We start from the raw sequence: 72,089 nt of genomic DNA, 5'->3' as shown, positions 1-72,089 counted from the left end.
GAGTCAGACCACATGTGCTGTGATTTCATTTCACGCAGCACCGATGGTGTTTATGAAGTTGCCAGGATGGCTACTATTACATTGGCCACTAGGTAGCAGTAAGAGCCACTATGTTAGCGTACTATCCCTATGACTGATATGCAGGACTGTCAGTTGCTGTGAGGGTTCTCAGCTGTAGAGTCACATTATGCTGAGAAAATCATATCAAAGACATGACTTGTCCATTATTGATATATACCAGGCAGGGGAGTTAGGTGCAAGGAGGCAAGGGAGGCAGTTCCTCCTCAAAATGTTGATTCAAAAATAAATTAATTTTTAATGTAAAAAGCAAAATATAAAAATGTTTAATTTGTCAAGAAATATGAAAGAATAATACATAGAGCAATGAGATTTTAAGAGTAATAGAAAAGTTTACAAGAGCAGTAGTGTAGTGGTCACAGACAGTATTGTTTCTTCCTCCTCAAGAGCTCTTGCCTCCAGATTGGAGAAGTACAGCAATGTGTGATTATGAAGGGGCAATGCCCAAAGTCATATTGAAAGTCACGTGATAGGAGACATGGCCTTTACTTTCCTGTGATTGAACAACTGCTCTGTCAAGAATGGATAGACCCTCCTACTTATAGAAGTCATAGTCATGCCCAGCTGTCAATAACAGTGCAATGTGTGGAGGAAATGTTGGCATTCAGGAGAGATTTCTTAGCTTTTAGAATGCTCAATCTGTGTAATGTGGTGACAGCTGAAATACTGTGGTTTGATTTTAAGGACTTACTAGTAGCAAAAACATGACATGGCTGATCACATCGACTGCAAATCAAATCAAATCAAATTAAATTGTATTTGTCACGTACATCGCATACAGCCGTAATTGACATAGTGAAATACTTTGGGATCTTTCTCCTCGCTCAACAACAACAGTCAACACAATCAACAAGTCAACAATACAGTATAATATTTGAACGGGCTGCTAGCAAAAGTGAGAGTGGTTGCTCCGAGTGCTGTTTTCACTGTTTTATGCGCAGGTTGAATCATGTTGAGTCAAGGGGCAAAGTGCAGTAAAAGCATGATCCCCAAACCCCCGAGTAAGGTTTTGTTCTCAATAACTGCCTCTTCAAATCGCAGAAGCAGGTAACACCTGATACCAGGATATCACATATAGCCCTAACCCACTCTCTTTTATAAAAAAAAACATACAAAATGGCAGGCACAGTAATGTCAGTGGCTCCATTTGATACCGACATACAGACGTGGGAATAATACTGCAAAATGTTTAATCACTTCTTTGTGGCAAATGATGTGGATGGCTCTGAAAAGAAAAAGGCCATTCTACTAAGTTGTGTAGCCGTGCAGACCTACACATTATGAGAAACATACTGAGCCCAGTGCGACCAAGGCCAAAGACATTTGAGGAATTGCTGGAGCTACTGAAAACACATTTCAATCCAAAACCAAGCGAAATCATGCAGAGATGGAAAATCATTACAATGTTGAACTGTGGACTGGAGAACAATGAATAAGCTAGAGGATAGCAAAGATGCCTTACAAGGGGTGTTAATCAAGCACGAAAATGTGTTCAATGATGAGCTGGGCACGCTGAAAGGAAACACAGCAAATGTACATGTCAACAGTGACACAACACCCCGCTTCTTCAAACCGAGGTCAGTACCTTTCGCAATGAAAAACAAGGTGGAGCCAGAGCTTGACCGCCTCCGACAGGACAAAAAAATAGAACCAGTTAAGTTCTCAGACTGGGTAGCACAAATTGTACCAGTGTTAAAACCAGACAATACAGAGTTGTTGTGTGGAGACTATAAGTTCATGGTAAACAGAGTATTATCACTTGAACAGAACCCCATTCCTAGAATGGTGGACATGCCATATCTCTTGAAGGGGGAGAGAAATACAGCAAATTAGACATTTGTCTTATTAACAGGTAATGCTAGATGAGAAGTCTAAGAAATATATCATAGCGAACAACCATAAAGGACTTTTTACCTCTTCAGTATTACCCTTGAGCCCCGCTATCTTCCAGCGTACAATGGAGGGGATCCTACAGAGAATTCCCCGGGTAGCTAGGTACATAGACTATATTATTCTGACAGGAATGAATGACAGGGAACACATCCAAACTCTGGACAGAGTACTATAAAGGCTGGAGGAGGCTGGGTTTGCACTTGAAAAGAAGTGCACCAGAAAAGTGCCAGAAAAGGTCAGAGGGGTTATCATTGAGTGTCTTAGGAGTAGTCTTAGTACTCATGGTCTTCCAGAGATGATTGTGTCTGACAATGGAAGATGTTTCGTAAGTGAAGCTTTCAAGGAGTTCACAACAAGGAAAGAAATCATTCATGTGACGTTGTCAACGTTGGTTAAAACTTTCAAAGAGCTATTGAAAAAGAGCTCTGGTGAAACACTGGAGACAAAACCAAGCAGCTTAGCTATCGCACCACTCCACAGTCAACCACTGAACTTTTACCAGCAGAGATGATAATGGGGAGAAAGTTGAGGTCCACTTTAGATTTAATACACCCAGATCTAAAGAGAAAAGTGGAAGCAAAGCAAACAGGTCAGAAAGCATATCATGACAGGCATGCAAAAGCTTGCAACTTTGTGGTAGGTGACAGTGTTCACTAAGAACTTGGCAATGGACCTAAGTGGGTCCCAGGGTTGATTCAATAAATGACCGGTCCCGTTTCTTATACAGTGCTATTGGGGGATGGCAGAGTTGCACGCAGGCATGTGGACCAGCTGTTTAACAGACAAGAGAGTTTCTTCCAGTTCTTCCAGAGTTACTTGCCAGAGACAACTAAGGACAATACAGAGGAGGACGACACAGAATTCAGTCCAGCAGGCAGTGCGGCACTGCAGGACACAAGACCACAGAAAACATGCATCAATCTATTCAACACGGACAAGGCACTTCCTACTGACGAAACAAGGAACAGGAAGGAAACCAACGTACCAGGTGTTCACCTTGAGTGGAACTGTGACGCTCTCAAAGAGAACGAAAAACACCATAGCACTTCATTTTTTTAAGAGCAAGAATGTGCCCTTATCTCCTTTAGGAAGTAAGGCAGTCTACCCTTACCTTCCAAATCAAATTTAAAAAAAAAGTATTTTCTATAAAAGGAAAAATATACTATACCAGAAAGCCTTGTTTTCAAAAATAATAATAATAACACCTGGGTCATACAACTGTGTTACAGAAGTTGTACATGTAATGTTAATTTGATATTGTATGTACAAATTGTATAACTAACAGGGTTAGTTTGGATTTAAGGGGGAGGGAAGTTATATAGTACTATGGATACAATTACATTGACCACCCCGATGGCAGTAAGAGCCACTACGTTAGAGTACTATCCCTATGACTGATATGCCAGACAGCCAGTTGCTGTCAGGGCTCTCAGCTCTATGTTATGTTGACAAAATCATATCAAAGACATTACCTGCGCCTGTCCATTATTGATATACCAATATATCACAAGCACAGTAGCTAGTAACTAGCGTATTCACCGATAGAAGCTCACTATTTAAGTGCAATATTGCTGCCTCAAGCCCCATCATTACCCATCGTAGCCTAGTTTGCCTCTGAACTCCATCAGGTAAACAACATCACTAGACAGAGCTATGGTCCACGCCATACAACCACAAGTTCTGTAAATATCTGTGCCTCTCACTCAGCTTCAATTCGCTCCGCACTATAACCTACGCGCGCACGCACTCACGCAGACGCACGCACACACATATATAACGCACACACACACACACACACACACACACACACACACACACACACACACACACACACACACACACACACACACACACACACATTTGTACTTACATCTCGGAGGCAGGTGGTTGGTACGGCTGGCTACGGCAGAGGGGCGAATGTCCGCACGCCTGCCCCATCGCTCATCTTGCCTCGCGCCGGTAACAGAACAGCTGCCACGAGCCGCCCCGGAGCCCTGCGCGTGAGGAGAATGTGTCACAAGCAGCGGAGAAGAGAGAATATTGCGTTTCAGTGCGATAGGCAGGAGAAGGGAGGAGAGATGAATGGATGGGTGTGCTCGTCCCTCTCCACTTCTCTCTCCCTCTCTCTCCTCCTGCTCTGCGTGGATTGGATGGGATTCGGTAGCCTACTGATACTAACGCCGCTAATTAGCATAATGATTCCGGCCCAGGTGAGGGCCACATACTTTGCTTTGTTTTGTTCTGGCCTGGGACACCGGCCGGTCTCTGGTGCACATACTGCATTACCATCAGATTAAAAAGGTGCGGCCCAGATCTGGCCCACACACTGCTCATGATCAAATTTGAAAGGTGTGGTTCAGATCTGGCCCACACACTGCTCATGATCAAATTAGAAAGGTGTGGTTCAGATCTGGCCCACACACTGCTTATGATCAAATTAGAAAGGTGTGGCCCAGTTCTGGCCCATAAAGTGCATAACAATTGTAAAATAAAAAGGTGCGGCCCAGGTCTGGCCCACAGACCGCACAAAGGTACGGCTGAGTTCCAACCTAGGTCCCTGGTCCAGAGGTGGCCCAGACGCAGGCTGCCACGTAGACGTTACATACAATCAATTAATTATTTTACATATAATCAATTAAGTTATTTGTGTGGCAATACGCTGGTAAAGTGGAACGTCATTGGAGACACCCAAACAAATGTCAGCACTGCAAACCTGACATGAAAATATTTGGCTGCTAAATGTCCTCCCACCATAATATGATTGCATATTCTTCATTATTTCGCTTTCCCCATCATCTCAGAAACAGAGACATTGTGTAAAGCTACATAGGTGAGAAGATTTATTAAAAAAAAAAAAAAAACACACTCAGCAATTTAGCTTAAATAGCTTTATTTAAAATCTCCTATGGAGCTTTCTATAGTTTGCTCTGCTATGTTTGTCTCCAAATATTTTTGTTGTTATTTTATTCTTTAATTGTGATGCAATCACTTTACCAGCGTAAAGTGATTGCATACAGTACAATATTATGGGGAATAGGACAAGGCCAGTCAAGCATATCAGCCCCAGTGGATTTCTTAACATCAATCTTAGGCAAGGCATCAAGCACATCACATATAGCAAATGTTTTAAACGAAAACAATGGTTCGCTAGTGGTTGACCGAATTTCCAAAAAGCCAGAAGAGGTCTGGGAGATGGAAGCACAGTCCACCGGCCAAACATTGTCAGCTGAACAACCATTTCTCTCAAACAACAAACCTGCCAAGATAAAATGCTGATTAAAGTCCGTTTTCAAGTAGCTTGATTTAACTTTCTTAATAACGGATGGATCTATTCCTCATTTGTCTGAAAAACCAGCTACTGAGTCAGTTTTAGTAACAATTAACTAAAGTGAATTTTACAGATATATAACAACTCCTCCCCCTTTTTGGTGCCTATTACATCTGAAAATACCATAACCATTAATGTCAATATCTTTAATCATGACTGAGCTATTTAACCATTACTCTGAGCACCCGAATGTCAGGATTAGTGTCCATTTCAGAGATCCATTTCAGGATGCAAACTGCGCACATTTATGTGCATCAGCCTAAGCCCCTGCCTTACTTTCAATACATTTGGGGAATCTGTTTCATTCAACCCTTTGACGCGTACGGTCAAACGGGTGATACCGTCTAGAGTGGTCCCTCAAGCACACGGTCTCAACGGTGTGATCAGACACTTGATTAGAACATCTATTTACAATTGACGCAACAATCAGCATTGAGCTGACCACGCTGTTATTTCACAAAACATTTTGCACAAATTATAGGCCTATGTCTTTACAACTGTATGTCCTCACTGTGAGCAGTTTATTTTTTTTATGTAGACGGTCACATTAGTAGCAACAGCATGATACAGTTCTTATACAAATCGCAAAATGTAGGCTCAAGCTAGGTTATTCCTAGCTCTGGGGAAATAGTGATCTTACAAGCGAGCTAATTGAGCTAACTCTCGGCTGACAAAAAAACATAATATGAATGAGCTTATAGCGATTACAATTTACAATGTGTCACATTACGGGTGAGCTCACTAGTGATCGAAATAATTTACTAAAACACTTTCCAAAAATTGAAAGTAATCCGATGGTGGCTATTGTTGTTGCACTCTGTTATGATGATTTTTGTTTGGGCTGTCACACTGTTTTTTCACAGAAATATTTTGCATAAATTATAAGTCTTGACAATTGTATGTCCTCAATGTGAGCAGTTTATTTTATTGATTTAGACTTTCAGACATGCACAGAGGTAGCAACAGCAGTTCTTAACAAAATCGGAAAATTAATGTCGGCTAAGGCTAAACGTTATTTGTGGCTCTGGGGAAAGTTAGATAACAAGCAGTCTAATTGAGCCAACTCTAGGCTGACAGAAACCATAATATACATTAGATTATAGCGATTACAATTTATAATGTATCACGTCACGATTGTGCTCACCAGTGATATAATAATTGACTAAAACACTTTATTTATAAAAAAAAAAAAAAAAAAAAAAAAAACATGGCTATTGAGGCTATTGACTTGTTTGTGCATGCTGAGATGTTTGTTTTTCCGAATTCAACCAAAGATAAAACAAGATGACAAGATGGGTCACTCCTATCATTCACTTTTCAAGTGTTCCGGAAAGTTTTGCTAATGGTTTCCCGAAATACGAGTGAACCATCTACTCATTTCTTTGGTCTGACAGACGTTTACATGACACCCAGAATGTATTGAATGATGACAAACGTAAACAAACATGGAGGAGCACGTAGACGTAATTAGCATCATTAGCTTATTATGAGCAGTACACCCTTCACGTGTCCATTACAATGTATGCATGAATCGGAGTACATGATTCGTCATCAGTATTTGAAAACGTGGATAAGTAAATAAAGAAATGACCACCACGCAAACCTGTCAGTGATTTTTTTTAATTAATATTGATAAAAGTGGCGAGTGCTGGTGTCTTGGGCTGAATAAATTCATCGGATATCGATCGGATTGAAGATAAAGTTAAGCTACACAAGCTAGACCAACCTTTTTAGCCTACTGAGCGCTTATTGCGCAACAATGAACAATTCTTGAACAGCAGCTGTGCATTCTTATATCACATGCATAAAGAACTTACGCTGAGGGGGCCGTTTGAAATGTCTAGAAAGTACGTGCAAAAAGGATAAATGAAGAAGCCCAAGCCCATTGCGTAATTTAAAGTCATTCGATGTAATCAGAGAAGGCATCTCCCCACTTAGAACAGTTGTTCTGGGTCCATGCCTGGAGGCAGGAGGGGAGGAGAAGGAACCCATATTGTCTGAGAGCAGCAAGGCTCCCCTTTTATAGAGGTGCCTGGTGTCACTCTTAAAGAGCTGGGGCCGCTCCCAAAAGGAGTCAAAGCTTTCAATTAAAATGAGTCCCAGATCTCTGCAATAGCCCCTCTGCCAGAGGTGGAGGGATCGTAGTTGGCTGAAGAGCCCGCAGCCACGCTTCACCCTCTCAGACGTAATTTGATCATACATGGACCTACATTCTCCCTTAACCACCACATCCCTTACAAAGGACGAGTCAATGATGCCGGGACATCAGCAGCAGCTGATGCACTGCCATCCATGTTTTCTGCTGTCAAGGGTATCAAAGGTTTCTTAGGCACAGGGGGGTTTCAGCCCTTTATTACTCAGCCGCTTTCTCTGGCCCTGGTGGGTCACATGCGGAGCGGACAGGATGAGTGTCAGAGGTGACCAATCCACCATTGAGTTGGGTCAATGCCACTGCATCCTACTCCTGCCAATGTGGTGTTGAGGGAGATACGCTGCCCATAACGGTCTCTGAGTTTATAATGATGTCCCTATCCTTGATTAACTCAAGGAGAAAACACAATATATTACTTGCCGCTCTTTCATCTTGTTGGGAGATGCTACTGGTGAGACTTTCTCACAGCCATTCTGATTCTCGGGAACCAAGGGGGAGGAGAGAATCGTTGCCAGATTGTGGGTGCGTCTAGCAGGTTCATGTCACTGCAAAATCCCGTAAAACAGTGGAGATTTTAATGCAAATATCGATGCAGTTTCAAACACTTCCCTTTATGAAGAGAGTTTAGTGCCCATCAAGTCGCCAGGCCGATGGTGGAAGAGTGGCTAGGTGAAGAGTCTTGTTGGCGGCAAACAACCACAGATGCAGTCCGAGAGCAGACAATCACAGAGATTCGAAGCAGTAACCAACAAGACGTGATGTAAAGAGCTGAAAAGATCTAGAGGAGACTCCTGAACTGGTTGAGAAGATTTTATAGATGTACTGTTGAGTGTGCTGAGATCCAGCCTTATGTATGGTGATCAGATCATTGTTGCATTGTCAGAGATGTCACATGTGTATGGTAACTAAAGTTCTGGTCCTTTATTCTAAGAACCGTTGGATTTTCCAAAACAACAGAGTAAATTGTTTTAATTTCTCTTCCTTCTCTCTGTTCTTGATCCTGCCTTATCTTAACCACTGGTGAACATCACAAGTTGTGGTTTACTGCTGCGTCTTGAGTTTGGCTACCTGACATTGCAGACGACCATAGATACAGGGGGACATTTATAAATTAAAATTAGGCTACATGTATTGCAAAGGGAAGCAAGAGTGTCTACAATTATCTTTGGTTTTCAGGATTGGAACCTTTCTGTTTTCTGGGGTTGGTCTTGGGCCATGGTGCAATACCCAAATGATGGGTGCACTGACCGTTTCAGTATGTATTCTTAGAAATTCAAGCGAGCCCTGGAGGAGTCCCATCAGATTAAAGATAAATCAAAGCAGGAGCACAGACTCCCTCCACACATGTCAAGTAACAAACCCCAGTCCATGGAGACCTGAGCCCTGTTTTATTTGCCCAGTTTTATTTTATGGATTATAATTGTGTAGCCTATTACATGAAATGTGTTTCTAATAGGCCACATTGTGTCCTGTTTAATTCATGTATTATAATAATGAATCATATAATTGTGCCACAAAGCCCAATGATTACGAACACACAAATCTCCTCCATCCTCATATCCACTCTCTCCTCATCTTTTGACTATCTCTGTCTACTCACCACTAGGCCAGAACGTTCCTCTTCACCCGCCCCTTGGCTGTCTGAATCCATGTGAGCTAGTAGAACAGGGCTTCGGGCAGCTGAGAGGAAATGGAGGAAACTGACCATCCTAACGACCTAACCTCTTATCACTCTCTCCTCCTTCATTTCTCCTCCTCTGTGTCTGCTGTTAATGCTTGTATCTACTGTACCATGCTAAATTTAAATCTTCTGCCTCTGAGCCAAGGAAACTGTTTTCCATATTTTCCTCACTCCTCAATCCACCATTCTCTCCTCCTCCCTCCTCCTTCTCTGCTGCTGACTTTATAAAGAAGGTTGATGACATTAGCAGCTCTTTCACTCAACTTCTTGCTATCACCACTACCATTAGTAGATTTGGTTGTAATTTATCATCTCTTTACCCTCTCTTCCCTGATGATGTCCTAAAACTTGTCTCATCCAATCAAGCAACCACCTGCCTTCTCAATCCCATCCTCTCACCCCTTCTCCAATCCATCTGAATTAATGACCCCCTTACTTTCCTTACCACTCTCATCAATTCTCTGACCACTGGCTATGTCCCGGCTGCCTTTAAGATAGCCAGAGTCAAACCTCTTCTCAAGAAGCCATCACTTGACCCAGCTGTTGTCCAAAACTATAGACCGATATATCTACTTCTTATCTAAAACTCTTGAACATGCTGTCTGTAGCCAACTCTCACACTCTTTCAGAACAATCTCCTTGACCCACATCAATCTGGCTTCAAGACTGCTCACTCTACTGAAACCGCTCTCCTGACATTTCATGTCATCTTGACGTTTAGAAATTTCAAACAGATTCGAAGGTAGAGGCTACATCATACGTGTTCATGGTTCACAGAAATTACTTGATTCTTGTTGCTAGGTTACCAGACACAATGGTAAGCTGGCAAGTTACCTAGTAATGATTAGTGATTATGCTAGCAGAATAGCATCATAGGCACTTCTATGCTAGTAACAGAGTAGCTTTTTTAGCATCAGGGGGCAAAACACATTAAGAGGGTGTATCTTCATACAAAAATAGTGTCTATTTTATTTTTTTCACTGCTCTCCCCTCAGTGGATTTCGTCGACCATTACATTTTTTTTATTAATTTTTTTACATTGGCATTTTACCAATGTTATGGGATATCCTACCTGGCAAAGGATGCATGATATGGTGCCTTCAAAATTGGCCTTATTAAGGCACCTTAGCAGGCATAATTTTAGGGTACCTTTTGAATGGGACATGTCTAAAACTGCCTTCAAACGCTGCCTTAAAAGACAGCATCCTTTCCAACTAAGACACAGCCATCGTCTGCTTCAAAAGTAAAAGTAATTCTATTGACTATATTGGACATATGGTGGCTTTTTAGTTCAAATAGCCTACAGTAGCCTATGGTGTATTATTATTATTATTTATTTTTTTGTGAGTTTTTGCGGTTGAAAATGTCCATTCAGGATAGTAATGCTCCTTGTTGCCATACTTACTGCTCTGGAGAGTGTGTTGGGGACTCAGTATATGGATGATAAATCCACTGGAGATGATAGGGGTAGGCTATCAAACGATCTGCTGTATGACTAATTAATTTTTATAGTTTTTTTATATAGCTTAGTTGTGTACAACTACATGGCATTCATATGAACTTGGCATAATGCGGATCCAATCAAACAATCAATTCGAAGGGGACAGTTTGTAGACATTTCTGTGTTTTAGGTTTAAATGTGGTTACAACCTTACCTTTAAATGAGGAAAGATTTAGGCCTTTTAGATTAATAGAGCTATGGTACATGTCGGCTCTATTGCATGGTTTGTAACACCCACTTCACACCAAGGAGAAAGGGACAGAAGACAGGGGGTTCCATGCTACAGTAATAGAGAACAGCTAGGCTATATCACTAGTAAATCTAGAAAACATGGAACCAATTAAAACATTTAGCGTGCTATAACAAAAAACTGCCAAAGACTAGGAATGTAAAGCCATAATGACAAGAGATAATATTCAGTTTAAAAGTGCATTTCACACATATGATAAAAATACATACATAAAGAAATGGTGAAAGACGTGACAAATTGTATGCTAATTAATTTAATTAATCAGATCAAATCACATAGACAGAAAGTCTAATAGCCTACTACTATAGTGCATGAGAAAAATATAGTGCTGGAAAAATGGCAGTTGTGTGCACAGGGGTTGTTGCCTTATGGCCCATTTGTATTTGATTCATCAGCAGCCCAAAAACAGTATTATTTGAAAGCAATCAATCAATGTTCATTTTAGTAAAACACTTAATAACACATAGGCTATCAAATACATTTGAATAGAGGCACAAATGTGGACATTTGCTTTGTAAATACGACCATGTGCAACATTCCAAACATCAGAGATTAATCGTTATTGAGCTTGAAATTGACAGTGGTTTCAGTTTTGAATCATCCAATAGGGCCTATACAAATTATTTAGGAACATGTTGACAAACTGAACATGAACAGTTATCCACAACAGGGTGGCTATAAAAAATCCACATCCAAGTTTTCCCCTGCTTCAAATGGGCTAGGTGGTGAAAACCTAAAGCAGGTCTATAAACTGTTCGCACCCCATTGTTAACAAATGGGTGGGGGAAGGTGAAGGGGGAACACATTCTGTCACAGTCATGAAATAGTGCCTTGGGAGAGAAAGAAATGTCTACTTTTCTACACAATCACAACCCCACTGAAACCCCAATTCCTTAACCTACCTCACATTAAAATGATTTATTCTTGAAGTATTCTTTAATACTTTGTTCTGTAATCCATAGAATCAAATCCAAGTTCATTTATATGTATTTATTTAGGTTGCATTTTTAAAGCTGACTTATGCTCCTCCCTCCTCCTGGTCTGCGGATGACTTTGTCACCGACTATGAAAAGAAGGTTGATGACATTAGCAGCTTTTTCCCTCTACCTCTCACCAACACTGCTACCTCTCCTCCCAAACTCACTGCGCTACACCCGGTCTCTGGTTAATCAGATTTTTCCCCCCTCTCCCCTGATGATGTTCTAAAACTGGTTACATCCAAGCGGGCAACCACCTGCCCTCTCAATCCTATCCCCTCCCCCTTTCTCCAATCCATCTCCAAAGACCTTCTTCCCTTCCTTACCACCTTAATCAATTCCTCTCTATCCACAGGATCTGTCCCAGCTGCCTTCAAGACAGCCAGAGTCAAGCCTCTTCTCAAGAAACCAACTCTTGACCCGTCTTCTGTCCATAACTACAGACCGGTATCCCTTCTCTCCTTCTTATCTAAAACCCTTGAACGTGCTGTCTCTAACCAACTGTCTCACTACCTCCGTCAGAATAACCTCCCTGACCCTCAACAATCCGGCTTTAAGGCTGGGCACTCTACTGAGACTGCTCTCCTTGCTGTCACAGAGGCCCTCCACTCTGCTCAAACTTCCTCCCTCTCCTCTGTTCCCATTCTTCTGGACCTGTATGCTGCATTTGACACAGTAAACCACCCGATCCTTCTCTCCACCCTCTCAGAATTGGGCATCTCTGGCTTTGCACTCTCCTGGTTTGCATCCTACCTGGCCGATCGCTCTTACCAGGTGACGTGTAGAGGATCGCTGTCCTCTCCATGAGCCCTCACCACTAGGGTCCCCCAGGGCTCTGTCCTAGGGCCCTTAGTGTTCTCCCTCTATACCAAATCTCTTGGCTCTGTAATTTCCTCACATGGTTTCTCCTACCACAGCTACGCAGATGACACTCAACTCTTTCTCTCTTTCCCCCCTCCTGACTCACAGGTGGCAACACGTGTCTCTGCATGTCTTGCAGACATTTCTGCTTGGATGTCAGCCCACCACCTAAGCGCAACCTTAACAAGACTGAGCTGCTCTTCCTCCCTGGGAAAGCCTGCCCTCTCCAAGACTTTTCCATCACAGTAGAGAACTCTACTGTGACCTCCTCCCATACAGCCAAGAACCTTGGGGTGATCCTTGACAACCACTTATCCTGTGCAAACATCACAGCGACAGCACACTTCTGTAGATTCTTCCTCTACAACATCAGAAGGATACGTCCATTCCTCACCAGAGAAGCAGCACAACTTTTGGTCCAAACACTTGTGATTTCTCGACTTGACTACTGCAACGCACTCTTGGCCGGTCTCCCCACCTCCACCATCAAGCCTGCAGCTCATCCAGAACGCTGCCGCTCGTTTGGTGTTCAATCTCCCCAAATTCTCCCATGTCACTCCCCTCCTCCGTGCCCTTCACTGGCTCCCGGTAGCAGCTTGCATTAGATTCAAGACCCTGGTGCTCGCCTACTGGGCAGCAAAGGGAACAGCCCCTCCCTACTTGCAAGCAATGGTCAGCCCCCAAACCCCTGCCCGATCACTCCGCTCTTCCACCTCGGCTGACCGCTTGGCACCGCCGCCTCTACGTGGATGCAGCAGCTGCACTACTGGGTCACAGCTTTTCACTGTCCTGGCACCCCGCTGGTGGAACGAGCTTCCCACTGTTGTCATGACTACAGAGACACTACCAATCTTCCGCCGTAGATTGAAGACCCATCTCTTCAGGCTACATCTTAACAGTCCCTCCTAAAGACCTCTTCACCCCCACTACCCTGTACAAGTTTTTCTCCTGTTAATAATTTTTAAAAAATCCTTCTTCTAGCATTGTGACTGCCTATGGCCCCTGGTCCGAGCATTGATTACTTTATCTTATGATGACTGATGGAGGGATGATTCACTTACTTAAACGTATTTGTTGTAAGTCGCTTTGGATAAAGGCGTCTGCTAAATGCCATAAATGTAAATGTAAATGTAATGCTTATTCATGTCAAATGTTCCCCCGCTTCTCTGCACTGTTGCATGCTGCACTTGGAGAGAATGCGTGATGACTACAACAAACATTATGAGTAGAAAAGGATATTTAAAAAAGACAAGTTGGTCCCCATCAAGATAACTTAATATTTAAACAATTTCCACTCTTCATGTCCCTGTAATTCACAACCTGATCTGCTAACCAACTCTGTTTGGCCAAATATAGGAGATATTCTGTCATTCGTTATTTAATTTATCTAGCAAGCTGATTAATCAAGGCTCTCCAATCAAACTATTCTCTCTCTCATGTCCATATTCACAATTATTTTGTTACAAGGAAGGAACACAAATGTCAGCACCATCAAGTCATTTCTACCACAAAAGGATCTTCAAACATCCTTTCAGCTCTTGCCTCTACCTGGTGGTGGCTTCTGGCTGCACTTCACATGTCTTCATAACTACTATCTGCTGCAGTAACGGCATTGAGGTAGTCCACCACTGCAATGACAACATGCATATTTTAAACAGCATGTGCTTTTTTTTATACAAGAGGACTTAAGGACTTTCCTTAAGTAATCTTTGAGCCAGGAGAAACATGACCATTCAGATTTGTTGAAATAGCCAATGCTAACTTCAGCTAATTGTAGCTGCTGCTAACAAAAAAGGTGCTATGGAAAAGTTTCAAATTTGTGGCCAAATCACCACACATTCACATGTAACCAAGAATTTAATTTGATGCAATTCAAGTAGATATAGTTGTGCAGTTTAAAACTTTGAATGCTCCGAGCACATTTATATGTTAGCAGGGGCTAAAATTAGATGATGTTAGCAGTAGTTTGTTCAAACAAATCCAAACCATAATGCTGCATTCATGACAACTTTGAACGTCAAGAGTTAAAATGAACGTAAGTTATTTGCATAGAGCTTCCTATTGGTTAGTTCTGATACTCTGTAAGTGGTAAACTCTGGTTTCCTAGTTTCATCATGAATGCAGCATACATTTTTTTCTACTTTCCAAATAAGGATCCATCTTAAATATCAAAAATGTATAATTTAAGGGAAGGCAAAGAGTTTGAGCACTTAAGAGGGCAGTGGCGACACAATAAAGAGACTCAACACACAACACACTCAGCCCGCATAATATACAGACTTAGGTCAAATCCAGGCTGTGCTGGGTATTTATTTAACTTAAGGGCAGATCAAAAACAAAATCCTTTCTAGTCAGGTTAACTACAGTTTAACTGAAGAATATTTAAGACAATGATACAAAGAACTATAAGTCTTCAAAAGTGAAGAGAAAATGACTAATTACAAGAACACTTAGCTACCCAGCAACACAGCAATCTAAACAAAAGCAGTCTAGCCTCAGTCTCCTGCTAAAGAACTGAGTCTGTCAGTGTTCTGCGGTCAAACACTTCTAAACCCGATGAGATGAGTAGATTTCCCCATATGGTCTCTGTATTTCTAAACAATGTTGGCTAATTTGGGTTGGGATGTGATTTGGGATTGTGTATGAGACAATTTCACAGGTGCTTTGAAAACCCAAACCACCAGTTTATCCATTTCAAGATATATCACAGAATGTATGATTTATTATATCATTGGCTACAACTAAATTTTGCTATATTGTTCCCAGCAGTGGAACATTCGTCATGTAAGGGGAGAGGAGGGAGGAACATGGGGTGTGAGGGGAGATGTGGAATAACCTTCACATAATTAACATATTAATTGCATTTCTTAGCAAATGACCAAGAAACTACAGTAACTTATTTGGGCTGCATACTGCAAGCCAGGGTTTGCCAATAAGCAAACTGCCAACCGACACTGGCCTAGTAACAATCTAAATTTATTATAGCCATTCACTATAGTAACTATAGGAACATATCAGGGCTAGATGTCATATCCCAGAGCTGGCCCATGAGCAAAGTGCCAACTCTCACCCAGAACTGGCCCATATTTAAACCAAAAATGTCCTAGTAACTACAGGAACGTATCAGGGCTGGCCCTCCACATTCGGACCAGGTCTGGCCCATATATGACTTACCGTTTCTAGCACTCAGCCACATGTGCCACCACAAGACCAGATTTGGCCCACAATTGTCTGCTGACTGGGAGGAACTTGCCAACTCTCACCCAGGGCTGGCCCCCCACATTTGGACTACCCTCACTGGCCACAATGGTTCAACTGCTTGTTAACTCAAATATCTAATGGTGAGGGGGATATTTTCTTGGCACACTTTGGGCCCCATAGTACCAATTGAGCATCGTTTAAATGCCACAGCCTACCTGAGGATTGTTGCTGACCATGTCCATCCCTTTATGACCACAGTGTACCCATCTTCTGGTGGCTACTTCCAGCAGGATAACATGTCACAAAGCTCACATCATCTCAAACTGGTTTCTTGAACATGACAATGAGTTCACTGTACTCCAATGGCCTCCACAGTCACCAGATCTCAATCCAATAGAGCACCTTTGGGATGTGGTGGAACGGGAGATTCGCATCATGGATGTGCAGCTGACAAATCTGCAGCAATGATGCTATCATGTCAATATAGACCAAAATCTCTGAGGAATGTTTCCAGCACCTTGTTGAATCTATGCCACAAAGAATTAAGGCAGTTCTGAAGGCAAAAGGGGGTCCAACCCGGTACTAGCAAGGCGTACCTAATAAAGTGGCCGGTGAGTGTATATCTGGACCATATAATACTTGATGTTTCCAGCACTCAGCCATATCTACCAGAACCTGAGAATTGTCTTCTCACTGGTCCCATTTCGATTACACTGTTGGGCTACATACTGCACGCCAGACACGGCCCACAAAACTCAAACCCTGTGCGGATCTTGTGCACCTGGCCCGATTCTGGTGCATATGCACGAAATCTGTCTGGTAGTTAACCGACACAGGCAGATGAAAGCTTTAATCGGCCTAGAACTTTCTGCTATCTGGTCAAGCGTGAGCACAGATAACAGGAACACTCTCATCTACTGTGTGTCAAACAATTACTATGAGGTAGAGTAAAGTAGAGATTCTCCGCTTTTTCTATGATATTTGTGTACATATTGGTTTCACCATTTAGAAATGACAGCACTTTTTTTTTTACATAGTCCCCCTATTTCAGTGCACAATAAATAATGAGACAATTGGCTTGACAGGTGTTTCTGGTAAGTCAGTTGTTCTCTGGTGATGCCCTGCCAGGCCTGTACTGCAGCCATGTTAAGTTGTTCGTTTTGAGGTGTTTTTGCCTAAAATCTTATCATCGGGAAATGAAATGCATGTTCAATTTGATTTAAATCTGAAGATTGACTTGGCAAGTCAAGACCTTTCCACTTTTTGGCTCTGAAAAACTCCCTAGTTGCTATGGCAGTATGTTTTGGGGGCATTTGGAGGCATTTGCTTGCACAGACAAAATGTTTCTGTACACTTCAGAATACATTCTGCTGCTGCCGTCAGCAGTTACATCATCAATTTAGACATGTTAGCCAGTTCTAGTGGCAGCTATACATGCTCAAACCATAACACCCCCTCCACCATGTTTCACAGTTGAGGTAGTATGCTTTAAATCTTGGGAAGATCAGTTTTTCTCCAAACTCACCACTTGCAATCATATTTTACATGATAATATTAATCGTATCTGCCCACAAGACCTTTTTCCAGACCTCTGCAGGCTTTTTATGTACTTTTTAGCAAACTGTAACCTGACCATACTTTTTAAGGATAACTAGTGGTTTGCTTCGGCCATCCACTGTAAGTGCACACATACCATCAAATAAAAGCTGAGAATCTATACTTTAACCTCATAGTAATTGTTTGATTTCAAATCAGATCAGAGTATAGAGCCAAAAGAATTTTAAAAATGCTTCACTGTCCCATTACTTATGGAGGGCACTGTATATTGAATCAGGGGAACAGTCACTCGCATACGCACACACACACGCACATACACACACACACACACACACACACACACATACACACACACACACACACACACACACACAATCACACACAATCACACACACAAATGGAGTGTAAGCTGCAGGGTTAAGACTCTTGATCTGTGTCTGGTTTTGATTTTGTGTGTGTGTGTGTGTGTTGCGTGTGTGTGTGCTGTCTGAAGCCCTGCAGTTCTGATAGGGGTAACTCAGGTCTCCTAGCTGAAGCTGTCAATAATAATCAGAGAGGGAGAGAGCAGTACATAGAGGGAGGAAAGGAGAGAATGAGGGCCAGCCAGACAGAGGGAGATGAGAGAGAGGAAGGGAAAGGAGACAGAGAGGGAGAGAGAACGACACATTCCTGTGTATTGTCTGATTTAGTCTATATTCTCACTCTCTCTCTTTCTCTTTCTCTCTCTTTCTCTTTCTTTCTCTTTCTGTGTGTGTGTGTATGTGTGTGTGTGTGTGTGTGTGTGTGTGTGTGTGTGTGTATGTTTGTGTGTGTGTGTGTGTGTGTGTGTGTGTGTGTGTGTGTGTGTGTGTGTGTGTGTGTGTGTGTGTGTGTGTGTGTGTGTGTGTGTGTGTGTGTGTGTGTGTGTTACCCATGATACTTGTGATAGGGCCTTAGGTGCTGTTGGCCTTCTCTGTTGTTGTTAATGTTATTAGGGTTCTAAGCAGAAAAGCTGCGCAGAACCTTTTGTAATTGTTGGCATTGCCTGTTATTATTATTCTCCTGCATCCGCTGTTTTTGCAATGTAATGCAAATAACTTTTATATGGTAAGGCATAAGAACATGCAACATTGCTTGATGGCAGACAGCTACAGACCACACCCTACCATGTAATGTCATGTCAGTTGGCCACAAGGTGGCGCTATACAATGCAATGTAAATTGCACATTTTGAAATCCACACCCCTCACCCCGAATGGCTGAGAATTCTGAAATTTGGTGCAAAGGTCTGTCTCTTCACAAGGAACAAATTTGCCTGAAGGACCCATAACTACTGCCATGATGGATTTTCTGCTATTTTTAAGTTCGTGAAAAACACTCAAATACATCTCTGCATGAAAATTCATACAGAATCTATGGACCAATGTCTATCAACGCAAAATATTTTAGCCAAGCAGCATAAACAATATGGCCACTCTGAACCAATTAACTTTAATGAGGATGTGTCCTATTATTTACATGGTTAAAAATCAGATATGGTGGGGTACATTTACTACGAGATAGTAATAATAATATACTGTAATATTCTGATCTTTGTCATGGTGGCACTATAACAAGCATATATTTATATCTCTTGATTTGGTTGACTTAGAGTCACGACATTTGGCACAGGTGGCCAAGGGTGTTAGTCTAGAATATAGTTGTGTTTGTAGCTCATAGCAGCCATGTTGTTTTAGCTAATGTAATGAAACATTTTACATGGCAAGACCTTTGTCACAGATCATGTATACCAAATTCCAGGCAGATCTGCAAAGCAGCTTTGGAGAAGAAGCTGTTTAAAGTATGCTACAACATTGAAAACACAAAATACACCATGAGCATTTCTCCGACTTTTTAAAAAGACATGAAACGCCAACAGAACTCTATATATCGTTCAGTCGAAACACATTGTGATTATTTTTCCTAGTAGTCTGTTGGTGCCCTGTAAAATATGCAGTGTGATATTGTGCCATAGTTTACACGCTGGCAGGGCTGTATTTGTTGTTGTTGTTGTTTAGTTGTTGTAGTGTCATTTATTCTGATGAAGGCCAGTGTAACTCTGTCCATCCTTGCCACCACGGTCCAAGGATGTGGTCAATACTTTTCTTCCTTTTTTCTTTTAAACAGATGTTAACATCTGTTGTGGAAGAGCGGTCTCAACCCATGGAGCCTAGGCAGTGTGTTTGTGCATATGTGTGTATGTGTGTGTGTGTGTGTGTGTGTGTGTGTGTGTGTGTGTGTGTGTGTGTGTGTGCTACTGTATAGTTAAGTGATGTGGGGAGTTTCTCTCAGTACTGCTGTAACCACTCTGTACTCTCTTTCTCTCTTACCCTTCAGCTCTCTCTGTTTTTCTCTCTCTTTCACCCCTGTCCCTTTCTTTCTCTTTCCCAGTCTCCTGTCTCCCCCTCCCTTCTCTCTCTGACAGTGTATTTGTGGTGTGCTCTCTCTCACACAAATAAACACACACATACACACACACACACACACACACACACACACACACACACACACACACACACACACACACACACACACACACACATATGTGGGCATGCATGATCTTAAGTGGTGTTGACATCACAGGGTCTCTGAGTCTCTGAAACAGAGCTTACAGAACATCTAGTTATTGTAATGTAAATGTACATTAAGTTTAGGCTTAACATTATAATCTAGATGTGTTGTGAGGTTTTGCAATATATAAGGATTTCTGAACGCTACAATGTCGTATATGGGAATTCTTTATGGTCTGTATATTGTCAAATCCTTTCTCTGCACTGTACGTTAGTACTATATGCCATTGAGTGTGTCATTCCCTACAGTGCTTATCCATCACTAATACACTTCCAAAAGAGGGGTTACACACACACACACACACACACACACACACACACACACACACACACACACACACACTCGCTCACACTGGGACATTAAGAGCACAGAATGATGGATGTAGAAATTGCTCATATTTCTTCACAGCTTAACACAAGCTACACAGACAGACAGACTGTCACACACACACACACACACACACACACACACACACACACACACACACACGATGATGCCGGGAGAGAGGGCTGGTGAGATAGCAAAAGTGAGAAAAGCGGATTAAAAAGTCAACTTTACAGAGACAATTTTGAGAACTGACTCATGGGACCAGAAGCTGTGAGTTTATCTGTGTGTGTGTATGTGTGTGTGTGTGTGTGTGTGTGTGTGTGTGTGTGTGTGTGTGTGTGTGTGTGTGTGTGTGTGTGACAACAACCCTATGTATCTTCAAACCCTACTGTATCTGTATATACAGATTGTTTTTAGTTTGTATGAAACACTTTAGCTGTGTGCAGGATTGAGCTTATCTCATGAGCAACAAAACAGTTTACATAATTCTTACAGTCACAGTTACACACACACACACATCATTAGAAAGCACCCTGTGGCTACATCTACTCTCTCTCTCTCTCTCTCTCTCTCTCTCTTTCTCTCTCTCTCTCTCTCACACTGATTTATTATCATCCCTGGTGTAGGCATCTATATGCATTAGTTGGGTACCTCTGGCTGAATTTAAGGGGCTCTAGGGGTGCCGAAGATGGCTGACCCTGTGCCCAGAGCTCTGTTCTCACTAGGGTTGTGCACGTGTGTTGTCCTGGTGTGTTGTCTTGGGGGTGTGTGCAGAAATACCACATTCCAAACAGTGATTGATTAATTGATGATTGATTGGCTGAGTGGTTGCATACAAGTAGTAACTGCATGGGACATGGCACTGGTGGATGCCAATATTCAACAAAAAAAACATCCAAGACATAGCCTCTGGAGACTTACTTTTACACTCTTCGCTTTGACTACAGTAGGCCTACTTTTTGCTGGGTGGCAGCTTACCCTGTGGCACATTTACTTCTATTGTCTATTCTTCATATTCCACACTCATTAACACCATTGCATATCTGCTTTACTTTGTTTAATCTTGTCCCTGAAAGACTATAGATTGGCTATCCATACCTCCCAACTGTCTGTGACAGACCACCTGAGATCCTTGGCAGGAAACTTGTAGTCCTTTCTTAGGAGTATAGATTAAGTTGCACAAATTAGTTTTATCAAATGACTCGTTTTTATTTCATAGCACATTTTTTAATCTATCGTGAGTACGCCGAGTACCATTATATTTGTAAATGGGTCTTAATTAAAGGTTTCTCAATACTACTCCTGGTTGTTGACACAAAAGGTTTCAATATTGATGACATCTAGATTAAGACATATACAGTACCCTGTGTTCTTCTTTTGGCTCTACACTCCAAAAGTTTAGTTTTTAAATCAAGTTCATCAAATGTCCAAATTAAGTACTCATCTTTAGTAATTGGTCGACTCTGAAAAACTGCCTAATTGCTATGGCAGTATGTTTTGGGTCATTGTATTACTATATGATGACGCGCCCTCCAATGAATTTGGAGACATTTGCTTGTACTTGAGCAGACAAAATGTTTCTGTACACTTCAGAATACATTCTGCTGTTGCCGTCAGCAGTGACATCATCAATTAAGACAAGTTAGCCAACTCTAGTGGCAACTCTAGTAGTATACATGCCCTAACATTAACAACTCTAGTAGTATACATGCCCTAACATTAACAACCCCTCCACCATGTTTCACAGATGAGGTGGTATGCTGTACATATTGGGCAGATCCTTTTTACTCCTAACTTTCCTCTTGTAATCACTCATGGTACATGGTAATATTCATCTTATCTGTCCACAAAACCTTTTTCCAGATGATGCAGACTTTTTAGGTACTTTTTAGCAAACTGTAACCTGACCATCCTTTTTGATGATAACTAGTGGTTTGCACCTTGCAGTGAAGCCTCTGTAGTTCAACTGGTGATGTATTCTGTGGATGGTAGCTTCTGACATATTCACGCCTACCTCCTGGAGAGTGTTCCTGATCAGTGGGTTTTGGTTTTTTTCTTAATTATGGTGAGCATTCTTCGGTCATCCACTCTAGAAGTCTGCCTTGGCCTACCAGCCGGTTTGCAATTTCTGAGGTCACAAGTGCTTTTTTTTATTTTTAATGATGTTCCAAACTGTTGATTTTGGCAAACCTAAAGTTTTGCCTATGTTTAAATAAATGTTTCATTGACGTCTCTTTGGTCCTCATGTTGACAGACACCAATAGCAGAATCCAAAGGCAAATGCAAAGCCTAGAATCATACTAGACATTGACAGCTCTCCTCTTATGCCTGCACAAATGACGTAACACACATACTTACAGTACCAGAAACACCTGTCAAGCCAATTGCCCCATTACTTTTGGGTACCCATAAAAAGTGTTTCTGAATGGTGAAACCAATATGCAGACAAATACCATCAAATAAAAGCTGAGAATCTGTACTTTAACCTTTTGTTTGATTTCTTTAACCTTTTGTTTGATTGACTTTTGGAGTGTAGAGCCAATAGAAGAAAAAAATATTCACTGTCCCATTATTTACACAGGGCACTATATATTATATATATTATGTATCACACATTGACTTTTCTAAGAATAACTGCAGCACAAAATGGTATCCTATACAATAACGCAACTGGGTTTTGCACCCTGCTACACACAGTACATATGGGGTCCCATATCCTTTGCTATAGTGGTGTCCTATACAACTTAACAAGGTTTTGCATCCTGCTACACACAATACATACGGGGCTTTTCGATAGCTGGTTAACATTGGGTATTTGAGGAGACGGTCACGTATGTTGGCAAGTCAGACGTCACAAGTTTGAGACTTGGTTGGAGCAACTGGAATTGCAGGGCTACTGTTTGCAACAACTTGATCTGTTTCACTGGCATGCCTCCACCATACTTCAGTAATGAAGGATATTATCAAGCCTACACCCCACCTTTTTAAATGTGGCCAGTCCTACCTATCAGTTTGAGTGTCTGGCCTCATCCTCAAGTTGAAAAGAGATGTACTGTATGTTGCCAGTTAAGTTTGATAGTGTTACCGAGAAGTGTTTATGCTAGAAAACCTTTGCACAGTGCGTCACTACAGTACTATACATCCAGGAGGTAGAGTACAAAGTATGTGAATGTTTTGTCTTCAATGTTTTGAGAGATGAGTTTGAAAGGTGTGTAATAGATGTAGATAGAAGAGAAGAACATTGGCATGAAAGACCACCACTGCTCTGACTACCACATACTACCTATAGTACAGTGTACACCACAACCTCTGCCCAATACCATTTATCATAATGTGTGTGTGTCTGTGTGTGTGTGTGTGTGTGTGTGTGTGTGTGTGTGTGTGTGTGTGTGTGTGTGTGTGTGTGTGTGTCACACACACGTCGCTCAGAGCAGTTAGAGGCAGACTAGCCTTCAGCACCTTTAGCGTGACTAATCTCTCATTAGTACTTGTCACCTCCTCCTCCTCCCCTCCTATCCCTCTTCCCGTCCTCTTCTATCTCCTCCTTCCCTAGATTATTGGCGTCTTCTCAGAGTGGTAATCTGTGTATCAAAGTCCCAAAAACGTTTTTTGGTGATTTTCAAACCGAACAGACAGACAGAGGGGAGAGAGAGGTGTACAATATAAATTGTGATTATGAGAGAGAAATAGCCACCTCTCTTACCTCTGAATGTGAAAATCAGTTGTACCCCTCCCTACGTGTTGACTGTAATGGACAGTTACGCAAGCAGAAAATTGATTCTGAAGACTAAGAGAGATGTGGAAAAGGGTTACCATGGGAACAGTTAAGAACGGCCATTTCTGACAAATTGGTGTTTCTGTAATTGGTGATAAAGGGGGGAGTGGAGTGGAGGGCAATTTACAGCAATTTGAGTTGAACAGTAACCCAGTCAGACACAACTGTGTGTGTGTGTGTGTGTGTGTGTGTGTGTGTGTGTGTGTGTGTGTGTGTGTGTGTATTCAGTCCCAGTTGTAGAAGCACTTGTGGGAGAGGTGTTACTGTAGAAGGGAACTAAGAAATGCTCCATTCTACACCTGAGCACCTCACTCCTCCTCTCCTCCTATCATCCACTCCTCCTTCCTCTCATTGTCTCCAACCTACCCACCACTCTATATATTTATGATCTCTCTCTATATCGCCATCTCACAGAAGCTCTGCTCTAACTCTATTTTTGGTTCCCAAAACCTGCATCCTCAAATACAGGTCTCCTGAGTGTGTGGGTGTGTGTGTGTGTGTGTCACCCCTAGTGGATCTTTCCTGTATCTGTCCGGAGGTGGAGGGTGACCCTGTTGTGTCGGCTCTGCTCAGTACAAGCTCAGAACTGGTGGAACACCGTGACACACACACACACACACACACACACACACACACACACACACACACACACACACACACACACACACACACACTGCTGTAACATCCCCAGGCTCTCCCTGGGATCACTGGCCTTCACACACATGCTCACAGGCAAGCATGCACAAGCACATACACAAATGACCTGACATTTTTCCTGGTAGCGCATCTGCAGGCGTCCATTTTATGTCTGAGGAGTAACATTGCCATGAAAACTACAGGCTTAGTGAAAGTGTGTGTGTGTGTGTGTGTGTGTGTGTGTGTGTGTGTAAGTCTGATCTCTCAGCTCATCTCCTGCAGGGTGCTTGTGTGTGTGAGTGAAAAGAATGTGTGCTAAATGAGTGTGTTACCTACAGTATAGGAAAATGTAATGCTGTATTAACCTTCTTAAAATATCTACTAATGAAAAGAAAAAGTGACGTTCTTGTTCTTCTTAATCACCGTCAGTCCTTCAGGATACTCTGTATCTCTGTTTCAAGGGATGCTGTTGTACACTGGATAATGCTGATAATACAGACACTATAGCTCTGACTGGAATGTGTTTATTAGTTATAGAAACAGAGACATTCAGTAGAGAAACATACAGAGAATCAACAGTAGAGAGGCAGTAATTATACCATATACAGACAATTCAGTTATTTTCTCCGCTCCTGCTGAGTTCTGGCAGGTGGACAAACATGCATGCACACATGCGCGCACACACATAAATCAGATACAAGGAGAGGAGGTATGTGTCTACAGGTTAGGCCTAGAGCTGAGCGTGATGGTGTCTCTACATTAAGAGAGCAGATACACAAAGGCGCCTCTGCTGGAAGAATAAATAATTACACTTAAAAATAGGGAGGCAGGGAGGACGGAGGAGAATGGAGAGACTGAGTTAGAGTGTGATGGCAGGACAGAGAGGATGAGAGAGACAAAAAATTGAGAGATGGAGAGAAGGGAGTGAGATGGGGAGAATGGAGGGAGTAACTGTGGGCCAGATTGTCAGTGAAATTCCTCTTTTGAACTCAAGCCTCTCAGACACTCTCCTCTCGTCTCAGAATCACCATATACACACACAGTCATTCCCATGAAGGACCAGACAGTGCTCCAGACAGTACTGGTATGAGTCAGTGTACCAAGTCTCCCATTTTACAATGGTATGGCTCTTCACCAATCATCCCAGTCTCTCTTTCTATATTAGTCCCAGTAGAACAGGAGCAAACTCTCAGCTCTCCCATGTATCCCAGGACGCACTGATGTGGTGAAGTCATTTCTAGACACATATGACCTGTGGCTGGTGAGGAGGGTTTGAACATGGTCACTGTCCTGACCACACACGGTCCAGCTGCCTGTATATGGGTCCAGTTCATAGGTGCAGGTGTCTGTGTGTGTGTGTGTGTGTGTGTGTGTGTGTGTGTGTGTGTATGTATGTGTGTGTGTGTGTGTGTGTGTGTGTGTGTGTGTGTTAAATTAAGGTCTAAATGTTGTAGGTGCTGATGGAATGTTCAGAAGGTGGTGGAGCTGGTGGTCTCTCCCCTAAGGAACACACACAGCAGACGGTTAGAGAACCATGCGCACCAGCACGCCCCAGCACACACACACTTTAATTTGTAATCCATACCTTATTTTCAGGCCCCACTATCGGACATCTCTAAAGAGCTGCGAGAGAGAATAAAAAAGAAGAGAGAGAGAGAGACAGGGACAGAAGCCAGAGAGAGGCATTTTCATATTAATTCAAACTGGCTGACTAACTCTGTCATGTGTAATGATGAGTGCTAACAGGAATGTCAAACATGGTCATACTCTGTGGTTTGCATTAATGTGCTTCCATTCAGCACACGCACACGCACACACACACACACAGTCATAAGTCCTACAATTGAGCAGAGAGCATGACCTCAGCAAGCATATATAATCACAGCATGGATTACACAGAACATATACACACATACAGACATGGAAACCCAATAACACACAAACTACTACACCCAATACCACCCCACAGTGAGCACACACTCTCTCACTCATAGACACAAACAAACACACCCACACACTGCAGCACCAAGTTAATGAGGAGAAAGCTGCATAGAAATGTCAGCAGGATCACAGCCCCCAGTTACCTGAGACACACAAAGAGAGAGAGAGATTGGCCAACTTTAGAGCTGGGGGGTAGGGGGGGGTGAGTGAATCAGAGTTCAGAGATCATCTATCCTGACCAGAGGGTCTCTTCCGCCCACCTCCTACACATCTGCATCATGGGAGTGGGGGACGGCAGGGAGGACCACTGGGTCAGCATATAGAGCTCTGACAGGCCGGCAGATCTTACATCAGCCCCAGTGATTGGAGGATCAACTCACTGCAAGCGAATCTTGGCTGAAAGCTGCTACGCTGTTCCGCATTTCATTCTCACTGCCGCGTAATGGAATCATCGACACGTTACCATGACGAGTATCCACTGGCAACACACGGGTCACACGTGTTTTCAACCCATCAGCAGGCCACAAACTACCATCATACTGAGGGGGGAGAGAGAGGGAGAGATAAGACTAAGACAGACAGAGATTAAGAGCGATTATTAACAAACCATAATCTATCTGTGTGTCATAATGAGCATCACAACACATTCCTCTCAAACATCCTAAAGAACAAAAGGAATTCCAACACAGAACCTTGAGGACCACCGTATACGACTTTCCAGTAGCCTAGCATTTATATCAGTGGAGAACCTGACCTCAAAGGCTAACCTTTTGCCTGTTGCCTTTTTTCTTTCTATTGTTTCTATTTGAATTGTTCAGTGTGTTGAGATGTTACATTTGGATTAGACTGAATCAGGGTGATAGTGAAATGGGCGTGGCCTTACCTGGATACTGAGAAATGTAGCAAACCACTCCCTCATCTCAGTCTGAGTGTCACAGCACAGATACCTACAGAGAGAGAGAGAGAGAGAGAGAGAGAGAGAGAGAGACAAGACAAAGATTAACAAAAATAAGCACAACTGTATACTAACAGTGGCTGTCTGGTGGTAGCGCCCTAAGCGTAAACATTGAGTGTGATTCCTAATTTAAACACTAAACAAAGAGGAACAGTGATTAGAGCTGTGTGTGCGCTTAACGCCTCAGAGAGTGCCACTAGATCCCCACTGAGTCATCCATGGATGGATAAAGAGAATGCATTAGAGTGTATAGGAGTTTGTGTGCCAAACACTGTTCAAGTCTACTCCACTTAAAACCACTGTGACACCAACAACAAAAAAGTGGATACATGTATAGCCCTTGGCCATGGAAATATACAGCCTCTCTCTCTCTCTCACTCATACACACACACACGCACACGCACACGCACACGCACACGCACACGCACACACACACACACACACACACACACACACACACACACACACACACACACACACACGTTATGACCGCAGAAAAGACTCTTTATTCTACATCCTTATTTTATCATCACCACTGAAACAGTGCCTCTCTATCATTCCATCTCTGTCTCTCTGTCCATCCCTCCCTCCCTCCTTTCTTCCTTCTCTCTCTCTCTCTCTCTCTCTCAGGTGTGTATGTGTCTTCTGACTGATGTGGTGGTTGTCCATGACTATGAGGGATTTGATCCAGTGACATCACATGGTTCCCAAATTAAGAGTATCTTGGTATATGAATTGATGATGAATTGTTGTTTATAACACATATAGATTACTTAACAAAAAAGCTGAGAGTTAAACTAAGCTTCTTCTATAGGAACAGGTCATGCTTTTCACTTGACAGTAGAAAGAAAATTGTACAATCAACGTTCCTATCAGTCCTCGACTATGGGGACATAATTTATATGCATGTGACCTCTTCTACATTGAAACAGTTAGATTTAGTCTATCTTTCAGCACTTTCTTTTATTACCAATGTTTCACATTCATCACTGGCTTTTATATCAGGCAGTGGGGTGGCTGTTCCTAACCGCTAGAAGGACCCAACACTGGCTCTTGTCTCTCCCCTAACCAGCAAAATGTACACGCATGCACACACACAAGGGCAAGCACCAACCATCAGTGCATGCTTACAGGGGTGTGTGTGTGTTTGATCCTCCAGGGTTGAAGTGACCTTTCATATACAGTAGTACTGTAAAACTGTATCCTCTGTACCTCACACAATGATATAGACATGCACACACACACACACGCAAACGTTACTCACCACTGCTGCCTCTCTGGCTTCTCCTGTTTCTCACTCTCATAAACAACAGTCAAACCCCAACTACAAAAAAATTGTGGGAGAGATGATGAGAGAAAGAAAGATATGAAGAGAAGGAGAGAGAGCAAGAAAGAGGGGGGATTTAATGAACATTGAACATCATTAAATGATTCAGAAGCACCAGTAAATTAACCAGTAGACAATGGAGAGACAGATGGAGCTGGAGTGCAAGGCTAGCCTGCCTTCTAGAGGCCAAACAGACACATTGTCTGGGCTCTACTTTCTCCATTCTCCATTTACCTCTGGAAAAAAATAGCTCAGTTCATCCTGAATTAACTGAATTAAAACAGAACTGAGCCCAGCCCTGTCTGATCCATTCAACCAATCACATTACTGATTACATTTCCATCGGAAATGTGAAAGAGGTAGAGGGAGAAAGAGAGAGGGAGGGAGGGAGGGAGAGTGTGAGAGAGAGAGGGGAGAGAAGGAGGAGGAGGTGGGGGGAAACAGAGGAAGAGAGGGGCACAAGTGATCTCACCAGGTAGATGGGCGGAGTTTCTTCTTGATACCTAGGTAGACCTTCAGATTCTTAACTGGCCACTCCCTCTCTGGACGGTTACTCTGCAAGAGAGACAGAGAGAAAAGAGAAAATGACTCCACATGGAGAGAGTAAGAGTCATTAATACTGACCCTCAGTGTGTGTGTGTGTGTGTGTGTGTGTGTGTGTGTGTGTGTGTGTGTGTGTGTGTGTGTGTGTGTGTGTGTGTGCGCGTGTGTGTGTGAGAATGTGTGTCTTACCCGTACTTCCTTGTACATTCTGAGGGAGGCATTTGTGAGGATGAAGTAGCGATCATGGAAACTTCCGGAGCCAAGGCCCAATCCCAGAATGCTTCTCTCCTCCCGGAACTTCACCATCCCGTGCTTGGACACATCAACCTTACTAGCTAAAGTGAGTACAGGACAAACCAACTCAGATATATACTGTGGGATATTGGTCATAGAGAAGTGGGATATTGTGTGTGTGTACGTGAGTGTGTGTGTGTGTGTGTGTGTGTGTCTATGTACCCAGATAGACAAGCATAGTCTCCATGGCAAGGTGTTTTTTCACCAGCAGATGAGAGTCTGTGCCGAGGGAGTGAAGGATGGGTAACACTCGCTCTTGATGATGCAATGGACGCTCTGAGAGAGAGAGTGAGGGAGAAAGGGAGAGAGGGATAAAAAGGGGGAGAAGGGGAGAGAGAGCAAGAGGGAGAGAGAAAGATATTTGTCTGGCCTTTATTTGCACATTTCAATACAGTGAAATATATCATCAACTAGTGCCTATGACCCCACCCTCTGAATCCCTCTGTTTGACCCCAAATTAACCTGGTGGAAGAGAAGAGGCTTTCTCATAAAGCACTACCAAGCCATAGAGAGTATACAAAGAGGTCCAGAAACTGCATTTCCATTAGAAATCCCTGATCAGGCTTGAAGGCTCTGTCATGGCGACCGCTAGCCAATAGCATCCATGGCAGAATGATATGTTTCAGAGTGGCAGGAACTGCATATGCAGTCCAGCAAAATTTAGCAAAATCGAGGCACTCACTTAAAGCACAATTGTTTTTCATAAAATTATAATCTATCAGTTTGTCATTTTGGGTATGTGTAGTGTACCCATACAAAACGTGGCTTAATGATCTAAACACCTCTTTGATTCTGAGAAACAGCAACAAAATGTAGAAGAATTTGTCACTCTCCTGTTCACATGAATACCACCAAAACCCGGTCTTGTTTGTTATGGACTCTGGTTTTAAAAACTCTATGACCAAGCTGCTGCTGAGAACATCCTTAGCTATAAAAGTCATTTGACCATCTTCCTCCACCCCTTGTCTCTCATCCTCCATCTCTCTCTCCCTTTATCTCACCTGTCTCCTCCTTCTCACTGATCTCCCAGCAGCTCCAGTAGTCCTTCTCTCTGACTGTAATCTTCCGTCTGTCCAGAATCTCACAAGTTAGCTCTGCTGCTGTCATAGAGCCAGGGATCTGGAGGAGGAGGAGGATGTGTGTGAGGTAGTGGGGGGTTAGATGAGGTGGATTTCCAACAGTTATTCATAGAGGTTTGAGGGTTAAGGGTTAAGGTAAGAGGAGAGAGGTCACCTTAACATGCTGCTCTGCTGTCTCCTTCTTCTCCTCCAGATACACCGTACAGATGAAGTCACCTGATCCTGACGTCTGCACACACACACACACACACACACACACACACAAACAGCATTAGGACACAACAGGGTTACATCATGCAATCAGCATCATTCTGCACTAATAACTAAACAAATTGTGATGATGTAGCATGGTGGACTGTGTGACTCACAGGGACTTTGGCGTTGAGATTATCTCGTACTTTGATGATAACCGTGATTTCATCCAGTTGCCTCTTCAGCTGCTGCTCATCCACCTAGACCGCAACACATCCGCACACAACCCTAATGGTAATCACATCAACAAACATTACTTTGAGCCAAACACTAGGGTCAAAGTTGTGTTTCTGACAACTAGCATTCAGATCCTCTCCAAGCTTTCTCATAGAGCTTGAGCTAGTAGCATTCTGGTAAGGGGTCGGGTATATGACTTGGGTACAGAGATGTATATGTGTGTGTGTGTGTGTGTGTGTGTGTGTGTGTGTGTGTGTGTGTGTGTGTGTGTGTGTGTGTGTGTGTAAGAACGCTCCTCGCTCACAAGGATTTATTTATGCACTACATTCCTGCTCTGCGTCCACTGCCCCGCTCCACTCGCGTGCACTCACCGTCACAAGGAAAATGGTGCCGCTCAAGATTTGCTCCTATCCATTTAATATTTTACAACGTAACTGTACCTATTTAATGAGAGACATTATCTCTAGTGACCATTTATCATGAACATGTAGCTAATATGTAACGAGTGAAGGAAAAACCAGACCAAATTGTATTTGAAATCACTGCCCTGAGTGTGTGAGGTGAGTGGTACAGGAACGGAAATGGAGGGCAAGAAAATGCCCAATTCATAGTTTTTCAAAATGTGCTGCATGGTCCAGACAAAATACCCCCGCTCCGCTCAGCTCGTGCTCCACTCCACTCTGGTGTGTATAGAGTGTCTTACTTCAAATATGTGTGTGTAATGCTGTATGAGTTCTTCTATGACGCGGCCGGCAGTGTAATCCTTCCCATCAGTCTGGAAGAGCGTGGGTCCAAACACTATCGCCAGGTTATGAAGATTCATCTGGTTCAGTTCTGCAAACCGCTGCACACTGCCACCAAACACAAACACACACACATAAACACAGTTGCACACATACACAATCTCCCCCTTCTGATTGATTTAATTCATTAGACAATTCAATAATAAACATTTCCATGTATGTGTGTGTGTGTGTGCGTGCGTGCGTGCGTGCGTGCGTGCGTATGTGTATGTGTATGACTCACCAGTACAGGTGATTGACTAGGGCTCGTAATGTGGCCTTGTTGACTCTGGGCAGGTGGCTAAGCAGCAGCTGGTACTGAGAGATCTTCATGCTGTCCTCCTGCAGGGCTAAGAGACACCAAAGAGATATCAGTTAGGGATAGATGTCTTACCAAGTGCTAGCTGTCTGTGAGCTGAACAGTCCCTCTCTTGACTCTCTGAGGAATAGGGTATAGTGTGTAGGGAATAGGTGTTAGGCCTTACCAGGTATGCTGAGCCATTCATTAGCTGCCTGGGAGGTGTACAGTCCCTCTCCTGACTCCCGGAAGAAGCGTTTAAGTGTGTTTGAGACGTCGTCCACTTGATGTTCTCCCTCTCTCAGATGCACGCTCCGTGCATCACGACGAAATGCCTCACACAGAGCCGCCACACGAGAGTTAACACCGCTCTTACGATAGATACCCTCTGACGTCAGACCTAAGACACACACACACACACACACACACACACACACATTAAAGAGCCAGACATCTAGAGAGGGAGGTACAGTATCGGGAGTGAGAGAAAGAGACAAACATCTCGGGAGGGAGGTATAGGGAGAGAAGGAATGAAGCAGGGAGAGGAAAGAGAAAGGAACAGTGCTGTTTTGTTGTCCCTCATAGGCTTTCCTGAGAGCCAGAAATCCCACTATTACCGTCACGAGGCCACACACACACACACACACACACACACACACACACACACACACACACACACACCACTTCATCTGTCTAGCAAAGCAAGCATACAGTGCTCTGCATAAGTAATGGTACAGTGAAGAATTATTTCTTTTTTTAGCTCTATTCTCCAAAGGTTTGGATTTGAAATCAAACCATTGCTATGAGGTTAAAGTAGAGATTTGTGTAGATATTGGTTTCACCATTTAGAAATGACAATACATAGTCCGTATACATAGTCCGCCTATTCCAGGGCACCAAAAGTAATGGGACAATTTGCTTGACAGATGTTTCTGTAAGTCAGGTGTGTTCTGTCACATAATTTGTGGTGACGTAAGAGAGCTGTCAATGTCTAGTATTGATTCTAGGCTTTGCGCTTGACTTTGGGGTCTGCTATTGGTGTCTTTCAACATGAGGACCGAAGATCAGAAACACTCTCCAGGAGGTAGGCGTGAATGTGTCAGAGACACATTAGGTTTGCCAAAATCAACAGTTTGGAACATCATTAAAAAGAAAAAAAAGCACTTGTGACCTCAAAAATTGCAAACCAGCTGGTAGGCCAAGGCAGACTTCTAGAGTGGATGACCGAAGAATGCTCACCATAATTAAGAAAAAACCAAAACCCACTGATCAGGAACACTCTCCAGGAGGTAGGCGTGAATATGTCAGAGGCTACCATCCACAGAATACATCACCAGTTGAACTACAGAGGCTTCACTGCAAGGTGCAAATCACTAGTTATCATCAAAAAAGATTACATTTAGCTAAAAAGTACCTAAAAAGCCTACAGGTCTGGAAAAAGGTCTTTTGGACAGGTAAGACTAATATGATCATGAATCAGAGTGAAGTTTGGAGAAAAAAAGGATCTTCCCAAAATGTACATATTTTTTTCAAGCATGATGGAGATGGTGTTAAGATTTGGGAATGTATAACCACTAGAATTTAATGTATAACCACTAGAATTTAATGTATAACCACTAGAATTTAATGTATAACCACTAGAAGCCACTAGAATTTGCTAACGTGTTGATTGATAATGTAACTGCTGATTGCAGCAGCAGAATATATTCTGAACTGTACAAAAACATTTTGTCTGCTCGAGCACAAGCAAATGCCTCCAAATTCATTGGACGGTGCTTCATCATACAGTAAGACAAAAAACATACTGCCATAGCAACTAGGGAGTTTTTCAAGGCCAACAAATAGAAAGTAATTGACTGACCAAGTCAATCTTCAGACATTAAATCCAATTGAACATGCATTTTATTTCCTGATGAAAAGATATTAGGAAAAACTAAAGATGGCTGCAGTACAGGCCTTGCAGAGCATCACCAACAGCATCACCAGAGAATATACCCAGTGTCTGGAGACTTCAGGCAGTTATTACATGCAAAGGATTGTCGACAAAATACTAAACATGAGTGTTTCATTTGGACATTATATTAATCTGTCCCATTACTTTTGGTGCCCTGAAACAGGGGGACTATGTATAAAAAGTGTTGTCATTTCTAAATCGTGAAACCAATATGTACACAAATACCCTAAAATAAAAGATGAGAATACAATGGCATAGTTAAGTATCCTTAACTTTTTCCACATTTTGTTGTGTTACAGACTCAATTTAAAATGGATTAAATGTATTTTTTTGCCATCAATCCACACACAACACCCTATAATGACAAAGCGAAAACAAGTTTAGACATTTTTGCAAATGTATTCAAATTTAAATATAGAAATACCTAATTTAAGTCCCTTTGCTGACACTCTTAAAATGTGCTCAAATGCAAAAATGTCTTCAACAAGTCACTCAACAAGTTGAATTGAGTCCATCTGAGTGCAAGGATAATAGTTCATGTGATTTCGGGAATGACTATCTGTGTTTTTATAGGGTCTCTGATTTGCATAGAAATCAATTACACACTGTGTGGATTAGCCTGTCACTACGAACTCAGCAAATTTCATAATTTTCTCTTGATCCTGACAAACTCCCCAGTCCCTGCCAGTGACAAACATACCCATAACTTGATGCAGCTACCACTATTCTTCACACAAGAGATGGTGCGGAAACTGCTTTGTATGTGCTGGATTTGCACTAAACGTAATGCTTTGTAGTAAAACCAAATGAACACATTCCCAGCCACTTTATTTGCTGTATGACTCAAATTCATTGTTGCAAACACAATTATGGATGCGAGATAGAATATTTTCCATTAAGGGATTTTTGGCCACTTGGTTATAGACCAATTTTGTAGAGTGACTATAATGACAACCTGATCCATACAGTGTGTATTTGATTCCTATGCAAATCAGAGACCCTACAAAAACAATGATATTAATTCCAAAATCACATGAACTATTATCTTTGCATTAAGATGGACTCAATTCAACTTATTGAGTGACTTGTTTTAAGAGTGTCGTAGCAAAGGGTCTGAATACTTATGTAAATTAGGTATTTCCGTATTTCAATTTTAATACATTTGCTGAAATTTCTAAAAACTTTTTCACTTCGTCATTATGGGGTATTGTGTGTGGATTGATGGCAGAAAATGTTATGTAATCCATTTTAAATTGAGTCTATAACACAACAAAATGTGTAAAAAGTGAAGGGGTCTGAATACTTTCCAAAGTCACTGTATATACTTACCATAACCGTCATAATAATTGTTTGATTTCAAATCCAAACTTCTGGAGTATAGAAGATTATTACTTACATAGGGCACTGTATCTGGCACATATACACATGTTTTGTTTATTTATGTTTTGTCTGAAGAACTGTGTGTGTGTGTGTGTGTGTGTGTGTGTGTGTGTGTGTGTGTGTGTGTGTGTGTGTGTGCGTGTGTGTGCGTGTGTGTGTGTGTGTGTGTGTGTGTGTGTGTGTGTGTGTGTGTGTGTGTGTGTGTAGTATCTCACCACACTGTGTGATGTAGTCTATGCAGCGGTCCACTATAACAGGGATGTCAGTGTCTGTGAGTTGCTGCTGACTGAGAGAGTCTCCTCCACTGCCAGCAGCTCGCTGAATAGCACCACACCAACCCACAAAGTCTAGCTTCCTCTCTCCTTCTATATACAAAGTCCTACAAAGAGAAAGAGATTGGAGGGAGGGAGGGAGGGAGGGAGGGAGAAGGAATGGGAGGGTTAGAGAGAATTCTAGAATGTCAAATCACTTTACTGGTTCAACATAATAGCATTTAAAGAAGCAAATAAAAACAGCACATTGCCCCCAATTTAAAACACTCACTCTGCAAACCTTTTCTACTCCTGTCAACAAACCACACAATCAACCACAATATTGTTTAAAAAGAGTGGAACCAAAATGCCAGCATCAGCGTCCTACCTCCCTCTCTCCACCAAAACCAGCACCTCGTTCTCTTGCTGGATCGCTGTGAAAAACACAAACATCTCACATTATTTAACAGAACAAGGACATAACATGTTTATGGTGCTAAAAACAGAAAGGTTGGTTTTCAGATTGACTTGGAGACAAACATGCAGTGCTGGCGTATGTGTGTGTGTACTCACACAGCTCCTGTAGTTTGCGGAGATGTATCTCCTCTCCCTCATTATCCTCGAGGTACGCATGGAGGGTGGAGCCAACCAGAGCAAACCAGCCAATCCGTGGGCTCTGCAGGTTTAGCCCATCCTTATACCGCAGTCGACCAATCCGCTCAAAGCCCAGCCTCAACAGGGGCTCCACATTGGCCGGGATAAACAACTTGAGGTGAAATAGATGGGTTAAAGGGATAATTCATCATAAAATTAAACTTGGTCAGATTGTGCTAATCTTTCTCATTGATTTGTATAGATTCACAACAAATGGCATCAATATGGACTACCAAGATGGTGGTGGGTGTCAGTAGCCAGGATTCCACAACGGTTCCAGTGTGTGCCAAGGCTAACTGGTGCCCAGCCGATGCTCAAAGCCCTGTGCCTCAAGCCTAATGAACAAGCCCTTTAGTATTTTCCTCAGCTGGGCTTGCTAAATTATATAGCTATAACTTGGCTTATGCTAGCCACCTATCATATTCTCTAGCAAACTAAAACCAACCCTGATCTAAACTACACCCCTAGCCCCGGTTGGCCCAATGAGTACCAAGTGGGTAGAGCGTACTAGACGGTACTGCATCTTTAAGTACCGAAAAGGCACTGAGTAAGCACCGTTTAAGCCCAGGAGTGGCTGTGGAAAAGCAATTGGCCTTGGCACACACTGGCACGCACAGAGTTGTCACTGCAGTTGAAATGGCGCTAGTGGTTACCTTGGTAATGGATTTGACCCACTCCCTGTGCCTGTTTGGGTCGTCAGTGCCAAACAGATAGAGACGCTCAGAGTCAGAGTACAGCTCAAATGTATGGTCATACCTGAGAGACAGGGAGAGAGAGAGAGACAATTACTACTTCTCTTAAAAGTATATTTTACCCCAAAAAGAAAAATGAGAAACCTCCCCCATGGTACAGATGGTATGGATGTGTGTACCCATGTCTCTCTGGCGTATTGACGGCCAGGCAGACTATCTCTCCGCTCTTCAGCGCTCCATTAGGTGTAGAGTTTTTGTCACTCTCATAGTAACTGAAGGTGCCATCATTCAAAGTACACCAGCGACGGCTGAAATCTGTGGAAAACAACAACAGGTCAGACACACCCAAAACACACTGTGGGCATCTTGGCATCCTGGTGTGTGTGTGTGTGTGTGTGTGTGTGTGTGTATGTGTGTGTGTGTGTGTGTGTGTGTGTGTGTGTGTGTGTGTGTGTTTCTCTGTGTGTTTAATTAGCTCACCCTCTCGGGTCTTGCGCTCTGTGATTGGCCGAACCATGGAAGCGGTCTTGAACAGGAAGCCATTGTGAGAAATGGACGGTGGAGCAGAGTAATGTACCGCCTCCATCAACCCACTCACATCAGACCGTGGCAGCTCTGCAGCCAATCATCAAACAGATACATGCACATTTGTGAATAAGCATTATTATGCATACCAATAAACTTGAGCAATGTTTGTCTGAAGAACTGTATGTGTGTGTGTGTGTGTGTGTGTGTGTGTGTGTGTGTGTGTGTGTGTGTGTGTGTGTGTGTGTGTGTGTGTATGTGTGTGTGTGTGTGAGTACCTATGTTGAGGTTGTGGCTGATGAACTCAGCCTGTAGTTCCTGTGTGTGGGCGAGTGCGAGGGACAGGGGTGTGGGGCAGTCAGCCTGACCAGTACAACAGTTCACATCAGCTCCACAGAACACCAGACTCAAGGTCTCAAACACATCACTGCACTGGACATTAATACACAGGGCCTGAGAGAGAGAGGAGAGAGGGAGGGTGAGCAACAAGGATGGAGAGGGTTGCGTTAATGGGATTTGCCATGGGGTCAGGTAATGCTGCAGTAAACTTTTAGGTTATTGTGTGATTGTCAAACTCTGATTCTCCACCCTTTTCCGGAGGTGGCCACTTGTAGATTTATGTAAGCATGGGCTTATACCAGTCCATTCCTTTTAAATCCATGTGGGGGACTGCCCACTTTACATTTGGTCATATGGCTGTCGGCACCCCTTATTGGTGTATCTGGTCATTGCATTCAGTGCCACCCTATGTATTGACCTATTTATTCTGTGTTATGCTGATTTATGTGCCCTGTGAAACTTGACATTGTTGCAATACCAATTTCCCCATGTGGGACAAATAAAGCAGAAACTTGAACTTGATCATTTGTCCATGTCTAATATTATTATACTGCAGGTTATAGAAGTGGTATAGTAGTGGAACTCCAGTTGTCTCTCTCCGCTACAACTGCAGTTCAGTGAGCCTGGGATTGTTCTGTCAGTCCTCCAACACAGAACATACAGCATTTCACAAGCCTCTACATACCACACTTCACTACAACAAAACATATCAAATCACATACTGGGGGGCCTAGGTTTCGAGAGGAGTTCTCTGCACTGTCCATTAACCAACAACCCCCCTTTATTTGAATCTGATTGGGGAATTCCATACTGTTCTGTCACACATGTCCCCCCTTTCTCTCTGGCTGGCCCTCTCCCCTTTGCTCTGTTTCACTCACTCCATCAGGATCACACACACTTGCACGCACAAATACCAATAAACTGAAAAACAGTCTTCGGTCATAGTACGACTGGAGGAGAACCAAGCAGATCTGAATGAGTGTTTCAAGACCTTTAGCCCTCAACCATCTGCTGCCTATAATAGAAGGAGTTATATAAAAACACAGACATGCAAACACACATACACACACATCCGCGCACACACACACATACACACACATCCACACACATCCACACACACACACACACACACACACACACACACACACACACACACACACACACACACACACACACACACACACACATTTGAGAGATGCTTACACAATATCCCCAGAGAGAGAGAGAGAGAGATGAGACAAGAGCACTCTACCCTGGGTGTGTCTTTGAAAACAGTACACTGACTCTGCCTTTACATTGCTCTCTTAATGCAGGAGAAGAAAAGAGACAAAGAAACAAGATGAGAGAGATTCAAGTCTTACTCCAAGTTATGCATATGGGGCAACGCGACACAACAAAACCAGTGGTCATTCATTGTCAATGGAAGATGGCAACTTCACGAGACTTTGGGGACGTCGTTCTGTCTAGTGGAGTGACTAAACAGAATACAATAGAGTTCTATTTTTTGGAAGTCTGCGACAGTGCTAAGCGATAACCAATCGGAGGACAAAGAAAGGTACACCTCCTAAAGTTTCCTGAATGGTAGACAACCAAACTTTAGTTCCACTGCATACGTACTGTAGGTCCCTACTGTAATGTGCCAGAATGCTAGCTGGTGAATGTTTACCACAGGTTGTGGAATGTAAATTAGCTAATAAGTCAGGAGACAATATAAATGCAACCCATAATGATTGGGAGCAAACACGTCTCTTCTAAGGTCCTGTTAAAAATAAGCCTTTTTGAACCTGCAAATGTGCACCACCAAATGTTCTGTATGCTACGAGTAGTGGAGAAGCAACGCCCACGAGCAATCTACCCATGACAACCTTGATGGAGTCTCGAGACAAAATCGCTGTATGTGTGTACACTGCTTTAGCCATAGCAATTAGAGATTCATTACAGATATCCCCCCTTCCCCCATCCCTTCCTCCCCCAAAAACCATATGTTCCATCATCACCAGAGAGCTAACCGAAATGCGAAATGAAAGGAGGGAGTGAGAGAGGGCAAGAGAGATAGACAGAGAGAGAAAGAGGAAGAGAAAGAGAAAGAGAAATAGAAAGAGAGAGAAACATAGGGAGAGAGGGGGTGGAGGAATGGAGAGAGTGAAAGATAGAAATAGAGTGGGGGAGAAAATTATACAGACATATGGAGGAAGGAGAAAGGGAAAAAGTGATAAGGAGGGGAGAGAGGAGGAAAATAACCCAGCAGGGTAGAGAAAAACAGATGGGAGACAAAGGAGAGAAAGGATGGGTGAGGCAGAACTTTTGTCTGCAGAATTATCCATGTCAATCTCCCTCTCTCCCTGGCAGCCATATTCCCAAACTCACAAACAACCTCATAAACTCTTTACTACAGCCAAGCAGCCACGCCTGCACCCAGCTCTAACCACCACTGTACCATGCCAACTGTCACTAACTTCCAAAGTACGCAATACACGCAATGAGTAATGAACATAGTTGCTAAACCAGTCTATAGTTTAGCAATGAGCTACAGTTTGGCAGATGTAGCCTATGAGATGGTGTGGGATGCTTCCATGCATTGTTCAGCGAGGAGGGAGAGGTGGCTCAGACAAAGCTACCCATTCAGAAAGGTGAGACTGACTGATCCACTCTGGCCACAGAAAGAATGCATGGAGACACAACGAGTCTATCCCTGAGAGACACTCCCACTCACTCTCCCTTTAACACACAAACACTGGAATACTGTATACACATACACAAACATAGAAACAAAAACAAACAAAAAAAACACTTGCACACTCTCGAAGAGCTTCTCCTCTCAAACACACACTTACACTCATAAAAATAAAAAGACAGTAAAAAAATAGGATTATGACCCAGTGCTTTCTGGACCCAGCCCAAATGTCTGACCACACTGTCATACAAACATAGACACAGACACAGACACGGACACACACACACACACACACACACAGACACACACACACACACCTCCCTCCAGCAGAAGGGCTGTCAGAGAGCCAAAGTCCATTCACATAGTTTCATAAGTCTAAATCACTTAACTACACTCTCTCTCTGTATGTCTGTCTCTTGACTCACACACACACACACACACACACACACACACACACACACACATACACACTATCAAGCAGCGTACCCATACAAACAGTATGATGATTGTCATACTGTGCAATCATCAGAGACTCTCACCCAAGGTCTGCTGGTGTATTCCTTCTCTGTCTGTCCAGCGTGTGTGCCACACACTGTGAATAGTTCCTAACACAGCCAAGATACTCCTCAGATACTCTTTTGAGTTACACTCAAAACACACAGACAGCTGAAGAGCGAGGAGTAGAAAGAGAGAAACTTTCTCCACTCCTCAGACCCAAACAATGAGAGAGAGACGGGGGGAGGGGCTCTTAGGGTTAGAACACATTCCAGCAGAGAGGCCAGTGATGATGTCACAGGGAGAGAGGGTTGGAACTAGATAAACAAATACAGCATGAGCTCAAACTCTCGTTCTTTCTGAAATTGTCATGTAATAGTCACTTTCTTACTGACTTAACCGTACAGTTAATTTGATTTGAATTTCACACTTTTAGAGTGAGACAGACGGGAGGAGGGGGGGAGGGGGAGAGGGATAGAAAGGTAGAGAGAGAGAGACAGGGATAGAGAGGGAGAGAGAGGAAAGAGTCAAGGAAAGAGAGAATGAAGCAGGGGGAAGAGACAGGGTGGGTAGTAGGAAGGACGAGTAATTGAGAGAAGGGGGCAGGAGAACAAAGACTGCATTTAGTCCAACATATGATGAGTGGGTGTGTGTGTGTGTGTGTGTGTGTGTGTGTGTGTGTGTGTGTGTGTGTGTGTGTGTGTGTGTGTATTTCCTGGTACACAATCAGAAACAATCAAAAAAAACCTTCCTGTGTTTTGAGTCTCTTTAAACCCTTAATGCACTTCCCAGACATAGATGACTAATACACACTCACACACACACACACACACACACAGACACACACACACAGACACACACACACACACACACACACACACACACACACACACACACACACACACACACAAACATCTGGTGAGCTAAATCACTTAAGGGAGGAAAATAGAATCACTCAAAGTCAGGTGGTAAGTATGATTCACACACACACACACACACACACACACACACAACCACACACACACACGCACACGCACACTCACGCACACACACACACACACACACACACTGGTGCTGTGTCTGCAGTCTGTATTGTTTCTGTTAACTGGGTTAAGAGGCTAATGGCTGACCCAGCTAAGGCACTAACACAGAGGCATTCACTGCACATGCACGCACGCGCACACACACACACACACACACACACACACACACACACACACATACACACACACACATACACACACACACACACACAATAGGTTGTAATCTTAGCACCATCAGACTGTATTGTTACATCGTAGAGGGAACATCTCCCACCTCTACAAGGTTGGGACCTCTTTGCATAAGACTGCATGAAGATTTGCATGAAGTTTCAAGACAGGTTCACGCCAGGCAGGCCTGGTCTCGACACCCCCAACCCAGTTGGATTTACTGAAGGGCTGAATTTGATTTATTTAAAGGTTGTTGCTATGTTGTTTAGCTTTCTCTTCTTGCGTTTATTCTCTCTGGTTGCCATAGGGAGCTGGTAGTGTTAGGGATAGTTTAGTGTTTCATTTAAGGTTACAAAAAAGGTTGTTCTTACATTGTTGAGCTCTTTCTGGTTTCCATAGAGGGGGTGGTATTTCCGATATTTTCCGTGTCTGTATTTGTTGTTAATGAAGCGTCGGCGCTCCTCGCTGCAGCTTGACGGACTCAGTGCCTCACTCGGTGGAATGTTCGCCGCCCAGAACCCATTCACGCGCTGGTTTCCCAGCAACTGGAACACCTGGGGACAGGTGAGGTCAAAGATAGTGGAAGGGGGGGGGGGATAAGTAGATAAGGTTGTAGTATTGGTTGTGACACAAAGCTCAGTCAGTGGTGATATTAAAACATGTGTCCCCTCTATTTTCGGGCTTCTTCTAAATAGTTTTGCCTCATGCATGTACAGCTTTGGAGCGGGTGCAGCAACCTTTAGAGCGGGAAATATTTTGACACTGATACGTTCGTTCACTAAAAGGCTGTACCTTACCTGATCTAAATTAATTGCAGAGACGATAAGGGAATAACTGCTATATTATTTTTCACCTCTCCGCGCACACACACCAGAGTCAGCCATTACTCTCAAGTTGATTGTGCTTCTGACCTGTTAGAATCACTAATTAGTGTGTTATTTTTTGATAAACAAATAACTCCCATATTTGGGCAATGGTTCGTCTGATTGCTCTCATCTACGTTCTGTCTATCTGCTTTGCACACATACTGCACGTCCCGCGAAGCGCAGTTGTGAACGTAGCAGGGCATATTTGTGTTTTTCTGTTTTGAGTTCAGATCTTTATGAAATTTGCATCACACGCGATTAGAAGCGATCACAGGGGAACAAACTTTGTTTTTGGAGGAGCGCTTGGCCAATTAAATAATTTACTAAAACGTTTTCAAAATGAGGTCTATAGACTTTTCAAATTTAGTTAAACACCTCCCTCACATGGCGCTGTTGTGCCTGTTGTGCCTGTCAATTTTGCCCCCCTTTTTGAGATCACTTTGTGAGAATGGCCACACTGTGATCTCTCACTGTGATGTTTACAGGCGTTTGGAATACAGGCCGTTGTAATGTGTAAATGTTGAAGTGTCATATAACTGGTACTGATAATGTGAAGTCTGATTGGTTCACCCTTACAAACAGCTCTTGATTGTAATACTATGGTTGGAAGATGGGTATAAAACAGAATGTTGAAGAACAGATTCGCTCTCTTTGTTTTCTGGTCTGTGGTCCAAGCCTGTTGTCTGTGAGTTCAGTAAACAGACCACATGGTCTGTCTTTGTTCACTCTGTCTCTCCCTTGCTATAATTTACCATTAGGGCAGAATGTAACATTTCTCTGTGTGATATTTGTGTTGTAATAGTTGTATAAATTCAATGTTATTAAAGCCTCATTTGATTTATTCTCATTTGACCATTCTTCCTCTAATTTACCCAAACTTAACAATTCTCTGCAAATAGTGTTAATCAATTTACTTGGAGTCATTAATATTAAGATGTGATTTGTTATTAACAATACATAGCCACATTTCCTTGCTAACCCTTCATATTGTGACTGCCAACTTATAAGGCCCTACACCTGCTCAACTAGTTCGGCTGTGGTGGCTTCTCTAAGTCTTAAAATTTTGTCTGCACACGACACCGCGAGCGAACAGCTCTGACAAACAAACAGTTCATTCGCATTTACGTCATTTTGTTCGCACAAACCCAGTGAACTTCATTTCTCCAAGAAGTATGCACCAAGCTTTAGCCTCAGGTTGTACATTCTATGTCTTATCATGTTCCACGTTGCACCTGAACTTCAAAAAGAACGCTGGTTGAAATAGTTAGCTTCACTTTGAGAAAAATAACTCAACCCTGATTAGGTGTGTATGAGAGAGGGGACAGACCTGTATGAGTTCCTCTTTCCACACCTTTCTGTCCATCTTCAGGCTGCGGACCTTAGAGATACTAGGGCCCAGCCCCCGGTGCTCGCCTACAAGACGCATGCACGCACGCATGCACACACACACACACACACACACACACACACACACACACACACACACACACACACACACTTTCATGACTTATCTGTCCATTCTGTAGCTAGTTTGCATCTTTCAACAATATGTTGGCACAAAATGAATAATATTTTTGGAATTTTGTCTGATGTACACACACACACACACACACACACACACACACACACACACACACACATAAACACAAACACAAACACACACAAACCTGCACAGCGTTTACAGACCACCACACATAGGTTGATGGCAGCCCATTCAGGTTTGGCAGCACCACAGTCAGCACAGCAACCGTTGCTTGGCTCTGCCCAAATTCTCTCAGCCACCTCACTGTTGGACAAAGCTTTTCCAATCGCGTCGCGCATGGCTTCGACCCACTGCTCTTTCAGCTGCTCTGACTCTGCCATGAAACTAACACAAACAAACAAACAAACACACACACAGACGCACACACACGTGTGTGACGCAGACACTCATGGGTCTGTCCTTCCTCTTCTCTTCCGTCACACATCATGTAGTCTTAAATACACACTCTTAATAAAATGACTGAAATAGCATCAGGCAACACAGGACTCGAAACAGTGCAAAAAGAGACCTACTGTAGGGTGTGCTCTGACCACACTCATCGGAATATATGATGGAATGTATAGGAGACTGGGTGTGTGCATGTGTGTCTGAGTGAGTGAGTGTGTGTGTGTGTGTGTGTGTGTGTGTGTATGTGTGTGTGAGTGAATGAGTGAGTGAGTGTGTGTGTGTGTGTGTGTGTGTGTGTGTGTGTGTGTGTGTGTGTGTGTGTGTGTGTGTGTCTGTGAGTGAGTGAGTGTGTGTGTGTGTGTGTGTGTGTGTGTGTGTGTGTCTGTGAGTGAGTGAGTGTGTGTGTGTGTGTGTGTGTGTGTGTGTGTGTGTGTGTGAGAGTACCTGAATATGCGGTAAGGCGTGGTAAGGTCAAAGCTACGTCGGTCTGTGTCTTTAACGTTTCCTACATTCATGTCGATGGAAGTGATACCGATTCCCAGACGGTACTCCTGGAAACAGAACACTACTGACATCAACAACCAATGATAAAACATTTTATGAGTCAATTCAAATAAATCCATATTGCAAATAAATCCATATAGCTCAGTGTCTATCCAACAACTGATCCAGGACAAACAAGGGTGTTTTGCTAGTAACGTACATGCATACCATCATGGCATAGAAACGGCATAGAAACATAGCAAATTAGATAAACTTGTAATTTGTCTGACGGACATTAGTGATATCAATAGTCTCCTGTGATGTGATGACAACACATGATGTATTCACTTTTGTTGATAATACCAACCATCAAACAACACACACACACCTCCATGTTCTTGTAGAGGAAGACCTTGTCCCCAGTGACAACAGTGTAGAGTTTGGAGCGCAGTCCTCTCAGTTCCAGAGAGCCCTGGAGGTCAGGGGCCAGGGGTGAACTAGTGGTCACCTCCCTGCAGCCCTGCTGGCGCCCCGAAGTATAGTCCAGTGCTGCCACCCATTCATTCCTCTGAGCTACACACACACACACACACACACACACACACACACACACACACAAGTTTTAGCCTGCCGACTGTGAGAGTAGAATGGTTTCATGCTGAGCAGAGGTCTATATTACGAACAGTATATTCTCTAAATCGGTTACACAACAACCACACACCACAGGTCTATATTGAGACAGACACACACAGTTCAATACTTCTTGTTGTCTGTCAATCTCATAACAAAGCGCACATATGTCATATGTTCCCTGAGAGAAAGCTTCTCTCTGGTGACCACTGTACAAACATCTACTGGAACCCTAACCCTAACCCTAACTCTGAGTCATAGATGGAAAAAACAAACAGACAACACAAACACACACACGCACACACACAGGACTCACAGTCGCTCTCTGCCCTGAAGAGGAAGGTCCGGTTGTGGGTGACCACCTCAAACTTCTGTTCTCCCACGTTGGTCACTCCAGTGATGGAGGTAGTTGGTATCATCCTTTTAGAGTACACTTCCTGCAACACAACACAGCACACCTCATGTGAGTACACATACTAGCACACTAGCAATTCATATGACCACTATCGCTAAAAAACTGAAACCAGTGAAAACACAAACCACTCAAAAGCACACTCTACTAATGACATGAGATGAGATGATACATTATTTATCCTCACAGGGAAATTGGTTTGTCAATACAGCCATGTAGATTATAGAGACTATAGAGTCACCTTGTCATTATCAAAGTATCTCATGTAGTCTGCATCCAGCTTGATCCAGCGTCTCTGATAGTAGAGGGACCTACACACACACACACACACACACACACACACACGCACACACACCATATTTTAAACATAAAGGCAGGCATGTACACCCAAATTCACCCACCCTCATATCTCCTCTTTTCCTCTCCCTCATACAGACTGTGTATGGAGTAAGAGTTTTAAATTTCAACCCGACAGGCTCGGGGGGCAAGGCCTGATTTTCTGACAATTGATTCTGGCCAAGCTGGTCACGGAGCACAGAGCTGCATTTAATTCTTTTTTGCGTGGCTGTGTGATAACTCGCATCCGCCTATTGCCCTCTCTCCCTCTGCTCTAGTCTTCTCTAGATGCACAGCGGCAGCACCTGTTCAATTACATTGTTATTGTTACCTTCATTAAAGCTATATATATCTAAGAGAAAAAATCTCTCTCTCTCTCTCTCTAATATAATATATATGCCATTTAGCTGACGCTTTTATCCAAAGCGACTTACATTGCAGTGCGTGCGTGCGTGCATTCTCTCTCTCTCTCTCTCTCTCTCTCTCTCTCTCTCTCTCTCTCTCTCTCTCTCTCTCTCTCTCTCTCTCTCTCTCTCTCTCTCTCTCTCTCTCTCTCTCTCTCTCTCTCTCTCTCTCTCTCTCTCTCTCTCTCTCTCTCTCTCTCTCTCTCTCTCTCTCTCTCTCTATATATATATATATACATATACATACAGCGGGTGAAATAAGTATTGAACACGTCACCATTTTTCTCAGTACATATATTTCCAAAGGTGCTATTGACATGACATTTTCACCAGATGTTGGTAACAACCCAAGTAATCCATACATACAAAGAAACCAAACAATATGTTCAGAAATTAAGTTATGTGTAATAATGTGAAATGACACAGGGAAAAAGTATTGAACACATGAAGAAAGGGAGGTGCAAAAAGGCATGGAAAGCCAAGACAACAATTGAAATCTATCAGTAATTAAAAAGCAATCCAGCCCCTTGTCAGTGCAAATTAATATCAGCTGGTTCAGTCCCAACTGATGGCCTACAAAAAGGTGTCATTGCCAAGGTCTCACACAAGACACATCTCATGATATGTAAAAGCAAAGAGCTGTCTCAAGACCTTCGCAACCTAATTGTTGCAAGACATAACGATGGCATTGGTTACAGGCGCATTTCTAAGCTTCTGAATGTTCCAGTGAGCACTGTTGGGGTCATAATACGGAAGTGGAAAGACAATCATTTCACCATAAATTTGCCTCGATCAGGTGCTCCTCGCAAGATTTCTGACAGAGGAGTGAAAAGAATAATCAGAAGAGTTGTCCAAGAGCCAAGGACCACTTGTGGAGAGCTTCAAAAAGACCTGGAATTAGCAGGTACTGTTGTCTCAAAGAAAACAGTAAGTAATGCTCTCCACCGCCATGGCCTGTATGCACGCTCACCACGCAAGACTCCATTGCTGAAAAAAAAGCATGTTGAAGCTTGTTTAAAGTTTGCTGCACAACATTTGGAAAAGCCAGTGAAATACTGGGAGAATATAGTGTGGTCAGATGAGAGCAAAATTTAACTGTTTGGATGCCATAATACACACCATGTTTGGAGGAGAAATGGCACTGCACATCACCCTAAAAACACCATACCAACAGTGAAGTTTGGAGGTGGGAACATCATGGTGTGGGGCTGCTTTTCAGCAAATGGTACTGGCAAACTTCACATAATTGAAGGAAGGATGAATGGGCAAATTTACCGAGACATTCTTGACCAAAATCTGCTGCCATCTACCAGGATGATGAAGATGAAACGAGGGTGGACATTTCAGTAAGACAATGATCCCAAACACACAGACAAGGAAACTCTCAATTGATTTCGAAGAAAGAAAATAAAGCTGCTAGAATGGCTCAGCTAATCACCTGACTTAAATCCCATTGAAAATCTATGGAAAGAACTGAAGATCAAGATTCATAGAAGAGGCCCACGGAACCTTCAAGATTTGAAGACTGTTAGTGTGGAAGAAGGGGCCAAAATCACACCAGAGCAATGCATGCGACTAGTTTCTCCATACAGGAGGCGTCTTGAAGCTGTCATTACCAACAAAGGCTTTTGTACAAAGTATTAAATAAATATCAGTAAGCGTGTTCAATACTTTTTCCCTGTGTCATTTCACATTATTACACACAACTTAATTTCTGAACTTATTTGTTTTGGTTTCCTTGTATGTATGGATTACTTGGGTTGTTACCAACATCTGGTGAAAATGTCAATAGTACCTTTGGAAATATATTTACTGGTTTTTGAGCGCTTTTTTACGTTCTCTCACTGTTTCTGTCAGTCCTAATTACTGAATTGGTGTTTAATGGCTTGGGGAAAAAATAACAATTAAAAACACACACAACAGGTGACAACAGCAAGATCTGGTTAATTTCTGGAAATATATAAGGTATTCTATAAAGGCAGGTGCATACAGTAAATACAGTTGTTCATAGTAACTAAGGTGAGTTTTCAAGCACTCTCTCCACTCTTCTCAGCGAGTGGCTTTCTCCTCTCCTTTACTCTGCAGTGCTACAATTTTGCTGTTGTGCGCAATGGATGAACAGCCGTTTTCTAGATTTCAAGCTTTTTTCAGGCTCTGGCTTATGAAAATGTCTTCGATGTTGGGCTCAGGCTGGTTCAGGCTGGAATTTTCAGGCCTGTTTCAAATTCTACCACTGACCGTGTGTGTGTGTGTGTGTGTGTGTGTGTGTGCGCTAGAGAGATAGAGATGTACTGTACGTACCCCTGGGGTGGGTTCTTGTCCAGCCAGCCCATCTTAATGACGGGGCTGAGCTGGGGGGAGTCTTCTCTTGCAGGAGGGGCCAACCTGCCTGTAGTTGGCAAGTAGACACTCCCCTGTTGGGTGCTCAAACCATAGTCCTGCCACGAGTTACGACTGGGAGAGAGATGTTCAACATATTACCCAATGAGCACAAAATGAGCATTATTGTATAAAATCAAGTAACTCTAGGGGTTGGGGAGACCTACTGGTTGCTGATTGGCTCATTATCGTCGTCCAGTAGTTCATCGTCACTGCAGATAGAGCTGTACCGCCCCTTCTCCCGCCTAGGCACCGGCAGGAACACATCCTAATAGACAACACAGATGTCATGCATACACCTCAAACTCTATCTGAATACACACACACACAAAATACACACACACACACACAACACAACACTTACCTGATCTGTCATGTTCACAGAAATGGGGTCGGGACACAACAACTCTGCATCATCATAGTCATCAGAGCTTTCAACTGAACCTGACCCTGATAGAGAGGGAGGGAGAGGGAGGGGGTGGTCAAAAACTGTTCAAAGCTAGTCTCCTGAGGCAATAAAGGACAGGTGAACATTGTGAACTGTTGGTTTGAGATTCTACAGTACAACAAGATAACACTTGTCATTGTCTTTCTCCACACCCTGCTGTCATTGTAATAAGAGACAAAAAGGCAGGGTTTAGGGGTTAGTGGATGTAGTGTAGTGTTTACTCACTGATCTCAGGAGGGGGCTGGGGAACCCTTCTCTTGGGCTGAGCTGGCTGCCTGTCGGACTGTGTGGTGAGTTGCGTGTCGAGTTGTGTGTTCTGTTGTGTGTTGAGTTGTATGGGTGATATCCTGGTGCTGGGCGGGGCATGGAGAGTTCGGTCCGTGTTGGGCTCATCGATGGGACTGTCGCTGGAGAGAGGGATTAGAGAGGTAGAGGAGTTCACAGTGACCATGGGTCGGGAGAAAACACTGAACAGCTGACCGAGTCTACCCTTCATCTACTGCTATCCATCAGAACCCTATTCTCTTCCCTGTCTTCTCTTTTCTTCTCTTCTCAATTGATACAGCCTTCTATATCTGTAGAAATGTAACTGCTAAAAGCCAACTGCCACTGTTAGCCATGTCAGAACCCTGGTGTAGAACTCTGCTGTTTGAACAGCTTTCAAACCAAACTGTCAGTCCCAGTTCTACTCTACATCCCACTGTTCCGAGCATTCCTGCCTCTTTATCATAGTGCTGTATGACTCCAGGGAGTCGAGCCCAACTACAACTGCTTTCTCTCACACACACGCACACATGCACACACAGTAAGTAGGTACTTATTGTGTAAGTTCCTCTTGTCCCTAATGGTCAGTCAGCTTTCTTCTTCCTCCACAATGGCAATCACAGAGAAGTGTTATATATTTATACTGTCCCTGTGCGGTATGTTAGGGTTTCATGGAGACAAGGGGAGGATGGAGTGGGTCTACATACTCAAACTTAGGGCCAGGACTTTTCCCTGACCATTTGACCCAGAGAAACTACAGCTTTCATGGTGAAAAAATAATGACACCCATGCCACAGTGAAGTACTGTACACATTTTTGAGTAGTTCCCCTATGACACAGAGGAAGAGCTGCTCACAGGATGGGAGGAGAGGCGCTAAATTTAACCTCCTCCTATTATCCAACAGATGTCATTATGCTAAAGAAACAATGACCCTTCCTTTTCTCTTTTCCCAACCACCCCCCCAACACACACACACAAACACACACACACACACACACACACACACACACACACACACACACACACACACACACAGACACACAGGCTGAACTTCTAAGCCTTATTCAGACTGACACCCTACATGGTTTTATGGGTGGGAATGCAACATGCCTACATGAGATAGAATGCACAGCGCTGGCTCCACCTGACTGTAGCTCTCTCACTGTGGGGGTGTAACCCGGAGTGAGCCTCCATCTTGTCTTTTGTCTGCAGACAGTTTGAACTCATGTGATACACACACACACACACACACACATACACACACATTTACAGAATGGAGAGTCAGAGACAAAGCACTGTAAGCAGAGACACTACGGCAGCAACAAGCAAAACACTTGCAAAACACCACCACTAGTCAGAACAGAAGAAACTCCTCAGTTACTTTTCACATATCTCTCTTTACTCAGCAGCATTGTGTATCTACACGCACCCACACACACACACACACACACACACACACACACACACAGCTATAAATGAAAAGTCTTCCTGCTCTCAGACTAGTCGCTACTGTAGTTTGAGAGGCATCATCACTAAACTAGAGATAGACAGAGCATGAGAGAGGGGGAACAGGCGTGGGAAAGAAAAAGAGAGCATGAGAGAAACATAAAGAAAAAAGGGAATAGCAGTGAGAAAAGGCGGTGTCTCACCAGTCTTGGCTTGTCCTGTATGCCCATTATCACTGGAGGAACGATAAACACAAAACACAAACACACACCAGAGGATAGGAGAGGACGAAACTACTGCGTCACTGAAAGGGGGAGGAGAGAAATCAAAAGTGGCAAGAAGGAAGCCGAATGCATGTTTGTGTGTGTGTGTGTGTGTGTGTGTGTGTGTGTGTGTGTGTGTGTGTGTGTGTGTGTGTGTGTTTGTGTGTCGCAAGGGAGTGAAGGTAGATACTTCCTGTTAAATCTCTCTTTCACCCTCTTTCTCTTTCAATTCCACTAGGTTGAAACAACATAGCCACGACATGACTGGTTTTACTAGCTTAACAGAGCTGAAGTGCCTTCGGGGAGTATTCAGACCCCTTCACTTTTTCCACGTTGTGAATTATTATCCTTGCATTAAGAAGGACTCAATTCAACTTATCGAGTGATTTGCTGATGACATTTTTGTATTTTAGCTAATTTTAAGAGTGTCATAGCAAAGGGTCTGAATACTTATCTACTGTACATGAGGTATTTCTGTATTTCAATAAATCTGAAATTTCTAAAAACCTGTTTTCGCTTTGTCATATTCTTTTAATTTAATCCATTTTAAATTGAGTCTATAACACAACAAAATGTGGAAAAAGTGAAGGGGTCTGAATACTTTCCAAAGGCACTGTAAATTCCAACTGGTTCCTCTCTTAAATACATATTCTATCTCCTCTATCTTTACTTATTCACTCTCTCACACTCTACAACTAGCCTCCCATAGAGAGAGAGAGAGAAACAGTGTTATATTTCATGTTTTATTAATTTTAGAATTTCTACTTTTGAATGGAAAGGCAATAAAGCCATAAAGAGTGTATTTAAATCTATCTCTGAGGCTAACGTCTCTGACACAGGGTTTTTGTTTCCTTCCATGTGTACACACACACACACACACACACACACACACACACACACACACACACACACACACACACACACACACACACACACACACACACACACACAGAGAGAGAGAGAGAGAGAGAGAGAGAAACGGAGCGGAATACCCCACCATACCTCATTTAGCAACCAGGATACTGAGTCAGGATGTCTCAATCAGTCTCTGCTTACTTAACTTGTGTTTGTGAACTGTGTTCACGCTAGCCTACATTCGGTCTTTTTGAGAAATGCATCTTTAACTAGTAATCCCACAATGACTGGGGTTCTAGTCCAAACTGGAGAGCAGAAGAAACTGACAGAAACAGCAAAATTATGCAGCAGACTAAACATTTTAAACTAAAAGCAGTTAATTAAGTACTACCGGCCTCTGAGCACAACACTACTACTACAACACTAAGCACACGCACATGCTCGCACATGCACCAATGTACTGCTGATAGAGCAGAGTCCCCACCTAGTGGATGAACAGAGAATGATCAGGGATCAAAGGAGCTATGTACCTCCATGTTTAAGGCCAGTTCAATTTCAGACCCTAGACCTACCCCAAAACCCTTTCCATTAATTCTCGCCTCACGTAGCCATACCTCCAAATCATGTTGTTCTCACGCCTGGTCTGTAGAATATTATATCACAACAACCCCTTACCCCTTTTGTTACTCTTGAAAATAGCAAATTTGTCAGTGTTAGCCAATCAATTTAGCTAACATTGCTAGCAAGCTACAGTCCTCGTACAGTGCCTTCAGTAAGTGACTTTTTGACTGACTTTTTGACCTACTTTAAAATAGATTTTTTTTTTTTAAATTTGTGACTAATTAATTAAAAATGAAAAGCTGAAATGTCTTGGGTGAATAAGTATACACCCCCTTTGCTATGACACTCCTAAAATCAGCTTAAATGCAGAAATGTCTTCAACAAGTCACTCAATAATTTGAATTGAATCCATCTAGGATAATAAAGTCCAAGGATAATAGTTTTTCCATGTGATTTCCGAAAGAATATCTGTGTTTTTATAGGGTCTCTGCATGGGAATCAATTACACACTATGTGAATTAGGCTGTCACTACCAACTCAGCAAATTTCTTAATTTGCTCTTGATCCTGACAAACTCCCAAGTCCCTGCTAGTGACAACGATATCCATAATAGGATGCAGTTACCACTATTCTTCACAAAAGGGATGGTGCAGAAACTGCATTGCATGTGCTGGATCTGCACTAAACGTCATGCTTTGTAGTAAAACCAAATAAATTGTTGCAAACACAATTATGGATGTGAAATAGATTTTCTTTCATGAATGGATTCTCTTTGGCCACTCGTTGATATAGACCAATGTTGTAGAGTGACTGATGATGTTGTCCCATCGACTATGCTTTTTCCTCTCAGCCATCCAATTTTGTAGATTGTTGTAAGTCTCCCCAGGCCTCAGGGTAGCATTCCTGAGCAGTTTTATTCCCCTCTATTGGCTCAGTTTGACAACCTGATCTACACAGTGTGTAATTGATTCCTATGCAAATCAGAGACCCTATAAAACCAAAGATATTCATTCCAAAACCACATGAACTATTATGCATGCACTCAGATGGATATTTCAGCTTTTCATTTTTAATGAATTAGTAAACATTTCTAAAAAAAACAATTTTCACTTTGACATTATGGGGTATTTCATGTAGATCAGTGACAGAAAAACAATTAAATCAATTTTAAAGTCAAGTTGTAACACAACAAAATGTGGAAAAAGTCCAGGGGGGTGGATACTTACTGGAGGCACTGTAAGTATTTGGACAGTGAGGCAGTGGTTCTTTTGGCTCTATACCCCAAACGTTTGGTTTTTAAATCAAACCATTAATATGAGGTTAAAAGACAGATTGTCAGCTTTTATTTGAGGGTATTTGTATAAATATTGGTTTCACCACTTAGAAACAACACTTTTTATAGCCTACATCCCCCTATCTCCTCTTGTACCACAGATATGATTACACGCCACATTCCAAATTAGTTTACTGTTCAGTCAGCATCTGATCGGCCAGAGGTTTCTTCCTGCCAGAGTTTTTACTTGCCACTGGGGACTTTTTTTTCCTTGGCTTGCTTTTTGGTGATCTACAGTTGGGTGTTAGTTCATATTGTTTATATTGTATTCATTGTTTATATTGTTTGTATTGTTCTTGTTGTAAAGCACTCAGAGACAATTGTTTTAGTAAAAAAAAGGGCTGGGGGAGGGTACAAGGAGTGAATGGGTACGGGGCTGGGGGAGGGTACAAGGAGTGAATGGGTACGGGGCTGGGGGAGGGTACAAGGAGTGAATGGGTATGGGGCTGGGGGAGGGTACAAGGAGTGAATGGGTATGGGGCTGGGGGAGGGTACAAGGAGTGAATGGGTATAGGGCTGGGGGAGGGTACAAGGAGTGAATGGGTATGGGGCTGGGGGAGGGTACAAGGAGTGAATGGGTATGGGGCTGGGGGAGGGTACAAGGAGTGAATGGGTATAGGGCTGGGGGAGGGTACAAGGAGTGAATGGGTATAGGGCTGGGGGAGGGTACAAGGAGTGAATGGGTATAGGGCTGGGGGAGGGTACAAGGAGTGAATGGGTATAGGGCTGGGGGAGGGTACAAGGAGTGAATGGGTATAGGGCTGGGGGAGGGTACAAGGAGTGAATGGGTATGGGGCTGGGGGAGGGTACAAGGAGTGAATGGGTATGGGGCTGGGGGAGGGTACAAGGAGTGAATGGGTATGGGGCTGGGGGAGGGTACAAGGAGTGAATGGGTATGGGGCTGGGGGAGGGTACAAGGAGTGAATGGGTATGGGGCTGGGGGAGGGTACAAGGAGTGAATGGGTATGGGGCTGGGGGAGGGTACAAGGAGTGAATGGGTATGGGGCTGGGGGAGGGTACAAGGAGTGAGACGAGGGGGCTAGTGGAAGTGATTATAGAAAGAGGCTAGGGACCTAGCCTCCTGCAGAGATCAAAACCAAACAAAATGGATAGACTAAAAGACTACACAGTACGATGCTCTTAATACAGCTCACCCCTCCTCATACAGATGTTCAATTGGACGTTTCCACAATATTTAAAACTCCATTCCATGGGGAACGAGTGGAGGATTTGGGGAGAAGGATGGAGAATGGGACAAAGCAATAATCAAATATGTTTTAAGATTGATTCTTCCCTTCCTTTCTCATCCCCTACCTTTTTTTGAAGAAATCACAAATCTAAAACAGATTGAATAGGTGACAGAAGGGTTTCCATAACAGAGCATTATTCACTTCATTAATGTTAAATCAATGAATATACCAATGAAGGAGGGAAGGAAAGATGCATTTTAAAAGTCTTGGAACTGGGCCAGAGTAACAGCACAGCTCAGTCCTCTAGAAGACAAGATATACAGTCATGAGAAAAAATTAGGACACCCTATGAAAACCTTTGTCTTCTTCAACATATTCAAACATATGGACATTTGATATTCATTTGAACAATATTGAAAAATTGAGGTAATATAACTAAACAAATACAACTGAAACAAATTATTTAAAAAATGATTGGTAAAATGTAATTAATAGAAATGCAATCTTCTTGTGAGGAAAAAGTTAGGACACCCCCACATTTAGTTCCACTTAAAATGCCTAAAATTATAATAAAGAGCACCACATCAGGTGCAAATGATTAGAACATCGTTACAGAGGATTTTGGAGGAGCCTGTCCTATTTAAGCCTCAGATATTTAGTTTGGTTTGCTCTTGATTGTTGAAGTGAGTTGCATCACCATGGCGAGATCAAAAGAGCTCTCTGAGGCCTTCAGAAGAAAAATTGTAGATGCATATGAGTCTGGGAAGGGATATAAAAAGATCTCCAAACTATTCGAAATTGGCCATTCCACTGTCCGGAAAATAATTTACAAGTGGAGAACATTTAAAACCACCACCAACATGGCCAGGTCAGGCCGCCCAAGCAAGTTCAGCATAAGAGCTGACCGAAAGATGCTTAAAGAAGTCTCCAACAATCCCAGAATGTCATCACGAGACCTACAGGTATCTCTTGCCACAATTGATGTCAAAGTACATGCATCCACCATAAGAAAGAGACTGAACAAGTTTGCATTACATGGGAGGTGTGCAAGGAGGAAACCCCTGCTGTCAAAAAAAAACATCAGGGCAAGACTAAAGTTTGCCAGAGAACACCTAGAGAAAGACCAGAACTTCTGGAACAATGTGCTTTGGACAGATGAATCCAAAGTTGAACTATTTGGGCACAGTAAGAGTAGACATGTTTGGCGCAAAACCAAGACAGCATTTGAGAACAAGAACCTCATACCAACTGTGAAGCATGGGGGTGGAAATGTCATGGTTTGGGGCTGCTTTTCTGCAGCAGGGCCTGGTCAGCTCACCATCATAGAATCCACTATGAATTTTGTATTGTATCAGAGGGTGCTTGAGGAAAATGTGAGACCATCTGTTCGAAAGTTGAAGCTGAAGCAGATGTGGACCATGCAACATGACAATGACCCAAAACATTTCAGTAAATCTACCAAGGAATGGCTCAAGAAAAATAAATTGAGAGTTCTGGAATGGTCAAGTCAAAGCCCGGATCTTAATCTTATTGAGATGCTGTGGATTGATTTGAAACTGGCTGTGCATGCAAGACACCCCTCGAACATCACACAGCTGAAAGAATTCTGCAAGGAGGAGTGGGAAAAACTTTCTCCCAATTGATGTCAGAGACCTGTAGACAGTTATAAGAAACGTCTAATTGAGGTTATTTCAGCCAAGGGGGGCAATACTAGCTATTAGGGCATAGGGTGTCCTAACTTTTTCCTCAGTAGGAATTGGCATTATTGTTAATTTTTCGTTAAATAAATGATTACAAAGTTACATTTTCATAGTTTTTTGTTCAATTACATCCCCTTTATCTATAGACATTGTTAGAAAGAAGATAACATATTGATATGTCCATATTTTTAAGAGAATAACTTAATATTTTGGGGGGTGTCCTAACTTTTTCTCATGACTGTAGATAAAACAACTACTGTGGGAGGTTTTCACATCCTCACACCTACTGAGAGCTACTGTTCCGGTGTAAAACCTCACCCGACTAAGACACACACACACACACACACACACACACACACACACACACACATACACACACACACACACACTAAACTTGAGACTTTTTGTATTCTCTCTCATATGTCTTACCTTTGAGTGGGTGTGGTTCTGGGGGGCCGTACAAGAGGGCGACGTGGGATTGGTGGTGGGCCTTTAAGTCCCAACCCCACATTGTAGCCTTTGCGGGGGAGCGGTGGAGCGCCTCTGTCCTGATATTGCTCTACTGAGGAGGAGGAGGAGAAGGAAGAAGAAGAGGAGAGAGAGGGGCTTGGGGACACAGGGGAGGGCTTTTCACCCTCCCCCCCTAGGTTGGGCTGTTGAGTGGGGGGTAACAGAGCCAGAGAGTCAGGGCGCGGTCTGGGGGAGGGGAAGTGAGGGTAAGACAGTATGTGCGTAGGGGTATGGGTAGGTGTGTGTGTAGGGGTTTTGCTGGGAGTAGTTGGTGCAAGGCTTTGGGTGAGGGTAGGGGTGGGGGTGTTACTAGGTTTTGGGGAGTATTTATGGGAGGAGGATTTGAGTTTGGGGGATGTGGGGGTGAGTTTCTGGGTGAAGCGTAGAGGGGGGCAATTGGGGGTGCTGCGTGGAGGGATTGGGGGTAAGGGTGGGTCCTGGGCAGTAGTGGAGTGAGTAGAATTGTGTTTAGGGTTAGGGTCCACAGGGATAGAGCGGTACTTAGTCCTCTCTCTAGGGACTGGTCTCTCACTCTCTCCAACTCTATCTCTTCCTCTGGCTACTGGTCTCTCCTTAGGGACGGGTCTCTCCCTCTCTCCCTCAGGTCTCAATACAGATGCTGGTTTCTCTCTCTCGATGGGGATAGGTTTGTCTCTCTCTTCCTCTTTCTCCTCTCCCTCTGCGCCAGGGTGTGGTTGGGGCATTTTCTGCTCTCTCTCAGGGTGGGTTTGAGTGTGTGTGTGAGGGATGTGTGTGTCAGAGTATATGAGCATATGTGTTTCCAGGTGTGTATGTGGTGTGTATGTGGGGAGTGTTTTGTGGAAGCTCGCCAAAATGCGTCTTTGGTGTCCTGGCAGTGTGATTCCAATCCTCTCCAACTGATCTGAGGTCAGACCTCGACATTCCCCAAATGTTCTAAACCCTGCCTCCTGGAATACTTCGGAATACTGCTCCAACCGCAACACACATAGCCATTCCCACACTGACACACACCCCTCCATCTCAGCTATTGGGTCCAAGCGAAAACTTCAGATCATGGCTCACACCTGTGGGAGAGATAGGAAGAAACTATGAATTCTGGGTAATTATGAGATTGATCTTAGAATGTCCATTTTACAACCATGACACTGTCCTTACAGACCCAGGTTTATTTATCTCACTGAGAGCCATTAAAAATATAGCATATAACATGTGTGTGTGTGTGTGTGTGTGTGTGTGTGTGTGTGTGTGTGTGTGTGTGTGTGTTGTAAGTTTAGATTGAGGTCTACTGTACATCTTCCAAAGTTTCAACATCATCAAGATTGGTCAGTGAACACAACTTAACTCTTCACACAAGAGTAAGAGCAGACATGACTGTTAGCAACCTCTCTTCTTTCCTCTTTCTCACTCTTTTTTTCTTTCCCTCTCTCTTGCTCTCTTTTCTAATACATTTGGACTGAGTGGTGAAGCCTGTCTAAAGATTGAGTAAATTAATTTAATCTTGTTTAAAGTCAGTGTGTTGTTGGTAGTATTGCTGTATTGCTGTATAGTATTGCTATCCTGCCTGAAGCCCTGGGACCTAGTGTCTGTTGAAAACAATCTGTTTGAAACCAATTGCTGTCAATCTCCAGTGGGAGGGGCTGAAACTACTCTGCAAGGTATTTAAATCCCTACTCAACTTTGACTAGAACTAAATACATTTGGACTGAGTGATGAAGCCTGTCTAGTCATTAACTGATCGTTAGGTGGGAGGGGCTGCAACCCTGCTAAGTCATCAGCAATTACAGAATCTATACTCCTTACGGTCAAAGAGCAACAGCCTCCTGACACAAAGACGAAGGAGTCAATCTGTGTGTATTGAGCACTACCTACCCACAAACCCTCTTATCTCTATACCGACAAATATCACAATGTGCTTTCTCCTCATTCCTGTTATTTCATCCCTCAGGAGGACACATCGACGCTACACCTCCCCTCACAACCCATCTAATCCTTACCCTGTCCCATTCTCCTCTGACTCATAAGGCCTCCCAGTCACACTCTACCCACACTGTATCCTCTTGTCGCAACCTGTGTACCCTCTATTGAATCCTTCTCCCTTCTATCCTCTGATGCAGCCTCCTCCACCCTTCTGTACACTCTTTCCTCATCCCTCTCTCTGTCCACTGACCTCAAGGCCAGCACAATCCTCTCCACGTGCTCCTTGGCTGTCTGCCAGCTTGTAGAGTAGGGCTCCGGCCAGAGAGGAAATGGAGAAAAACCGGCCTCCCTGATGACCTAAAACCATATCTCTCTCCTCCTCAACTACACCTCCTCTGCATCAACTGCTAAAGCTTCTTACTACCATTCCAAAATTAAATCCTCTGCCTCTGACCCAAGAAAACTATTCTCCACATTTTCCTCACTCCTCAACCCACCTCCTCCCCCCTCCCTGTCTGCAGATGACTTTGTCACCTATTTTGAAAAGAAGGTTGATTACATTAGCAGCTCTTCCTCTCTACCTCTCACCAACACTGCTACCACTCCTCCCAAACCCACTGTGCTACACTCGGTCTCTGGTTTATCAGCTCTTTCTGCCCTCTCCCCTGATGATATTCTAAAACTGGTCACATCCAAGCGGGCAACCACCTGCCATCTCGATTCTATCCCCTCCCCCCTTCTCCAATCCATTTCCAAAGACCTCCTTCTGTTCCTTTCCACCATAATCAATTCCTCTCTATCCACAGGATCTGTCCCAGCTGCCTTTAAGACAGCCAGAGTCAAGCCTCTTCTCAAGAAACCAACTCTTGACCCATCTGCTATCCATAACTACAGACCGGTTCCCTTCTCTCCTTATCTAAAACCCTTGAACATGCTGTCTCTAACCAACTGTCTTACTATCGCCTTCAGAACAACCTCCTTGACCCTCACCAATCCGGCTTTAAGGCTGGGTACTCTACGAAGACTACTCTCCTTGCTGTCACGGAGGCCCTCCACTCTGCTCGACCTTCCTCCCTCTCCTCTGTTCTCATTCTTCTGGACCTGTCTGCTGCATTCGACACGGTAAACCACCTGATCCTTCTCTACACCCTCTCAGAACTCAGCTCTGCACTCTCCTGGTTTGCATCCTACCTGGCCAATCGCTCTTACCAGGTGACATGGATTGCTGTCCTCTCCACGAGCCCTCACCACTGGGGTCCACCAAGGCTCTGTCCTAGGGCCCTTACTGTTCTCCCTCCATACCAAATCTCTTGGCTCAGTAATTTCCTCACATGGTTTCTCCTACCACTGCTACACAGATGACACTCAACTCTTTCTCTCTTTCCCCCCTCCTGACTCACAGATGGCAACACGTGTCTCTGCGTGTCTTGCAGACATTTCTGCTTGGATGTCAGCCCACCACTTCAACCTTAACAAGACTGAGCTGCTCTTCCTCCCTGGGAAAGCCTGCCCTCTCCAAGACTTCTCCATCACAATAGAGAGCTCTACTGTGACCTCCGCCCAGACAGCCAAGAACCATGGGGTGATCCTTGACAATTACTTGTCCTGTGCGGTGAACATCACAGTGACAGCACGCTCCTGTAGATTCTTCCTCTACAACATCAGAAGGATACATCCATTCCTCACGATAGAAGCAGCACAACTCATGGTCCAGACACTTGTGATCTCCCGCTTTACTACTCCAACGCAATCTTGGCCGGACTCCCCGCTTCCACCATCAGACCTCTGTAGCTCATCCAGAATGCTGCCACCCATCTGGTGTTCAATCTCCCCAAGTTCTCCCATGTCACCTCCCTCCTTCACAGCTCGCATCAGATTCAAGACTCTGGTACTTGCCTTCTGGATGGCAAAGGGAACAGCCCCTCCCTACTCGCAAGCAATGGTTAGCCCCCAAATCCGTGCCCGATCACTTCCACCTCGGCTGGCCACCTGGCACCACCGCCTCTACGTGGATGCAGTAGTCGCGCTACTCGGTCACTGTCCTGGCACCCCGCTGGTTGAACGAGCTTCCCACTGCTGTCAAGACTGCAGAGTCACTACCTATCTTCCACCGTAGACTGAAGACCCATCTCTTCAGGCTACATCTTGACTGTCCCTCCTAAAGACCTCTTCATGCCCACTACCCCTGTGTACAGTTTCTCTACTGTAAATAAATAAAATAAAATCAAAATTAATTAAATTACATTTTAAAAAAATGGCCCCTGGTCCTAGCATAGATTTATTTTTCTTATGATGACTGATGGATAGATGATTCACTTACTTCGACCAATGTATTTGTTGTAAGTCGTTTTGGATAAAAGCGTCTGTAAATGGCATAAATGTAAATGTATTTCTTTCTCTCTCTGTCCTACTCTCTTTCCATCTCTCACCCACTACAGAAAAGACCATTGGCTCTAAACAGACCACAACTACTCCTCATGTCAACACACACACAATTTCTGCCCCAATCTTCTCAAGTTTACCATCCCCCAGAAGACAAATGGTTGTGAGCTCCTAATTTAAATACTGTGGGGTTTTTTTTTGCAATGTCTGAACACTTATCTTTTGCTGACATAACTGTATCTATGATGAAGAACTGCTTTACTCAACAGCTCATACACTTAGCAAGGGGAAGTTTGTGTGTGTGTCATGAACTGTGGGATATTTGGTATGAGTTCCTCAAACATCACTTGCACACACACACACACACACACACACACACACGTAATCTACTCAATTGACATTTTGTGTGTGTGTGTGTGTGTGTGTGTGTGTGTGTGTGTGTGTGTGTGTGTGTGTGTGTGTGTGTGTGTGTGTGTGTGTGTGTGTGTTTGTTAAATAATTGCAAATCATTTCCTGCAGTGTTTCCTCAAACAGGCCAGGGACTACAGGGCCCAGATACAGTTAGTGTATAATGTCACTCTGGAACCATATATACTGAAAAATGTTTCTTTTGACAAAAGGGTCAGCTAAATGGGATATATTATTATTATTATTATTATTATTATTATTATTATTATTATTATTATTATTATCACCTCCTACCCATCTATCTGTCTTTCAATCTCTCTTTCAATGTCTGAGGCCAAAAAAACTTGTCTGAGGCCAAAGGAACTCATAAAGAATCGAACCAATAAGCATTACAGATTATTTCTCAAATACAGCCTGTGTGGGTTTGTACAGAGGACCACAGAGTCTCATTAATACTTAACTCACACACACTAACACATAACTCTCACCAACACACACCTGATTATAGGCTTTTCTGGGCTGCTTTTGTACTGTGTGCTAAGGTGAGGATTTGTCCCTGTTCAAACAGGCAAGGGTTCATCAGCTGACTGTGTGTGTGTGTGTGTGTGTGTGTGTGTGTGTGTGTGTGTGTGTGTGTGTGTGTGTGTGTGTGTGTGTGTGTGTGTGTGTGTGTGTGTGTGTGTGTGTGGTGTGTGTCTATGTGTAACAAGAAAAGGGTGAGAGGGACATGGGGAACAGAGATACAGTATTCAATGAGGGCTGAATAAGGAGGCAAAGTGTTTTCATCAAACAAACATATAGTCTGTGAACTTGCTTCAGTTAAAGCTTAAAATCCCAATAGATTTTTGTTGTCTGGATTTTTCAGATAGCTAATATAAGCATTTTGTAACACATAGGCTTACAGTTTCTTGTACATTTTATTTTCTAATTAAAGGAGCTATACATGTCATTTTCACTGTACTACAATGGCCTTGAAAAATCTGCAGGGATTGTGGAGCGATCGTGTTTAAATGTATTAGCTATGTTATTAGGGCATTGATTTCTCCTGGCCGGTCCAACCACTCAGTTGTCAGATTATAGCTCATTACAGAACATACAAAGCAAATATTTATTGTTACCCGTTCACTTGACATGTCAGGATCTTATCTCAATGGTCTGGATAGCCAATTTTGTGATGGAAGCTAGCTAGTACCAAAGGTTAGTGTAAACAAAGCTCAATGTATTTGCAATTTCACCTCCACCTCCCCACATACTAGGTTATAACAGGGTCTCTGTGTTGCAGTAACAATGGGGGACTCTGTTGCCTAGGCAAGCCAAGAGCAAACAACACACACAAACACAGGAACACATCCTATTAGACAACACTGATGTCATGCACACACAAACACACACACACACATGCACGCACGCACGCATGCACACACACACACACACACACACACACACACGCACGCACATACACACACCTTGCAGAATGGCAAGAGGAGAGGAAAGACAGAGAGGGGACGAGTGTGTGTGTGTGTGTGTGTGTGTGTGTGTGTGTGTGTGTGTGTGTGTGTGTGTGTTTTCTATCCAGTGTGGGTGTTAAGCATGAAGAAGTGAAGCATTCTCAGGTTCATCAAGGTTAAAGCCAAAAGGCCTACACAAAAACACACAGTTTCAAATCCTCACCAAGAGTGACAAATGAGGCGATGCATGAGCATTCTTCGCATTGCACACACACACACACACACACACACACACACACACACACAGACACACACTCACTTTGACCCCCTTCAATCTAAGAATCTGAACATGCTCAATGGTGAAGCGTTATCGCATAATCAGGACGTTTTTTTGGCCTCAGACATTGAAAGAGAGATTGTAAAACAGAGAGATGGGTAAGAGATGGGTCTTGGAATGTCTCCAAGACAAAAGAGCTGATTGTGGACTTCGGGAGAGCACAACAACTAAGGGCCTACACACCGCTGGACATCGGAGGGACTGCTGTGGACAGGGTGAGCAGTTTTAAATACCTGGGAGTCCACATCTCAGAAGACCTGACCTGGACTACCCACATCAGTTCTCTGGTGGGAAAGGCAAGGCAGCGCCTGTTCCATCTCAGGCAACTGAGGAAATTCAGAGTCTCCCGGAGGATCCTTCAGTCCTTCTACTCTGGAGCTGTGGAGAGCATCCTGGCTGGCAACATCACCGTCTGGTACGGTAACAGCACGGCCCAGGACAGGCGAACTCTGCAAAGGGTGGTACGCCTGGCAGAAAAGACCATGGGAGCTCCAACCCCCCCTCTCCATGTCCTGTACACCAGGAGGTGTAGGACCAGAGCATACAGGATTATGAAGGACCCTCACCACCCGAAACATGGACTGTTCCAGCTGCTGCGGTCAGGAAAACGCCTCCGCTGTCATGCAGCAAAAACAGAGAGGCTAAGACTGAGTTTCTTCCCCCATGCCATCAGAATCATCAACGATGACCCCACCAGTGCCCCCCTCAAGTCACTCACACATGCACTGTCATTCTAACACATATGCACACACATAATCATCCATCTGCTATTTATATTGCTTACTGGCTATACTGTTCATATTGTTTATACTGTCCATACTGTATATTTTTTAGTACTTCTATTTTTATTTTATTGTATTTTAAAACTTATTGTGTTGTTGCACTACTCTGTGGCACTGTCACTTTTGCATTTCACTGTATACTTGTATGCACGTGACAAATAAAGAAATCTTGAATCTTGAATCTTGAGGGGCACACAACGAGAGAGAGGGGGAGGTAACACTAGGAGGTGACATTATAGACTGCCCTGTGGTCTTGCCTGTGAGGAAACACTGCAGGAAGTGGTTTGCAATTATTTTACAGACATGCGCACACACAGAGCACACACAGCGCGCACACACACACACACACCCCTCTGTGCTCCCCTTCCCAGAGTGCAACATTTCACAGGTGAATGTTTTTGTTACTGTACAACCTAAGCAGCCTGATTCAGACACCAGACTAGCCCTAACCCTCATTTACGCTAACACTGACCTTGGCTAGACCCATACTAAAACAAGCTCAATTACTGTATCTGGGTGGAGTGAAACAGACTTTTTATTTTCTCTCAATCAGACTGTTCCTCTTCCTAACTCATAAAATATCCTGATCTGCCTGAACTGCCTAAGGGCAATTCCATGGAAATTAAGTTTACGTAGGTTCAGTCAGGGCACTTTAAGGAGAAGGGCAGCTGGCCATCAGGTGACAGACAGCTGAACCCATGTATCAAATAAAGCAAACACATCACATGTTCATGGGACTAGGCTTAAAAGAGCCGAGTTAAAAGAACACTCCACCATGGTTAAACAGAGTTTTCGCAACAGGCTATGCAAGTCCATTTTGGTTGTTCTCTTACCCTCATCTGGTTTGGGGTTCTTTGTCAGCTCGTAAGGTAACCTTCGTCACACACATTGTGAGGGTACACTATCAAACATTTTGGCTGCCACTTTCGTCTCTAAACTTTTTAGTTTTTATTGCTAATTGGGTGATCATTTTATGATTGACCATTTGTAAGATTTTTGGAGAGCTGTGATTGCTTTCTACGGACTGACAAGTGTGTTCCTTGTGAATCTATCTGTTTGACTTTACTTTACATAGCCATCTTGGATTACCCACGATTTTGGCTACCATCTTGCAGCTCCCTACCGCTCGCTGGAATCTATCTGTTGTGTTGTGTTTTTACTACCAAACGTTGGAACTCTTTGGATTACCCTCTCTTGAATCTCGTATGGTCTGGTGAAGCGTTCGATTTGGCAAAGTCCAACAAGAAGATTGCCTCTACCCATTCCAGCGATGTGCTCGCGATCCCATCGGTTAACAGGGAAGTTTAACTTGTGTTTGTCTCATTATCTTCTAGCAGGCTGAGTTCTTAACAGTAGGCACAGCAGTGTGTACGGGTGGGAAGTACATAGCGAATAGTTATAAGAGCTTCATGTATGTTCTAGCTCATGTGGGTGTGCGGTATCAGTTCAGTGTTCAAAGTTTTGGGGTTCTTTTCAGAGTCAGAAGTGCGTGGTTGTTTTCATCTTCAAGAACGTAATTGTGGGTTTGGGTTGCTATACTGGGTGCAGTTCAGTGGTAACGTCAGAACTAGCTTCAACGAGGATTGTGCCAGCAGAGAGCAGTAACATGTTAGCACAGTGTTCGGTGATCATGGTTACCATGTCATGCTGTAGGACTGAGGCATTTTACTTTAACTAAGTTCAGTGACATTGCACAATCAATCATGCTCTTTTATGCGTTGTTGCAGGTTACTAGGATGGAATGGTTTAATTTCCTGTACTTGCAGGAGCTATCTGACTCAGTGACAAGGACTGTATAGGCCTATTTAGTTTCAGGACGGTGTTTAACACATTTTGACATTGGGATGCTTGAAATTCTGTAATTAGTAGTCATAGGTCTCAGATTCAGTAGATTTAGGTGTTTTTGCCGGTTGGGTTGCTTGTATGGTCACCTAGGCAGCTTTTGTACCTTCCTCTCAAGAGTCTAGGAGTTAAGGAGTACTACATATTATAATTAAATACATGATGTTCACAGTTCTACCATTCCTGCTTTGGAAATACTGTCCTTTAATATCACAGAATGCGGTTGTGACAGGATGCAGTGAACTTTCCAGTTTTATATCTGGTCTTTGTTGTCCCTCACCGCTGAAAATCGGAGAGGGGGTTTATGATTCAGTCTCTGTCCGTTGTATTTAAGTTTTCTCCGACATCACTGGGACAATTGATAAACTTAGGTGTATGATGGGTCTTGTCATACAGATGGGAAATTTACGACAATCATTGATTGGCCCAATTTTGATGAAACTACGTTGAAGATGCGTTCTTGCCGTTAGAGATTGTATAGGAGTTCGAGGTGCCGTCATCAACACGTCATAGGGCTCAAGTGGAGAGCTAAAAGTGTAGTTTAATACAGTAGGTGTTTAGCCTAACAATTCTGGAATAATATTTTGAGGAATAAAGCAATATTTTTTGTAGCTATTGATGAAATTGTGTTTGAAATTATGGCGTCTTATTTGTTACGTCCCCACATTTGTGTGCGTGTGGTGTCGTTTGTCTGTCTGTTTCTCCCTCTCTCTCTCTCCCAGGTATTGGTTCATCGCCCTGTCAATCATCGTTTCGTCCGTCAGTCCCCCTGTTGTCCTTCGACTAATCGTTTCATCTGGCGGTCATCCATCGTACAATTAGACCGTCGTCCGTCTACATTTAAAACTCCCGCGCACTCTTCAGAAAAGGAGAGGTGTGGTAGCATCGGTTAGCGGTTTTCTGTCATTTGTTGCATCATAGTGTTGGTATTCTACTGTCCTCGTAAAAGTGTCTGTCCTACCATTGTGTTCGCTGCCACATCTGTAGTTAGCTCCAGGGGAGGGCGAGTTAGGTAGGTAAGACGCCCATGGGCTTACACCTCCATCACGCAGGTTTGGTTTTGTTATATACATTAGGTTAGTTTCCCCAGGCGGACGCCACCTCTTCTATTTTGGGTTTAGGGTAGGCGGGCAAGACTTAGTTAGTCAGATAGCAGATATTTCGTAGTTAGAACAGATAGGATTAGAATATTAGCTTGGGTGTTATTTTTGTTTTCATTTATTTGGCGCCTTCTGGCGTCCTCCCCTTAGTTCCCTCACTATGTCCATCCCGTGTTGTCTGTTTGTTTGCTGTATGTACTATTGAATAAATCTGGCTTGTTGTTGCCATTTTACTCAGTCGTCCTAAGTAGTGTGTGTGTTGTGTAAGTAGTGTGTGTGTTACCACAACACCAGCAGTCCTCAGCAGCATATACAGACACTGTATGTTACGTCCCCCCCTTTTTCTATCCCTAGACGTAGTATCTGGGAGGGTTCGTAACATATTCAAGGAGTTAGTACGTTTAGTAGCTATTGGCGCCCAGATTTTCTTCTGTTTCTGTTTTACTACGACAACAGCGTGTCATGCTAGAGGTTTATGGATGAACATTTTTCTTCATTTACATGTTCTCCTTCACTCTCTTTTATTAAGGGGCACTACATCTTTGCCGGGGAAGACATGTTTACTGTGCACTCGCTATCATTGCACTGTTATGTTGGATGCAGGGTGTCGTTCGACAGGGTGTGAATTTATCCTGTTCAAGGTGCCTGGACGCTGGCCTGCCATACTTTTCCCCACCTTTTGGATATGGTTAGACTAGTTAGATTTTAGACTAAAGGCGTTGCGTCCCATGTGAATACATGGGAATGGGGTGGCAATAACTGCAGAACTTCAGCCTCATAAGGCTCAGATGGCTTTGTTTACATCATTCTCAAACATTTAGTTGGATAGAGGTATGAAGATTAACTCCATTGTAATTCTCAAGTAATAGTTGCTTGTATTCCATTCTTTTCCATGTCCTGCTATTTGCAATGCCAACCACGGACGATGGCTACAAACCGATGTTCTTCGAGGAGGAAAAATCTATGACCAGATGCCAGTGTAGCACGTCTTCTACTACTGGTAAAAGTAGAATGACCAGGCAGATCTCGATAATCATCCATGCTGGGTCTCAGACATGCTCTGTGAACTAGAAACTAGCACAGAACCATGAGATGGTTTCTTGACATCCGTCAATCCTGAAACATGCGGTGATGGATTTCACTGTAAACACACAGTTCACAAGGTAGGATATTCCCATGTACCAGATAACGTAGTTAGTATCTGCTTCGCAAACATCGTATGGGTGCTGACCAGCTTAGAGTCAAGAAGCAAAATGGCATCACTAAAGGGCTGTAAGCATTTAGAAGACCCTGCCCTATAATACGGAAGAGAAGGACAGCAGAGAGGTCGCTGTGAGGGTCACCCTGCTAAGCTGGTACCAGGTATGAATGCAGTGACACAGTTTTAGATTCACATAATGCTAGATGACCTCAGTCTGATTCAGGATGCAAAAGTTAATTCGGCCCTGCACTGAAGAAGGTGCAGGGGGACACTGCGATGTCTGATACACATAGGTCACATGGTGCATTGGTGTTGGATGGTTCTGTTGTTGGGGTTTGAAAAGTTTACGTTTACCATTTTCATTAAACTTATTAAAAATCTGTAAGTTTCCTGACTGAAATTAAATTTACTTAGGTTCAGACAGGGCACTTTAAGGAGAAGAAGAAGGGCAGCTGACCGTCAGGTGACAGAGAGCTGAACCCATGTATCAAATAAAGCAAACACATCTCATTAATGGGACTAGGCTTTACAGATGGGACAAGTACAGATTTATGCAACACTCCACCATGGTTAAACAGTGTTTTCAACTGGCTATGCGAGTACATTTTGGTTGTTCCACCTGCAAGTTCGCTCTGTATTTTTACCTACTTACGGGGGGTTTGAAAAGTTTATGGGCTCCCCGCCTTATAATATTGTATTTAATGTTGTTTAACTTCAGGCGGGGAGCTACATCAGAGTGGAGCCATCCAATTATTAGGGTTAGGTTTATTTGCCAAACCTAATGAATTACCATTTTTTATTAAACTTATTAAAACAACATAAGTGTCCTGATTGAAACAGAATGACCCTGGGACTCGATTTTTTACTTTTAAACGTAAGCCAAACAAAAACCCTTGATAGCAAAGTTTAACAAACTATACAACTCTATGCACAAGGACTACTTCTAACAATTCAAAATGAAAACACATTGACTTTATGAACTGTGCAGCTTCAAAGTTCGGTACCACATTTATGTATTTGACCACGTTTCCCCAAAACGTTGCTTAATATCTGCTCTTAATTAAGATTTAAGTATGTCTGCAGAAAGGGTGGGTGTTAGCTATAATATGATACCTTGAGTTTGAAAATATCTATTTTGGTTGTTGAGCTACAGTAAATTAAGTGGATTTACATCTGGATTTACATTTACATCATAATTTCTGGGTTTTAATTTCATTGATGTAAATGATGATGTAGCTAAAATAGGGAAACAAAGGTAGACATATACAATAGACACTCTCAATAAGGTAATAATGTATTATTTTATCAATGTATATATAACATTAAAGAGGGAAATTGATAAAACCTCACCAAACACAAGAAACAAACATTTGCCTTTGAAACTCTTCATTTAATGTGATTTAAATCAATGACATTTGTGGTTTTCTGTGTCTTCATTAAACCAAAAGGAAATAGGCCTATTTGTATTTTATTTTTTCAAAATCAGTTCTGCTTCAAAAGTATAGGCTAACTCATGTGTAGACACACAGAGACACCCAATCTGCTACAGAAAACGTTTACACCGAATACACCGAAACAAGAGCGTACTGTCATACCTCCGTTAACATTGTTTTTGCGAGAATAGATGCGCTGCCACAAACAAAATAGGCTATATATCATAAAGGAAAGCTATCTGAAAATGATTTCGGCTAAACTTCATATTGGGAGGCTATATTCTTGAAACCTCAACAAATTTGCAATTTGTAAAATCTGCAATTTAAATTATTTGAAGTAGCCTATACCTGTATGACATTAAAGGCCGATTCATGCTTCATCAACAACACAACCAGGGGTCTGTGCTCAGCTGTTGCAGAGGAGGTTGGACAGGGTCGCACTCCTTTCTTGATTTCTCAATGCGCGACCGGTGAGCAACCGGCCGTGTAGATGTTTCAAACCATTGATTGGTTGGTTAGTGAATGGAGGCGGAGCTGAAGTAGTTCTATCGGTCGCTGGCTAGCATCATTGAAGATTGAATTCATCATTCGTTCAATTCAAGACAGTGAAACAAGTTT

The 72,089-nt window shown here is 43.1% G+C and overlaps 2 protein-coding genes across 5 annotated transcripts in view; both read right to left on the bottom strand.

Moving 5' to 3' along the window:
- Positions 1 to 3,909, bottom strand: part of pde2a (phosphodiesterase 2A) — a gene marked incomplete at both ends in the record, with an annotated part of 142,989 nt that extends 139,080 nt beyond the window's left edge. Inside the window, one exon of the mRNA XM_083695164.1 lies at positions 3,842 to 3,909. Coding sequence (XP_083551290.1) covers positions 3,842 to 3,909 — 68 coding nt within the window. The remainder of the gene's footprint in view (positions 1 to 3,841) is intronic.
- Positions 3,910 to 25,313: 21,404 nt separating this feature from the next.
- On the bottom strand, positions 25,314 to 53,573 carry arap1 (ArfGAP with RhoGAP domain, ankyrin repeat and PH domain 1; the record flags this gene model as incomplete). Of its 4 annotated transcripts, none has more annotated exons than XM_083695451.1 (33): positions 25,314 to 26,305; positions 26,391 to 26,428; positions 27,127 to 27,285; positions 27,630 to 27,693; positions 28,966 to 29,025; positions 29,501 to 29,583; positions 29,761 to 29,906; positions 30,028 to 30,141; positions 30,867 to 30,984; positions 31,099 to 31,173; positions 31,313 to 31,396; positions 32,077 to 32,224; positions 32,400 to 32,505; positions 32,641 to 32,853; positions 36,003 to 36,166; positions 36,427 to 36,472; positions 36,612 to 36,804; positions 37,346 to 37,448; positions 37,564 to 37,699; positions 37,865 to 37,999; positions 38,188 to 38,362; positions 43,000 to 43,182; positions 44,822 to 44,907; positions 45,162 to 45,361; positions 45,869 to 45,975; positions 46,296 to 46,480; positions 46,854 to 46,974; positions 47,191 to 47,260; positions 49,991 to 50,143; positions 50,236 to 50,336; positions 50,433 to 50,518; positions 50,742 to 50,923; positions 53,493 to 53,573. In XM_083695451.1, 32 exons carry the CDS (start codon positions 53,495 to 53,497, stop codon positions 26,408 to 26,410), a joined length of 3,822 nt encoding a protein of 1,273 aa, XP_083551577.1. In that variant the 3' UTR covers positions 25,314 to 26,305; positions 26,391 to 26,407. The 4 variants fall into 4 exon arrangements, with proteins under 4 accessions (XP_083551577.1, XP_083551576.1, XP_083551578.1 ...); XM_083695450.1 differs by lacking the exon at positions 53,493 to 53,573 and adding an exon at positions 51,896 to 51,975; XM_083695452.1 differs by lacking the exon at positions 53,493 to 53,573 and adding an exon at positions 51,896 to 51,975 and having other exon boundaries at positions 27,210 to 27,285.
- Positions 53,574 to 72,089: the final 18,516 nt, after the last annotated feature.

Source organism: Argentina silus, assembly GCF_951799395.1.
Source record: "Argentina silus genome assembly, chromosome: X".
NCBI classification, from domain to species: Eukaryota; Metazoa; Chordata; class Actinopteri; order Argentiniformes; family Argentinidae; genus Argentina; species Argentina silus.
Note: the sequence above shows the minus strand (reverse complement) of the source record. Positions and strands in the feature narration are given on the sequence as shown.